Here is a 69,903-nt window from a genome sequence, read left to right as displayed (position 1 = left end):
CTTTCCCTCCAATAAGATTTAATTTTCTTGACCCCACAACATTCCAGAGCCAATGCTTGGAAGGTTTAGGGCATCCTAGAGAGATGATGACACTGCCCAATGGTGTGTTCCTGTGTGCATGTAGGAATACAACCAGGTCCTGTCAGAATCCAGTGATATGTCCATCATCCTGTCCATGGACAACAACCGGCATCTGGACCTGGATAGCATCATCACTGAGGTCAAGGGCCAGTATGAAGAGATCACCTAGAGGATCAAGGCTGAGGCTGAGGGGCTATACCAGGTCAAGGTAAATAGGAGTCCCTGCAACAGTCTAGACTAACAAGATTTATCCAGGGCTCCTGCTCCTTCACCTCCAGCCCTTCTTGGCAACATCCCAGATAATGCAGTTTGTTCAGTGGAAACCCACCAAAATATCTTTTACAAATACCTATGACTTGCAATGTTTTCCTTTCTACTGCCTGATATCTTTTTTTTCCAATTTATTTATTTTCAGAAAAACAGTATTCATTATTTTTTCACCACAACCCAGTGCTCCATGCAAGCTGTGCCCTCTATAATACTGCCTGATATCTTTAAGAGCAACTTTGATTTTTAGTTAAGTGATCCTTTCCATTCTAAATGCCTGGTGGACTTCTGTGTAATATTAGGACTTTCTGGATTGACTGCACTTCTATTCTCTTTCTCATACACATGTATTTGAGGGTTAGGAATAATTTCTTCCTATCTGCTCCTTAACTTCCAGCTTGGGGAGCTGCAGACTATAGCCAACATATATGGTGATGACTTGAGGAGCACCAAGAATGAGATTGCAGAGCTCAACAAGATGGTCCAGAGGCTGCGGACCAAGATCGAGAGCATCAAGATGCAGGTGGGTGTGACTCCCCAAAGCCTGGGATTATAACTGTGATAAAAATCGTGCTCTGAGATGCCAGTGGGGCACCTGAACCTAGTAGGGTGGAAAGTCTTTCGGGTCCTTATTGGAAGCTACAATGGAGCTTCCCAGGTAATACCATACAGAGTGATGGCTTCATGTATGTTACTTTTATTCCTACCTATCATCTTCAAGATAGAATTGATCTTCCCTCATTTCATTTGTTGTGGCCCCAAGGCTCCATGAAATATGTGGGACTGAGTTTCTGGGGTTTCATACCATAGATTATACCCCTTTAAGAGATTGGGAAGCAGGTGATCAATATCTCTGGGATCTCTGGGTAAGGATTCAATTGACCATTGGAATTTCCTAGCATCATGTAGCTCCATGGATATGAGTGATATGGGCAGAAGGAGTTAGCACGGTCACCTGCCATGTGCCCAGGTGATTTTAGAGATTCAATCCTTCTCTTCTCTCTCCTCCTTCAGAATCCTAACCTGCAGGCAACAATTGCTGACACTGAACAACAGGGTTAATGACGCTCAAAGATGCCCAGGCCAGGTTGGCAGAGCTCAAGAAGGCCCTGCAGCAGGCCTAGGAAAACTTGGCCTATCTCCTGCATGACTACCAGGAGCTGATAAACATCAAGTTGGCATTAGATTTGGAGATCGCCACCTACCAGAAGATGTTGGATGGCGAGGAGTGCAGGTGGGTAGGGACTCTGGCTAGGGCAAGGAGGACAATTTGAGAATCAAGTTTCAAATGATTTTATGGTCATTGGTTAGACACAGTGGCAGAGGACAAAATAGGGTCTCCACAAATGCTTGAATAACTGAATTATACTGTCTAGCACTCACCCCTTTGGGCTGAGGAATACCATCTTTGTTAGAGCTGAATACTTAAAGCTTCCTAACAGGCATATAGTACACCCCAAAGGCCAATGCCAGCCAATCCTGATATGGAGAATACAGATAGATACTAGGTTGTCCTAGCAGCCTGCTCCTCCTATTCTCGAAACTGGTTTCCACTTACCTCCACACCAGTCACTCTTTGCCTCTCCATCTCTGGCACAGATAAGAGCTGTGTCACTTTTGGTTTAGGTCAGACACTGTGCTAGACATTCTTTGCGGCTTAATTCACTCTTCTCAACACACTGAAAAAGAAGTATATTATTCCAGTTTTGCCAGTGAAGGAACCAAGACCAAGGTGATGGCAGAGTCAAGTATCTAGAGACACTTTATATCTCTGTTTCTCTGCATCCCCATCCTAGAACCTCAGGGAATCCCTTCTCATGCCTAACTTCAGTCCCTGAGGCTGCAGCTTGTAATATTGTACTCTGGCATCACAGAGGATAACTCTGAACAGAGATGCTGAGAGGAGTCCCCATGAGTTTTCCATAATATTTACTTTATTTTCCTAAACAGGATGTCTGGGGAGTGTCAGAGCCCAGTGTGCATCCGTGAGTATCTTATGCATTCCATTTCTAGTGTTTGACATGATTTCTCATGATTTTGCTTTAGCTCTTCAGAAAAATTGCTTTTTCTATAGCCTGACTGCCAGAGTAAAAGAAAGGGAGGGGCAAAGGGAGATCCATATTTGGGTAGGACTTATCAAATGTCCTGTGCATCCATCAATAGATGAATGGATCAAGAAGATGTGGTATATATACACAATGGAATACTATGCAGCCATCAAAAGAAACGAAATCTTGCCGTTTGCGACAACATGGATGGAACTAGAGCGTATCATGCTTAGCGAAATAAGTCAAGCGGAGAAAGACAACTATCATATGATCTCCCTGATATGAGGAAGTAGTGATGCAACATGGGGGCTTAAGTGGTAGGAGAAGAATCCATGAAACAAGATGGGATAGGGAGGGAGACAAACCATAAGTGACTCTTAATCTCACGAAACAAACTGTGGGTTGCTGGGGGGAGGGGGTTGGGAGAAGGGGGGAAGGTTATGGACATTGGGGAGGGTATGTGCTTTTGGGTAAATTGGAAGGGGAGATGAACCATGAGAGACTATGGACTCTGAAAAACAGTCTGAGGGGTTTGAAGTGGCGGGGGGGTGGGAGGTTGGGGTACCAGGTGGTGGGTATTATAGAGGGCACAGCTTGCATGGAGCACTGGGTGTGGTGAAAAAATAATGAATACTGTTTTTCTGAAAATAAATAAATTGGGGAAAAAAAAAAAAAGGGACGCCTGGGTGGCTCAGTTGGTTAAGCAGCTGCCTTCGGCTCAGGTCATGATCCCAGCGTCCTGGGATCGAGTCCCACATCGGGCTCCTTGCTTGGCAGGGAGCCTGCTTCTCCCTCTGCCTTTGCCTGCCATTCTGTCTGCCTGTGCTTGCTCTCTCTCCCTCTCTCTCTCTAATAAATAAATAAATAAATAAAATCTTTAAAAAAAAAGAATACAAGCTTCAATAAAGCAGAGGGTAGAATAAAAAATAAAATAAAATAGAGGGAAAAAAAAGATCAAGTAAACATTTGTTTCAAAGCTCAACTTTAAAAAAGACCCAGACCTTGTCCATTTTGTTTTGTTGCCTTTAAAACCAAGAGCAACAAAATAGTCTCAAAGCATTTATGGATAATAAAACTTCCATAATTTAGCATGTTTACATTTTTGTCTCAGCTTCTGGGGAATATTTTTCATTAGATTATTAGAATATTTGCTTCCTTTTTAAAAACATGGATTATTTATATTATTATTTTTAGAGAGAGAGTGTGGGGGAAAGGTTGGAGGGAAGGTATAGAGGGAGAGGGAGATAGAGAGAATCTCAAGGAGACTAAATGCTCAGTGCCAAGCTCAGCCCAGGGCTTGATCTCACGACCCTGAGATCATGACCCGAGCTGAAATTAAGAGTTAAACGCTTAACTGACTGAGTCATCCAGATGTCCCTGTTATTATTATTTTTTTAAATTTAACCCTCTTATTATTGGGACAAGAGGAAAATAAAAATAAAGGAAATTGAGAAAATAGTCTTCTCTTGATTAGAACTAGGCTCATGATGAGCAATTTGGAAATGGACACTCACGGAGGAAGAGAGTGATTTCAAATATTAGCTGTTAGTATTGTAGTAATAAAAATAATATCTGCTTCTCAGAGATGTTTCCAAGAATACATGAAATAATATACATGAAAGTGTTTAATAAAATGAAAATATTCATAGAGATTTTTTCTTAAATTTTTATTTATTTTTAAAATTTCTTTTCAATGTTCCAGAATTCATTGATTATGCACCACACCCAGTGCTCCATGCAATAATACCCACCACCAGGCTCACCCAACCTCCCTCCCCCCTCCCCTCCAAAACCCTCAGTTTGTTTTTCAGAGTCCATAGTCTCTCATGGTTTGTCTCCCGCTCTTATTTCCCCCAAGTCCGTGCTCCTCTCCATCTCCCCATGTCCTCTGTGTTATTCCTTATGCTCCACAAATAAGTGAAACCAAATGATAATTGACTCTCTCTGCTTGACTTATTTCACTCAGCATAATCTTCACCAGTTCCATCCAAGTTCATACAAAAGTTGGGTATTCATCCTTTCTGATGGAGGCATTATACTTCATAACATATACCATTTTTTTTAGATTATATTTATTTATTTGACAGAGACAGTGAGAGAGGGAACACAAACAGGGGGAATAGGAGAGGGAGAAGCAGGTCTCCCCACCAAGCAGGAAGTCCAATGTAGGGCTCAATCCCAAGACTCTGGAATCGTGACCCAAGCCGAAGGCAGACACCTAATGATGGAGCTACCCAGGTGCCCCCTCATATTCATATTCATTCATGTGTGCAAATTTTGATTAACAACTAGGTTATAAGCTCTTTAAAGAGAGGGACTACATAGTATATATATTGTTTGTATGTTATGTAATACTGGACAGGAAGTGTTTACTTGTTGACTGGTGGACTGCTTAAATAATATAATGCATGCCAGAGCTCAGCACAGCTCTCAGAACAAGATAAGTACTCAATAAATTGGAGATATTACCATTATTACTTCAAGCGTTACCACTATTAATTAATTTATGAAGATTCAGACTCTCAAGGATAGAAATGACTTCGGAGGCCCTGAAAAGGATTCCCCACTTAGACATTGAAGTCTTCTCTAAAACACTATTCCACAATTAGCAGCCCACCTTTCTGTGGAAGGTAATACCTCTCTTTCACAGAGGATGCTCAGGTGAGTCCTACCTTTAAATTCCACTCATTGGTCCAAGTTTTTTCCCTCTGTGGCCATAGGGAACAACCCTAAGTCCTCTTATGCATGGCAGTCTACAAATATTTGAGGATGGTTTCCCCCTTCATTGGATTCCTTCTCCAGGTGGAATATTTCCATTTCCTACTCTGCTTTGGGATGCTGTACCATAGACATCCCATCCTCTGGATGCCTGAAACCCAACCCAGACTTCCAAGAGTGGCCTGACTAGCCTAGGAAAAGAGTGGGCATGGGGCTTCCTGTTGTATATCCTTCAACCCTGTAGGTGAGTTTGGCATCTCCTTCCTGCTGCTGACTCATCCTGAGCTGGTGCCATTTTATACAAGCCATTAGGAATTTGTGTTTCCCCATGCTGAACCATACTGCTGCTTTGCTTGAATGCACCTGTAGGATTTTATTTTACATTAATCTCTGTTAAATCTTCCTTGTTAGATTTGGCTCAAGCTCTAAACCACCAAATTATTTCTGGATTGTGATCACGCCATCCAACTTCTTATTACTCTGACCATGTTCGGGCTAGTTGTTAATGGGAGTTATATGCACAACTGTCCTTGCTTGAGTGTACTGGAAAGAAAAACTACTATAAAGGAAAAATGACTTATTTATAACAGAAGAGGAAGTTGTTCTATTTAATCTTAAGTAGCTTTTTAAAAACCTCTTTATTATAGAAAATTTCAAATAAATATAAAAATAGAGAGACTAGTACAATGAATGCTTGCTTCTGTATCCATCACCCAGGTTGACAATTAACTCATTATCCTGTTTCATTTCTATTCTCCCCACTCCCTTTAACCTTCCAGATTATGCTGAAGCAAGTCCCAAACAGCATACTATTTTATTCATATATATAATATGTAAGTTCCTCTGAAGGATAAGGACTCTTTAAATAAGATAACCATATTAACATTATCACCCTTAACAAGATAAACATTAATTCTTTGATATGATTTAAAAAATCCAGTCCAGTGTGTCATCTCTATTCAAATAAAAATTAAAAAAAACTCTGGTTGAGGTTCACAGTTCCTGTAATGTCTTGTGAATGTTTTCCTTAAAATCACTTGTTTGAATCAGGGCCTAAATCATCTTCATGCATTGCAATTGGTTCAGATCCCCCTTTTTATTCCTTGTAATTTATCTCTTGAAGAAACTTGGCCATTTGTTTTGTGGATTTAGTGTCCTACTAAGTTAGTGGCCCCCCACCTCCACCCCTCTGCTGTGCTATTGTTTAACATGTTCCTTTTTCCATTGTCTCTATTTTTAATGATCATATATTGGGTGTACTATTCTATAAATTTTAATACAATTACTCATGTATAGATTTGTGAAGCCACCGCCACAACAAGAGGGGAGAGAACAGTTTTATCACCCCCCCTCCAATTCCTTCATGTTACTTTTGTATAGTGACACACTCCCTCCACCTCTAACCAGGGGCAACTACTGATTTGTCCTCCATCACAATAGTTCAGTCTTTCTGAGAATCTCATACCATCAAATCACACAGTGGGTAACCTTTTGATATTGACTTCTTTCCCTCAGCATAATGCCTTTGAGATTTATCCAATTTGTTGTAGCAACAGTTTGCTTCTTTTTATTGCCACGAGTACTGCATCGAATTGATGTACTATGGTTTGTTTTTCTCCTCTCTTCTTGAAGGACACTTGAGTTGTCACCAATTTTTGTGATTATTAATGGAGATGCTATAAGCATTCATGTACATGTCTTCATGTGAATGTAAGCTTTTATTTCTCTAGAGTAAATACCCAGCAGTGGGATTTTTGGTCATATGTTGTATCTTTAATTTTATAAAAAAATTGCTAAATTGTTTTTAAGAGTGGTTGTGCCATTTTGCATTGTATGAGAATTGCAGTTAAATTGCATCTACCAGAGCAAGTTGTCAGTATTTTTAAACTTTAGCTATTCTAAGACATATGTAGTGGTGTGGCTCTTTGCTTTGAAGAATTTATTGATTCTTTGCTTTTTAAAGTTGAGATCCTCTCCCTCCCTTTCTCCCCATGGAAATCTGGAGAGGGTGAGACAAACAGGCCTTTGTTATGTTGCATGCAAAATTAGAGGGATTTTGAATTTTCATGGGAGATCCAGGAAAGAAGGCCAGAACAGACCATGGAAAGAAGAGGAGGGTGAGGAGGTTTCAGCTCAGGTCATGATCTCAGGATCATGATCTCAGGGTCAGGAGATCAAGCCCCATGTTGAGCTCCCCACTCAGTATGGAGTCTGCTTGGGATTCTCTCCCTTTCACTCCTCTTTTGCCCCTCCCCCTACTTGCTCTCCCATCCTCTCAAATAATTAAGTAAACAAGTAAATAAATAAATAAATAAAATCTTTAAACAAAAAAGAGATTCTAGCTGAGGGCTAAGCAACAGTGGTGTCGGGAAGAGGTTCAGCCCATCGTCTGAGAACCAAATTCTGCAATTCTGGGACTATATCTTTTTGTGGGGGGAGCATCTTTATCTAACATGCTTTCAAGGCCTGTGCCATTGTAAGGAGCCAGGGAAGGGACATGAGAGATAGCTCTGGAGGAGGATCCTCTAGCAACAGAGGAAGTTTTAGAGAAGGTGGAGCATGGTCCCTGGTTCCCACAGAGCCCTCTGTCTGGAGACCAGATCTGCCTTGGCAGCAGCGGCAGCAGAGCTGGGCCTTAGGCATGGTGGCGGGGGTGCAGGGCCTAGACTGAGTGAGGGGCTCCAGAGAAAGAAGCCTGGATATTCGGTGATCGAACCATGGAAAGAGCACTGGATGGGAACCCTACAAATTGCTAGATGATCATTTGAGGTTTACCTGTTCTCACTGTGTAACTTGAACAGGTTCCATCTCCTCTTTGATCCTCGTGGTCCATATCTTTACAAAGATACCTTTGGAGGTCTCTAATCTTTGAGGTTTCTTAAGTAACATCTCAAGTGGGAGGGGGCTCTATGTTCTCGTAATTTTTTTTTCTTTTCCTTTAAACAGCAGGATGTCTGGGGTGTGTCATCACTGTGCATCTGTAAGTATCTTACATATTTTTTTCCCTGGAGGTTGGGTTAAATATTGCTACTGAGATTGCATAACTTCTTCCCTTAGGATAAAGCAGAATGATTCAAACTTTCACAAAGGGAAGGTCTCTATATAACAAAGGCATTACTGAGTTTTCCACATTCCGACCTCTTGGAGCTGGAGGAATAGAAGAAGGCATCTGCTGTTACTCCTTATGTCTGGCTCTGCCACAGCTGAGCTCACCACCTGCTGTGGCCACCTACCCTCCGATACTCCTGTGTGTCCCCGCACTCCCCACCCCTCAATCCCGAGCACCTCTGCCTTCTCCATCCATCCATGTAACCAGCACCTAGAGCAGGAAACAAACATTCCCATTGCCCCAGATGTCTGCACTCTGGTCTCTCTTCCAGCTATATCTCCCACCTATCCCCCCACCTCCCGGCCGCCAAAAGGGCTAATCTGATTTCTAACAGCATAGGTTAGGGTTAAATGTTTTTATATTTCATGAACATTTTTCAGTAGCATCATACAGTTTGTGTCTGGGCTCTTTTGTTTAACACAATATAGCAAAATTCTTCCAAAACCAACTCTGTGGTTGCAGATCATTTGTTTTCATTAGTATGCTGCTATGTTCGGGGTGTGTGGGAGGCTAAGTTGTTAAGTGGCTGCCCAGAGTCCTGGGATGGAGCCCCGAATCGGGCTCCCTGCTCAGCGGGAAGCCTGCTTCTCCTTCTCCCACTTCCCTCTGCTTGTCTTCCCTCTCTCGTTGTCTCTCTCTCTGTCAAATAAATAAATAAAATCTTAAAAAAAAGTATGCTGCTGTGTGGCTAAACCCAGTTATTTACATACTCTACTACTGTTGGACATGGTGTCTGAGTTCAATTTTCAGCTATTATGGACAAACCTGCAGTGAGTATTCTAGTACACGTCTTGTGGTTAATACATGAATGCACTCAATGGTTTGTGTACATCTAACAGTGGAATTGTTGTGTCCATAGCGTATGGTATGTTCAGCGACAGCAGATACTCTTAGCACTTAATATTTCCGTTCTTTGGTAGTTTAGCCTTTTTGGAGGGGATACTATATATATCTTTGTGATTTTTAAAAATTTGCACGTCCCCTAGTGGTTAAGGATGTTGAGCTCCTTTTGTACATACACTGGCCATTTTGGGTATCCTCTTTCACGCACATCTTCAGCCCATTTTTCTATTTTTCTTGTGAATTTACAAGTGTTCTTAATATGTTCTGGATGAGTCTTTTGTTGGATATATGAATGTTTCCACCCACTCTGTGGGTTGCCTTTTCACTCTTTAATGCAGCTTTTTTTGATCAACAGAATTACTTAATTTTATAAACTCATCATATTTTTCTTTAGTGTGGTGCTTTTTGTGTCCCATACTCTGCTCTATACTCTAAGGTCATGAAGACACTCTCTGGGGTCTTTCAAAGGCTTACTGTTTCACTTTTCATGTTCAGATCTGCTGTTGATTCTTATGTATTTTTCCCCCCACACATACATCAAATTGGAGATTCTATAACATTTAATTATTAAAAGAGAGATGTCCATCTCTCTTAAGATGTACTTACCATCTGGGTGGTAAGTACACAGATGTTTGCTATATTGTTTTCTGTATGATTGAAACATTTTACAATTAAAAATAAAATGAAACAATATTTAAGCATTGATATTTCCCTGGGTTCCCTCTTTGATCTACAGTTCTTTTCATGTTACATGATCTTCCTGGGTGAGTTTGCCTACTTCCCTTCTAGTCATCTATTTATTTTAATTTCATCAAGCACCAATTCTGTCCATGTACCATGCAGTTGCTGGCCACAGAGAGGAATATAACATGGCTATCCTTTTAAGGGACTTACAGTTTGGTATATATGGTGACAGAGAATTGCAGTAAAGTTCCTTGGAATAGCTATTGCAAAGGACACCTCAGAGCTCATGTTCTCTTCAACATGAGTGTTCAATTTTCCTTTCTCCTCTTCTTGTTCCCTTTTTAAAATCAACTTCATTGGGGCACCTGGGTGGCTCAGTGGGTTAAAGCCTATGCCTTTGGCTCAGGTCATGATCCTGGGGTTCAGGGATCGAGCCCCACATTGGGCTCTCTGCTCAGCAGGGAGCCTGCTTCCCCACCTCTCTCTCTCTCTCTCTCTTTGCCTGCCTCTCCACCTACCTGTGATCTCTGTCTGTCAAATAAATAAATAAAACCCTTAAAAATTATTTTAATAAATTATTTTATTATAATTATATATAAAATTAAAATTATATTTAATACATTATTTTATTTTATTTTTAAAGGTTTTATTTATTTATTTGACAGAGATCACAAGTAGGCAGAGAGGCAGGCAGAGAGAGAGAGAGGGAAGCAGGCTCCCTGCTGAGGAGAGAGCCCAATGCGGGACTTGATCCCAGGACCCTGAGATCATGACCTGAGCTGAAGGCAGCAGCTTAACCCACTGAGCCACCCAGGCACCCTAAAAAAAAAAAATTAAAATCAACTTCATTGAGGGATGATTTGCATATGATAACAATGCAGCCATTTTCAGAATACATTTCAATGAGTTTTGACAAAAGTATATCCCCATGTAAGTACAACCACAATTAAAATACAGGACATCTTCCAAAATTTTCTCCCATGCCCCTTTGCTGTCAATCACCTGCCAATCCTCAGGTGCAGGCTGAGGCTTGCTTCCTGTCACTATGGGTTAGTTGACCTCTTCTAGAATTTCATGTAAATGAAATCATACAGAATGCATTCTTTCTGTGTCTGGCTTCTTTCCATCATTGTGATGTTTTTGAGGTCCATCAGATACATGTATGCTCCAGGCCTTGGTGTGCCTTTACTTGCCTTTTCTCAGCGATGGGTTTCAAAGCTCCCTGCCTCCTTCCCAGCACTCTGGTGGTATCTCTCACTCTTCAGCATATTCACCTGCATATAAAGGCTGGCTGCTCTACCCGGCTTCTTAGACTAATTAGCAATCTCTATCTAGTCTGAAAACAGGGCAGGTGACTCTCTTATTGCTTCCCCAGCCTTTCATAAAGACGTGGGACTTTTCCTCCTTTAATACAGTGGTTTATGTTATAGGAATTAGTACTTTATAATTAAAGTAAACTGTAGCTCTAAAAGAACACCAGCACATGGGCCAGCATTCTCTAAGATTCTGATTCAGAAGGTCAGGAACAAGGCTTCAGGACCTGGATTCTGAAAAGCTGCCCAGAAGTCCTGATGTGCAGTCAGCACTGAGGGCCACTGTCCACAGAGTGAAGTCTCGATTCTGCAGCATGGCACAGAGAGACCATCATAATCAGTTTCAAACTACACCTTCTGCTCTTTCTGCACGACCTGTCTTCCTCTTCCATGTTCCTTACTCCCTGCAAGCATGTGTGATCTCTCACCAATACTCCCCCTCACCTGTATGTGAAATGTTTTCCTCTCTAGTAGGGATGTCTTCTCTTATTGTCCATCCACTTGGCCCACTCCTACTCATCCCTCAATAACCCATTCAAAATTACTTCTTCTATGAAGTATGAAAGGCCTTCCATAGTCTTTCTTCTCCCTATGCCCATAGTAGCTGTCAAAAACACTGACCCCGTTATGATATAAGGAGTTGTTTATATGACTGACCCCTCCTTTAATACAACTGTGAACTTCTCCAGACCATGGGCCCTGTCTTGTGTAGCATCATGTTCCCATTGGGTAGCCTGGTGTCTCACACAAGTAGGTGCTTAACAAACAATTGCTGAGCAAATGAATGGACATTTGGAGAGAAGAGTGAAGGGATGGTGGTCCTTGATGTATCCCTCAGAGGGCATTAAGTCCTGGGGGAAACAAGGGCTGGATACTCCTGCCTGGGTTCTCTGAGCATTGTGCCCGACTCTCACTCTCAGCTTTGGTTTCCAAGCCTCTTGGGAGAAAGCAGAGTTAGAGGGTAGGTTGGGATGGCATTTGACTTCTGACTGCATCAGTCTTTAAACCTAGTTCATGCTTAATGCTCTTGTCGTTTTCATTTGGGGTTGCTGGTTGTTTGAGTCTGTGAGTGTGAGTCACAAAGGGTGTGTGTCTGTGTGTGGCATGTTTGTCCATATGTCTGTCAGTTTAGATAAATGAGAGAATTTTAAAAAGTTGAAGATATTCTATAAATGTCAGATACGATTAAGTGCACATATGCTTACTGTGTACTTATATGCACAGATGCACTTATATGCACATACACTTATATGCACAGATGCTTATGAGGCTGTGGCTTGGCATTTTTTGGAAACAAGATCTTCTCAAGTTGTGCAAGGCTGGCTGGCCACTGAGGATATAGGGACAGTTCTAGCTATGGGGCCTGCCCTCCAAGGACTTCCCCACTGGACGAGGGAAGGAAAGACATTTTCATTTGACTTTGGGCCTGGTAGGGATAACTGTGTACCAGGAGCTGTTAGATAGGAGAGCTCAAGGGGCCAGGCTAATCATACAAGACATTGCTGTGGGGCTGGGCTGCTTGCTCTTTCCTAAATTATGGGTCAGTTTGGGTGTAAAGAAAAAAGGAAGGGGGCTTTAAGAGAGAGGACCCTTCATGGTCCCTAGGACAGAGGAGAAACCAGTCAAAAGAGGTCAGCACAGAAAGGCTCTCAGGAAGGGTTGGCTGGGGAGCAGATGAGGGGGAAGGCAGAAGAGCCTCATACTAGAGCTTCACTTAGAGGCTGGGCTACTGGTTGTGAATTGCTCTGTGTCAGGGCAGCCCAGGCTCTGGCCTGTGGCTCACGGGCTTGCAAAATTGGGACTGTGAACCTGACTAGGAAAAAGTGAGATGGAACAGCACAGACTGTCCCCTCTGCTGGGGAACTTGCAAAGTAGCCTTCCTAGGGACCAGGGGTTTAGACAAGAGTAGGGTCCTGTTTGTGTCTTTTCTCCCTGTTCCGGACTCTGTTTTCTTCTGCCATTTCCCAAACTTGATCCAATCCGAGTCAACTGTTCAAAGTCAGAGCTAAACTCTGGGTGGGAACACAGAGCTCCCCATGGGGCACCCACACAGAGAGCCTTTTCTGGAGGCCTGAGCCCTGCATGGCTATTCCCTAAACACGGGCTCCAGACTGGGGCAGAACTGGATTGGAGGCCACATCCTGTCTGTGGTTCCTTGGACAAGTGATTTAACTTCTGAGTTCCAGTTTTCCTCTTCTGTGAAATGGAGCTTTGTGCCCTTCCCTACAGGGTTGTGGGGTGGGTGGAAGGGAAGAGGTCTGTAAATGTCAATCGCTGAGTCCACCACTTGGCCAGCACGCCATGGCTTGCCTTCCTGCCAATATTACCAACCTCAGTTAACATAGTACATCTGTCCTCCCATTTATAAAGCCCTTTATTGCACTGTCCTCACCTCCCAACTCCCGGCCGCTCTGCTCCACAGACAGAGGAGGGGATTTTCACCCCCATTCTAACTGGCTAAATGGAGGCCTGGAAGGATCCGGAGCCTAGGAGCAGGGCTTCCTGTTTCTGTCGAGGCTGCTTTTTAAAAAAAGATTTTAGGGGCGCCTGGGTGGCTCAGTGGGTTAAGCCGCTGTCTTTGGCTCAGGTCATGATCTCAGAGTCCTGGGATCGAGCCCCACATCGGGCTCTCTGCTCAGCAGGGAGCCTGCTTCCCTCTCTCTCTCTCTGCCTGCCTCTCTGCCTATTTGTGATTTCTCTCTGTCAAGTAAATAAATAAAATATTTTAAAAAAAAGATTTTATTTATTTACTTGAGAGAGACAGAGATAGTGAGAGGTATCGTGAGTGGGGAGGAGAGGGAGAAGTAGACTCCCTGCTGAGCAGAGAGCCTGACGGGGGGCTCCATCCCGGGACCCTGAGATTAGGATCTGAGCCAAAGGCAAACGCTTAACTGACTGAGCACCCAGGTGCCCCCAGGTTGTTTTCCATGGCTCTGATGGCCTCCTGGGGTGGCAGGGTCTGGGTACTTTGAGGAGGCCACCCACCCGTCAGGGGCCCTGTCCCTCAGGGCTGCAGCTGCCGAGTGCTAGATGCAGCGAGGCTGGCCCCTTAGTGAGACTTGGCTCAGAGCTCACCTGGGTATGGGACAACAGTTCTTTATGGAGCCGTGTTCTCTGCGATAGAAGACCACAGGACACCAGAGCTCAGGCCCTCACCCCCTGACCCAGTGCCCCCCCATCCTGACACAGCCCTGCATGCTTCTCCCTCCTCAACTCCATCCCAGCCCCACCTATCCCATGCTGTCTCTGACCCATGTCGCCTGCCATCTGCTGTGCAATATGTTGCTAAGCTGGTCCTTAACCCTGAGTGCCTGTATCTCACTGCCCTGTTTCCCCAGAGAAGCTGGGCTCCCGGCAGTCAGGAACAGTTTCTCCTCCACCTCCCTAATTCCCCCTGGGAGGGCTCAGGTTCCCCAGAGCAGAGGGGGCGTCCGTCATGGTACCAGCCCAGGAGGCATAGCCATGACCATGGAGAGGAGAGGCTGCAGGGCCCCATGTCTCTCCGGAAGCCCCTGTGCCCTCCGCTTTGGAAAGGCTCATCTGGACTAATTCTGTTAGCAGCATACTCTGTTCCTCTCTTAAGAGGCAGCTGAGAAGAACACAGGGTTTTATAGTCTGCAGGTGCAGGGGATTAGCAGTGGGCTTTGCCAGGAAGGAAGGATTTGGGATGGGCCTTCATTAGAGCCTCAAACTTCCACCCCAATTTCTTTGGAATTTGTTCTTGATGTTTAAAATGCAAACTGACTTCTCAGCATATTCAAACTGGGCCAGGTCATGGCAACGGTTAAAGGGCGGAAACCACTGAATTGTTCTGCAGTGTTTCCCTGCAGAATAGCACGGATTGGAAAAAAAGGTAAGCGGGGCAGGAAGACGGTGTGCGACATTTCCTCGTTTGCTCCCTAGGTCTCTTTTGAGGAAGACCATGGACCACATTGAAAAAGCACCCTTTGGATTTTGGAGTCAGGACAAGACTCACATACCTGCGAAGAGAGTGGCTTTAGGCATTGCAATAAAGTCCCCTCCCCCCAACCCCTGGCCACCAACCCACCCTCCATCCACTTTCCCCAGGCTGACTCTGTCCTCAGTCAGCATCACAGATGTCAGCAGGCTGAGGTGGTAGAGGCAATGAGGCTAGGACACTGGGGTCCCTTTCTCCCACATCCATACCTTCTTTGAACGGGCTTCAAGAGGTCTAATGTGAGCCCTCTGCTCAAGTCTGAAGGCCTGGGTTAAGAGGAGGAAGCTGGATATAAGGAGAAGGCTCAGGTGTGGCTGACTCACACCTGTGTTGTGAACTCTCAGTCTGTGCTCCTATTCAGGAGCGACATGGTTGCCATGTCTTGGTTTCTCAGATTAGCGAGATGCTTTGAGCAAGAATCAGGGTCTTGGAGGGGTGGGGCAAACACCTGTGTTTTGAAGGGGGCAAGGAGGGTATTTCCCATTTGTGACATAAAGGGAAAGAGAGCACAGGACAGGGCACTGTGATGATAGCGTGTGTGGTTTTGTGAGTATGTATATCAGTATGTGTGCGTTAGTGGGAATGCACACTGTTCATGTTGTGTTCTGCTTCTCTCTCTGTAGTAGAAAGTCTGGCAGTCTGAGGACTCAGAATTCTGAGGAAGGGAGAGCTGGATCAGGCAAAACCTCCACTTGCCCAAACTTTCTTAGCCCTTCTTCCCTGAGGGTCTTTGTGACTTCTCCTGTTTGAAGGGTTTTGGAACTGCTCTAAGATTTGGTGGGTCACTGGTTTAAAATGGTCATCTCCCCAGTGAGCTTTAAGGGAGCAGTTTTCTTGCACTCCTGGTGCCAAGTGTAGGAGCCCAGTGGCCAGAAGTGGAGTGGGTGAATGCGGGGAAAGGCTGAGATAGATGAGACAGGGTTCGGGGTGGAGCGTGTGTCTGAGCATGGAGGCCAGATGTGATGGGAGAGGGGAGGCTCATTGTAAAGGTGGATGGTCTCTGCGGAGACTCATTTTCCAGAGAGCGCCTTGGGTTTTGCTGCCAGGAGCAGAGTCATCAAGACTGGTCTTTGCTGTTGAAAGGAAGTAGGAGACAAGGGTTATAAAAGGGACCTACCTTCACACCGCACACAATTTACAGAGAGCTTTTCTCATACATGATCCTCTCAACAACCTGAGGAATAGAAAGTATTTGTCTTCTCCTTTTTTAAAAATAACTTTAATGGTAATAATAAAAGGGAAATTGGCAGATTCAATGGGGTTTCTGTAAAATTTCTAGATTTTAGGCAGTGTGTACTAGGAAAAGAATTAGAGATGAGGACAAGTGTGCTACAGTCTACTGGGAGATACTGACGTAGTGTTTCGAAGATATCTGAAACTTTTATCTCTTGTGTGGAAGAAAGAGCAATGTAGAGAATTTTAGGACAAAAAATCTACTTCTTGATCATGATGTGTTGAATGCAACCAGCCCTGTAGTGTACATCACCATGATAAATAGATACTTCAGAAAACTTGTGATGGAAAAGAGCCTTCACTTGCTTCACTGAGTCAAGTTCAGAGGCCACTGCCCAGCTGCAGAAAAGAGGTGAATTTTTAGCTTCCATTGTTCTTAAAATTTCTGGGGAGGACCCCAAGCTTTCTAGATTGGGAAGGTGGTATCTTTCAGGTGAGCCAAAGAGGAGAGGCCTTGGGAATCCTGCATTTGTTTTCTTAATGAGAGCCTGGAAGAGGAAAGGCTGGTGGTTTCTTGGGTTTGGACCAGTGGTCTAGACCTCTCTCCCTGGCTGGTCTGGTCTTCGTCCAGATTTCCCCTCTCCTTGGACCCCTCTCCCCACCTTCCCCCTCCCTCTCATGGGTCTTGGCCATGGTCAGTACTTCCTCCTGGTCCACTGCACATGCCTACTCTTCTCAGACTGACCCTCTCTCTTACCCCACTCCAGCTCTCCCTCCAAAACCCTCATGGCTAAGAACTGGCTCCATGTGTGTTTCACATGCAGGCTTTCTCCTCCCTGGACAGCAAGAACCCAAGAGGCATCTGCTGCCCCTTATCTGACTTCTGCATCTCCTTCCATCTCCTCGGTCTTTCTCCTCCCAACCCATCCCTTCTTCCTGCTCTTCACCCACTTCTTTGCTGGGGCTCTGCACCATCCCTGTAATCTTCTGAGGCTGGATGGGCTGACAGAGTGGCCTCGGGGACACGGGTCAGGTAGAGAAATGCTGACCTGTCACTCCCAGGGAGTGAGGGTGGGGGGAGACTCTAAGTCTCTTGGGGATTAGGGATTGTGTCCAGCCCTGCAGGATGGCCCCTCTCCCAACTTGAGCTTATTTCAGGTGAGTAACCCTGGGAAAACAAAGCAATCTGGAAATTTGGGGTGATTACCAAGGTGTGTTACGAATTTTGGACTCAACTTCTTGCTGCCAGGCAAACCAAAGCTGATAATACCTCAATTAGTTGGCTGGCACCCAAAGCCAACCAAGCTCCCTGGCCCTATATAAGGGCCATCCCCAGCCCAGAACTTCAGAAGGTGTCTGAGTTTCCTCTAGCCTTTCCATCTGTCCTTCCTTTGGAATACCTTGCTGTCCACCATGAATCGCCAGGCCAGGCACAGCCAACAATCTTGCAGATCTTCCAGCGGGGGCCACCGCCAGGGCTTCAGTGGCCAGTCAGCTGTAGTATCAGGCCAGAGCCGGGTTAACTCTACCAGGTCCTCCTCAACATCCCGTTCAGGCAGGGGCGGTGGTGGGTCTGCTGCCTGTGCTATGATGGGAGGAGGTTTTGGCAGCAGGAGTCTCTACAACCTTGGAGGCAACAAGAAGATTTCCATCAGCGTGGCTGGAGGCAGCTCCCGGGCTGGAGAGTTTGGGGGGACCCACAGAGGCAGTGGTTTTGGAGGTGGTGGAAGAGGAATGGGTGGGGGCTTTGGTGGAAGGGCTGGGGGCTTTGGTGGAGCTGGTGGCTTTGGTGGAGGAGCTGGTGGCTTTGGTGGAGCTGGTGGCTTTGGTGGAGTTGGTGGCTTTGGTGGAGCAGGTGGCTTTGGTGGAGCAGGTGGTTTTGGTGGGCCTGGTGGCTTTGGTGGGCCTGGTGGCTTTGGTCCTGGTGGCTTCCCCGGAGGAATCCAGGAAGTGACTGTCAACCAGAGCCTCCTGCAGCCCCTCAATGTGGAGATCGACCCCCAGATTGGACAAGTAAAGACCCAGGAGCGGGAGCAGATTAAGACCCTCAACAACAAGTTTGCCTCCTTCATTGACAAGGTGAGCCCATCTGGGACAGCTGGACAGTGAGGAAGCCTGGCTTAACTGGGATGGTCTCTTTTTCTTCTTCTCATTGTGAATCTGAGGAAGAACTTGTGGGTTCATCCTACACCTCGTGTCCTCTGTGGCATTTCAGCAAGTGATGTTACTGCAGATGATGGAAATATTGGCTGGAGTTACCACCCCCTCCACGTGGCCCATCACTGTGGTTTGTCAGAGGCACTGCTGGGATTGTTCATTGCCATCACGGATATCTCCTCACTATTGCCCTCTGAAACGCAAGCTCAGAATTTCCTCTCTATGCCAGGGGAGTTATGAGCTATTTCCCTTTGAAAGAGAGGCTGACTCTGCCCAAGCTGGATTTGTCTGAAAGAGGAGTTCATCTGCCATCAGCCTAAGAAGAGGGATGCAGAGAGGTTTTGGGAGGTGGGATAGGTAGGGCTAACAGGTACCTCCTCCTTGGTGGTTCTCATAGGAAGACTTTGGTGTGGGGAGCTGTGGATATTGAGGCCATTTGGCATTTGTGTACTTGTGTATATGTGCAAGCAAGGCTGGGGAGATGTTTTCTAGGGATTTCTGTGCTTTGGATATTCCATGCAAGGGCCACAATGCTAATTGTTATGGTCACCAGAGGGCATTGGGTGGCTGCTAACTGAGGATTTCATCCATACTTTTGAGTATGATGTGGGGAAATCTCTTTGTGATCCTGGGACAATATTAGGCCTTAAAGAGAGAGGATTCATAGGGACCCTTTGGGGTCCCCTCACCCTACACCTGTCCTGGGAAAAACCAAAAGAGGAAAAGCATCTTAACATTGGAATACCAGACCTTTGCAGAGGTGAAACTCTTCAAAGTCAAGTGGCCTGCTAATTGCCAGCAGATACATGGGTGTCCTGATAAAGAATTCACAGAAAGGTGGAAGGCAATGTGACAATGCTGCTCCTCCAATGCTGGGCCCAAGAGCAGCTCTCAGCAGCAGCTCTCATCACCCTTCAGGGGGGATTCCTGTGTCTTGGGGTCCTGAGTGTCCAGCATGAGGCCTGGCAAGAGCCTTGCAAATGTTTGTTGAATGGCCAATTGACTGGCATTTATTCCACATGTTTATGCGGTTGGCCTTGAACTTGTGTGCAGAAATGTTTTGCAGCAAATGGAAGTTTGACACACCTTTAGCTAATGGTATAGTTTAAATGCAGCTAAGCCTTGTATTTAACCAGGCTTGGCAGAGGGGGCTGAATCTAGGTGCATTTGGACCCTGTTCCTGGGACAAGGGCTGCCTGAAATCCACGTCCCTATGGCTTCTGTTCTTTCCCACCTTTGTGCAGTGTACCCACCTGTACTGCAAACCTCCTCGTGAGGACTATGGCCACTCTAGGATGTTGGAATCTCCTGTTCTTTGTTGAATACTTAATGATTGAGGAATGAATGATGGAGGGAGGAATGAATGAATGAATGAATGATATAGCAGGAAGATCATCAAGTATATGTATCATGAAACCTCAGTTCTGTTTTGTCACTGACCTCCATGACCATTGTCGTCTCTGGGCTTCAGTTTCCTTATATCTGCTCAGTCGGGCTCTCCACATCACACCAAAGGGCTGTCCACATGGGTTTAGCATTAAGCTATGGCAGCCCTGCTGGAGAGACAAGGAGACCCCCGGGACTTGGTTTGGGGAAGTCATGAGCCTGCATGACTGGAGCTGGCTCCAGACATCTCCTCAATGCTCTTCTCATTGATCTGCAGGTGCGCTTCCTGGAGCAGCAGAACAAGGTCCTGGAGACCAAGTGGAGCCTCCTACAGGAGCAGGGCTCTGGTTCTAATACCAACGACAACAACCTAGAGCCTTTTTTTGAGAACTACATCAGCAGCCTCAAGACCTTCCTGGATGGGCTGCACTTGGAGAAGGACAAGCTGCAGGGTGAGCTGAGGGGCATGGAGGAGACGGTGGAAGACTTCAAGAAGAGGTGTGTGCTGCTCAGTCCCAGGGTACGGTGGCTGGGGGTGGGGGATGGAGCTGGAGGGTGGGAGCGGCAGATGGCAGGAGGCCTAGTCTCCAGTTTAGCTCTGTTCCAGTGGGCTGCAAGCTTGGAAGAATTACCCCATCCTTTTTGACTCTTGATAGCCCAATCTGTAAAAGAGAGGCTCATGCTTGAGGCCGAAGTCCTTTGGAGACTTTAATGAAAGGGCACAGACATATAATTTGGGGAGTTCCAACACACCCTGAAACTCATTTATGAATCTAACAGACTCAGAAAGCATTGTCTATCCTCCCTGAGCTAGATTATCTTCAAGTTCCCCTTCAAATGGGAATTTTATTTCCCCTGTCAATAAACCTCTTAGTGAGTAGCAACTTGCTGTGCCTTGGTCAAGCCCCAATCTGCCACTAATGAGCTCTGTGAGCTTGGGCAAGTACCTCAGCTTCTCTGTGTTGCAGTCTCCTCACTGTAAAATGGAAATAGTGGAAGTATTGACCCTATTTGTTGTAATCAAGATGGGATAAGTTAATACAAGCATAATTCATGAAGCAGGACCGGGCACATTCTTAGCGACCCATTCTTGGTTTTCATTAATTCAGAAAATATCTACTGGGAGACCATGGGGCTACTATACTTGCTATACACAGAGTTTTCACCACACATCTCCCCCTGAAAGCTCCTAGCAGCTCAGTCATCTCCCTTTGCTTACATAAATGGTTTAAAAAAAATCCCAAGTTCTCCAGGAAGCCTTCTGGGATTAATCAAAATAGGACCCCAGTAGGATGAGGCTCCTACTGCAGTGTCCAGTAATTACCATCACCATTACTACATGGTACCTGGCACATAGTTGATGCTCAGTAAAGTCTGTTGAATGAACTCTTATCTGAATCCAGAAGGCTTTGCATTGCACCGACGCATGTCTTGAGCTAAACTGGCAGAGGTCCTGAGTCCATGTCACTTCTGAGAATTGCTCGGGGACCATGGGGACATGCCAGAGAAGGCAGATCCAAAGGGGACTCTTATCTCACAGGTATGAAGAGGAGATCAACAAACGTACAGCTGTAGAGAATGACTTCGTACTCTTGAAAAAGGTAAAGGATCTCTCCCCTTCCCTCCCAGCCCAAAGCTCCAAAAGCAGAGTGGTTTGAAGGTTGAGGGGAAGCACGAGTTTAGTCCTGCTAAGCGAAGGGTCTTCTTTAGGCCATGTAGGTGAGGGCTTGGGCTAGGGAGGGAGCCTGTAGAGCAGGGCAGGCAGGGGCAGGGCCTGAAGATTCTATGCAGCAGGCTATAAAAGGCCTACCAGACTTTGGCCATGCTCCTTCTCCTCATGGGCCCATGGGGTTTATGAATTTGTTTAGGCCTTGAGTTTTGATTAGAAATAGGGTTTTGTTTTTTTTCAGGAACATATTCTCAGGAGCTATTTAAACAGAAGTTTTGAGTATTGCAAATTTAGATTCTCCTTCAGGCCTTCCTCACAAACCCTCCACACCTAGGCCCAGTATGGTGGCCTCAGCCCCGCTCACCTTGCCCCTCTCAGCCTTTTGCCTCTTCTGCTTCTCTCTGTTGGGTATTTGCCAAAGGCCAGCCTGACAGACAGCGGTCTAGTCCTGTTATGATATGTCTGCCTGGGCCTCATTTCCCTTGAGTGGGAGCTCCCAGGGGGCAGGCTCTGTGGCCCCTTCGTCAGGGCTCAGGACTGGGCCAGCCCACAGGTTGGCGGGGACAGTGACTGAGCTGTCCCTCAGGATGTTGATGCTGCCTACATGACCAAAGTGGAACTGGAGGCCAAAGTGGAGACTGTGACAGATGAGATCAACTTCCTGAAGGCTCTCTATGATGCCGTAAGTCTGCTCCTCACCTGCAAGTCTCTGACCCACCTGCTTTCCACCTCCTGGAGAAGAAGGCTCTCACCAGAGCTTTAGCAGGAGGCCCTTGAGTCACATCTGTGCTTCTGACAAAAGTGATACCTTCCCACCTGGTCCTCAGACTCAACTCCTCCTGAGCTGGTGGATCCCTGTCTTTTGGGGATCCCTGGTGTGGGTCTGCTCAGGAATAAGCATGTCTGTCTGGCTCTGCAGGAGCTGTCCCAGATGCAGTCAGACACGAGTGACACGTCCGTGGTGCTGTCCATGGACAACAACCGTTGCCTGGACCTGGACAGCATCATCTCTGAGGTCCGTGCCCAGTACGAGGCGATCGCCCAAAGAAGCAAGGCCGAGGCCGAGGCGCTGTACCAGAGCAAGGTGGGTGACACCATCCTGTAACTCTGGGGACTCTCACTTCCCCATCAAGCTACCTGGGCAGCCCTTGCCTCTGAGTCACTCTCTTCTATATCTCCAGTGGGTGCTTCCCCACTGGTCTGGTGTCCCCCACATCCATCTCCCCCCTTTTAAAGATTTTATTTATTTATTTGATAAAGAGAAAGAGACAGAGGACACAAGCAGAGGAGTGACAGGCAGAAGGAGAAGCAGGCTCCCCACTGAGCAGGGAGCCCCATGCGAGATCTTGTCCCAGGCCCCCGGGATCATGACTTGAGCTGAAGGCAGATGCTTAACTGACTGAGTCACCTAGGTGTCCCTGCATCTCCCTTTCTAATCAGAGAGCTCTGACTTTGCTGTAACTTGGTGCTTCTCAACAGGAAGGGAAGGCAAGATTTTTCTCCCAGGAGCCATATGGAAAAGTCTGCAGACAGTTTTGGTTGTGGGCGGGGATCAGGGGTTGCCAGAGGAGTCTAGTGGATAGCCTAGAGGCCAGGGATGCTGTTAAACATTCTACAACGCATGACCCCACCTCCCAACAAAAAAAAGTTATCCTACCTAAAATGTCAGTAGTGCCAAGGTCGAGAAATCGTTAGTCCCTCTGGCTGCATTCCCTTTATTGCTGGGGACACTTCCATTACTCCTCCTCCAATCTGGACCTTGTCATTGTGTGCTCTGATTTGATCACACTGAGGGGTTGAAGCTAGTGTCTGGAAAGAAGACGGGGGAAGGAGAAGGAGACTGAGCAAAGGGACCCCTCCAGAACTTGTGTCTGTCCCCCTCCTTCCGTCCCAAATCTGAATGGGGCATAAGTAGGTCCATATATTGTTGACTCTTCTGGCTTTTCTTTCTTCTTCTTCTTCTTCTTCTTCTTTTTTTAAAGGTTTATTTATTTATTTATTTGACAGACAGAGACCACAAGTAGGCAGAGAGACAGGCAGAGAGAGAGGAGGAAGCAGGCTCCCTGCTGAGCAGAGAGCCCTATGTGGGGCTTGATCCCAGGACCCTGGGATCATGACCTGAACCAAAGGCAGAGGCTTTAACCCACTGAGCCACCCAGGCACCCCCTCTTCTGGCTTTTCTGCCCAAGGAGGGACAGGCTGCTGGTGAAGAAAATGGTTCTAGCATCTGAAATGTTTGCATTCAAGTTCCAGCACTTTCACTTGATAGCTAGATGAGTTCAGTCATGGAACTTAAGCAATCTGTGTCTCAGTTTTCCCATGCATAAAATGGAAATAATCATACCTTTCTCATCAAGTAGTTGTGAAGTATAAGGAGATAAAGCACAGGGCTGGGTGCAAAGTGTCTGTTCCACGAACACAGCCGTGGTGCTAAAAGCCAGGTCCCCGAGTGCAGAGGAGAGAGTACCTGGTTCCTCCAGCTGACTGACCTTGCACAGTCACGTGTCTGTGTTTTGGTTTTCCTGGTTGGGTTAGGGGATCCGTAAGGACTCTGCTGGATTTCTGAAAGGGGGACTCTTTCCTGGCCACAGCTAGGGGAGCTGCAGACCACGGCTGGCAGACACGGGGATGATCTGAAGAGCACCAAGAATGAGATCATGGAGCTCAACAGGATGATCCAGAAGCTGCGGGTGGAGATCGAGAGTGTCAAGAAGCAGGTGAGAAAAGGAGGAAGAGCGTATGTCTGAGATTGCGGGCTCATGCTCGCTCCGTAACACTCAGGGCTCAGCACTTACTCCAGTGAAATCTTGTCCTAGACCCGCACGTGCTAAGGTGGACCAGGTGCAGTTCTGGACTGGGTCCTGAACCAAGGTCCCGTCGTCTGGAGTCTGGTGGCTGATGGGGGTCAGAACGGACTAGGGAGGTTGGGAAAAGAAGCTGATTGTGTGAACACTGAAATGGGAAAGTAGCCTGGGAAGGCTACTTGTGCTAAGGCTGAGAGAAAGTTTCTTTGATGATTTGGGAAGACTTGGAGGAGGGAGGTCCTCAGAAGATTCTGTCTCTTACCATGAAAGGGGAGAAGGTAAAGGAAGAGCCTGACTCCTTCTGAGCTGGGCTAGGTTCCTGAGTCCAGGTGTCGCTAATCCCACTCCTTGATGTGCTAGGGCCTAGATGGAGGCCCAGGCTTTAACCTCTATGGGCTGTGGCTTCCTCATCTGCCCTACGTGAGGGGACCCATATGCAGGCACCAAGCACACGGTGCAGGCCCTCAGTATATGAATCTAAATTGGACTCCTGGCACCCTGTACCCAGAATGCCAACCTGCAGACGGCCATCGCTGATGCAGAGCAGCGTGGGGAGCTGGCCCTCAAGGATGCCAATGCCAAGCTTCAGGACCTCCAGGCCGCCCTGCAGCAGGCCAAGGAGGACCTGGCCCGACTGCTGCGTGAGTACCAGGAGCTGATGAATGTCAAGCTGGCCCTGGACGTGGAGATCGCTACCTACCGGACCCTCCTGGAGGGCGAGGAGTGCAGGTTAGTGGGAGTCCCTCTGGTTCCCAAAAGGCCGAGGGACCTGGTGGCTTTGCTGCCTGAGCCTGCTGCCAGGTACCCTGTGGGTGCGTGTGCTCATCACTAGAGGTGGCGCCAAGCCCTTGGCAGGCCCAGCCTCCTCCTCTTCAGGGCTGCAAGGTGCTACTAGACCTCCAGGAAAGCTATGTCCCCACGCAATAGTGACACCCCAGAGTCTTATGTTGCATGGGCTTTCCCCTCCTTCTCGTCTCATGTTTTGGTTGTAGAATACATGTCTGCAAACAACAGTCATAGGCAGAAAGATTATTTATAGGCAATTCCTTTATTATTGCCTTAATTGTAGGTTTCTGTAGAGTAGGTTCCTGTAGCCTAGCCCTTAGGTAAGGACTCTGGCCTATGTGGATTCAAATAATATTCACTGAATAAAGAGGATCTGAGGAGTGGGAAGAGGATTCCTGGGCCAGGGAGTGCTCCTCAGCTGTGACTCTGTGGAATGTTAGTGGAAAGGGCAAGAATTAAAGTTCAACTTGACCCAATAGAAAAAAGGAACACATGCCATGATTTTTCAAGTAACTACCATCCTATTTCTTACTGTTAGCATCAATTGTTGACCTAGGTAAGGTGCATCTGGGGAAGGGAGGAGCTGCACAGGTCACTGACACTGGGGTTTGATCTTCCTACAGGATGTCTGGAGAGTGCCAGAGTTCCGTGTCCATCGGTGAGGACCCAGGGTTTTCTCTGGGAAGGGGTTGAATGACTGGGAATAATGCTTCTCCAATCCGGGGCCAGAGCCCGTGAGAGAGCATCCTAGCTGCAGGCTGGAAGAGATTTCCGGTGGTGGCCTGAGTAACCCAGGGGCTCTGAGTCTCAGTCTCAGGGGCCAACCTTCTACCTCTGCTGGCCACTGGCCATCGCCACCCTGTGCCGAGTTTCAGTCGGTCGGACCTTGGGGAGCCCAGAGGGCAGAGGGGGTGCCTCCGGGACTAAAGCACGCCCCACAGACTCCCTGATCCCAGATGCTCTTTGCAGAGATGGTGCACAACAGCGGCAGCAGCGGTGGCAACGGCAGCGGGGGAGCCTTGGGAGCCGGTGCCCTGGAAGGCGGCGCTCTGGGAGGCGGAGCTTCGACCCGTGGGGGCCGGGGCCGTGGGGGCCTGGGCTCAGTGGGGGGCTCGGTGGTGCGAGGCGGCGGCTTCTCCGGTTCTGGCGGTTCTGGCGGTTCTGGCGGCTCTTGTGCTGTCAGCGGGGGCGGCAGCCACAGCTCAAGCCGCAACTCGCAAAGCTCCTCCCAGAGCCAGCGGTCCCACCACAAATTCTGAATGGGGGTCCAAGATGTACCCGGACCCCTTCACCTGCCCAAACATCTGCATCTTCTGACCTGTGCCCTGGAGCCCCACCTTTCCAGACGACTGGCATTACAGTCCAGAATTTGCTGGGAAGGTTGATTGGCTTGAAAAACCATCTATCCGCACAAAGCCAGGCTGAGGGGCAGGGCCCGGGAGGTGGATGGATACATCTCCTCTGCCTCACAGGTGCCCCCACTCCAGCCCCACATCCCATTGCCTTATGGGAAAGCCTCAGCCAGACCCTGCATGCACCTCTTTCCCCATCTTGCAGCCAGCTGTAACCCCGCCCCCCCCACACCCCCACCTCCTGCTGGTGCTTTGATTTCCCATGAGTGATACTTGTCCCTTTTTGACTCCCAGAAAAGAACTCTCTATTCTGTATCTTCAATAAACTGCATTGTGTTTCAGACGCGGTGGTAGAATTTTCATTTTGGATTAGAGGGTCACTGGCTCTAATGGAGCAGTACCATTCACACAGGGAGTTCTGGCCTGAGCCTGGAGGGAGGCTCTAGGGAGGAAGTTCTAGAGTTCTCAGGCAGGAGAGGCATGCTTTTCAGCTATCAGATACTAGCCAGGATACAGATCGACTTCTTCTTCTTCTCCTTTTTTTTTCTTTAAAACATTTTATTTATTTATTTGTCAGGCAGAGATCGCAAGTAGGCAGAGAGGCAGGCAGAGAGAGAGGAGGAAGCAGGCTCCCTGCTAAGCAGAGAGCCCGATGTGGGGCTCGATTCCAGGACCCTGATATCATGACCTGAGCTGAAGGCAAAGGCTTTAACCCACTGAGCCAGCCAGGCGTCCCCAGATCAACTTCTTTAATTAATAAGATTTTGAATTCTTAAAAATTTCATTACATTTGAAAAAAGTTGTAGGTTAGATTTCCTTGCTTTTCAGTAATTCCAGGTAGGTGTGAAATTGTCCGTTAATTGTAACTCATTGTAATCGAATGAGTTGCTGGTAGACAAATATTTTCAAAAAGCAGTGATAAATATTCAAATGTTTTATATCAAAAAATTACATATGCCAAGGGTATATTTTATCATGTTTGATTTGTTTTGGGGTGAAACCTTCCAATACGAAGAGTTATGAGAGCTGACAAAGAACGTAGAATAGCCTCATGGCCGATCTCCCCCTACTCCTACAGCAGACACAGCACACCATCAAGGCGGATCTGGAGGCACTTGGACAGAACAGAAGCTCAGTGCAGGGCCAGGGAGCCCCTCTCAAATCAGGGATGCATAGGTGGGAGAAGCAAAATAAAAGGTGAACAAACATATGAGTACGTGTAGGAGTACCTTCCTTATAAATCATGGTCCTCATTAGCATAAAGGACTGACAAAGGATGTCAGATAAGCAGAAAGAGGAGACACACCTTATAGTGATCACAGACACTCTTATCTAAGTAAACACACACTTGCAGGAGGGCCAGGTGCTCACCAGGCTAGAGAAACACAGCACAAGTGCAGCTTTGACTGAGAACATTCTGACTCTAGAGTGGAAAGTTTACCTGGAACAGCCAGAACAGTCAGAGAGAGAGAAGTGTAGGGACTGTCCCACCACAGCCGGTCCTCACCGGGATTGTAGCCTCACCTCTCAAAAGCAAACCCACTGTTGGCCATACCCCCGCCCTGGCCGGTGAATGTAGCTCGGAGAGAGGTACCTTTAGCCTCATGACTCATTTCATATGTACAAGAAATCACCACGTTCCTTTAAGCAGAATGGTTAAAGAAGAAAGCTTTCCGCATCTTTCATATGATTTAAAAATATCACAGCGCCGTGTTTTCTGGCTCATGATGCCATTCTGATTTGTTAAGGGAATCTGGATGGAAAATACAGTTTGGTTCATTGAAATTTGCATATATTGTGCAGCAATATAACCTTTGTTAAAACCGATGCCCTCTGATGCAACATGGGGGCTTAAGTGGGTAGGAGAAGAATAAATGAAACAAGATGGGATTGGGAGGAAGACAAACCATAAGTGACTCTTAATCTCACAAAACAAACTGAGGGTTGCTGGGGGGAGGGGGGTTGGGAGAAGGGGGCTGGGGTTATGGACATTGGGGAGGGTATATGCTTTGGTGAGTGCTGTGAAGTGTGTAAACCTGGTGATTCACAGACCTGTACCCCTGGGGATAAAAATATATGTTTATATAAAAAATACAAAAATAAAAAAAAAAAACGATGCCCTCTTGTGATTTGCCTGGCACTCTGCTAGTAGCTTTTTTTTTTTTTTTCGAATTAACTCCTTCAATCTTCACAGAGGCGGGCAGCGTTATTATCTCTACTTTACAAATGGGGAAACTGAGGCACAGAGAGATTAAGTGGTGGAGCCAAGATTCAAGCTCTAACAGCCAAACTCCAAAACATCCTGAAACTGTCTCGTAAAGCAGGAAATACTACAGCGCAGCGGGAAGTTCTCAGGCTTTAGAGGCAGACCGGCCTGGTGTGATCTGGGCCTCCTCCTTGCAAGCTGTGTCCCTGCAGGCAGGCTGCTTGGTACCTGGCCCCGTGCTAAATCTCAGCAATAAAATGAGGTTGTTGGGGTTGAATGATGTCATCTGTTTAACTCCTGGCACACGGTGAAAGCTCAGAAAAGTGTCATTACTTTTTATGGAAAACATTTTTTTAAAAGATTTTATTTATTTGTTTGACACAGAGAGAGAGATCACAAGTAGGCAGAGAGGCAGGCAGAGAGAGAGGAGGAAGAAGGCTCCCGCTGAGCAGAGAGCCCGATGTGGGGCTGGATCCCAGGATCCTGAGATCATGACCTGAGCCGAAGGCAGAGGCTTAACCCACTGAGCCACCCAGGTGCCCCTGGAAAACATTTCAGGAACCCGCCTATTCTTTAAAGGAGGGAAGGGTGACAAATTGTTAATTCCTTTCATTTGTGTCTCTCCCATCACCGGCAAAGTGAGACATGACCTGGGAGTTTCCCACAGCTCTCATATTCTGCCCCCCACCCACAACAGATTGTGGTTTTGGTCCCCACTGCAGCACTAACTAGCCCTGTAACCTTGAGTCTCTCCCATTTTCCTCTTTGACCCAGCACATAGAAACATCCTCTGCCAGACAATCCCAGTCCCCTACCAGGGCCTCGAAGTTTCTCTTGGAAGTCAATCCTGGTCTAACCCTTATTTTCCTTTGGGCCCACACCTGGGTAGCTGCTCCTTTTGCCTCAGAGACAAGAGAGTTGCCAGCTTTATAAATGGGTGTATAAATAGTCATGACTTCAAGCATTTTGGATGGAGGAGCACAATATGCCTGGAACAACATTATCTCTGGACCTTGGCCATGAGAATGTGCAGGGCTGCCCTGAGACTTTGGGAGGGCTTGAGGGCCCAGAGCACCTGTTAAGTTTTAGGAGAAAGAGAACATTGCCTAATAGTTTTTGGGTAGGTCCTGGGATACTTGTCAAAAGGATATCAGAGGTGGGGGTCCTGGCTGGTTTGGAGCCTGAGGAGAAGCTTGAAGGCTTAGTCGTTACTAAAAACACCCACCATAACCCAGAAGTCAGGAGAAGGACTCTCCAGGGGTGTTCCTCTGTGCCCCGGCACTGCCTTCTGACCCTACTAGGCAGGGCCTATTAGAGGTGGGAAGTGGGGCTTCCCCATGTCCATCTCCCCCAGGCCGCAGGAGCATGGAGGCTGTGGGAATTCTTCAAAGGCTCATGTTCTTTTTGGTTTGGGAGGCAGGGCACCCAAGCTCCAGTTCTCTGCACCAACCAGGTTTCCTGTCACCTTGACTAAGTCCTTCCTCTCTTTGTAGCTATTTTCTTTTGTAAAAGGAAGGCTCTGGGCTGGTGGTCTCTGTCACCCATCCAGGTTTGACATTCTTCTGTAGGGAGAATAATAGTCTCAGGGTGTGGAGGCCAAGACCAGGAGCTTTGATTCAGTCCCAGGACACTGCTTTCTCTGATCCCTGTCACATCATTGCCTTCCTCTGTTGCCCAGGGGTCTAAAAACTCCCATTTGAAGGAGATTAAAAGCATCCATACCTACACTAGTACTGTAGCTGTCCCCTCCTTCCTAGGTGGGCTGGTAACTGAAATTCTTCCACCCTCCCTTTCTCTGTCCCCACACCCCTGCCGCACGTGGGTGCTGCTCAGTGATATCCACCTCCAGACCTGGGAGATGCAGGCTGAGATGGGGAGCAGATCTGCAGGGGCTGCCCCTGCCGGTCATGCCAGCAACTCCTCTTGAACCCTGCCTCCCGCTGCTGCCCGAGACTGTGATTCGGTGCCTGATAAGTGCCCTGGGCCTCACCCTCTTGGCAGCCCTCGGTTTCAGTACCTGGGAGACCAGCAGGGCCAGTTCAAGTCTTCCATTGACTCGCCCCTTTCCTTTAAGGAGAGCGCTGGTGGCAGGTGGGCACAGTATGAAGGGAAGGAAGGGGACATCTCTTTCACCAGAGAGCTCACCTCTTCTGCAATACATGTGGGTATCGGAGTGGTTCAAATCTCTGCACCACCGTTCTCATCTGTGCATTCTTTTTTTTTTTTAATAATGGAAAATGATTCTTTTAATGTACTATTGGAATTGGTTTACAAGTGTTTTATTGAAAAATTTTTTTTAAAAATTAAATTAATTTATTTATTTTCAGAAAAACAGTATTCATTATTTTTTCACCACACCCAGTGCTCCATGCAAGCCGTGCCCTCTATAATACTCACCACCTGGTACCCCAACCTCCCACCCCCCCCCACTTCAAACCCCTCAGATTGTTTTTCAGAGTCCATAGTCTCTCATGATTCACCTTCCCTTCCAATTTACCCCAACCCCCGCATTCTTGAACAAGTTACTTGATCTCTCCAAGTCTCCTTTTCCCCACCTGTAAAATGAGTGCGATTGTCAGAATGACTTCCATCCTTTCTCCAGCTCCTTTAGGTGTAGGGTAAGGTTGTGTACTTGAGACCGCTCTTGTTTCTTGAGAAAGGCTTGTATGGAACTAGAGGGTATTAGGCTGAGAAAAATAAGTCAATCAGAAAACGACAATTATCACATGATCTCTCTGATATGAGGAATTTGAGAGGCAGGGCGGAGGGTCATGGGGGGTGGGGAGGGAAAAAAATGAAACAAGATGGAATTGGAAGGGAGACAAACCATAAGAGATTCTTAATCTCAGGAAACAAACTGACGGGGGTTGCTAGGGGGGCTAGGGGGTGGGGGATAGGAATAGGGTGGTTGGGTTATGGACATTGAGGAGGGTATGTGCTATGGTGAGTGCTGTGAAGTGTGTAAGCCTGATGAAATCACAGACTTGTACCCCTGAAACAAATAATACATTATATGTTTATTTTTTAGGATTTTATTTATTTATTTGACAGAGATCACAAGTAGGCAGAGAGGCAGGTAGGGGCGGGGAAGCAGGTGGTGGGGGGTGGAGGGGGAGCAGGCTCCCTGCTAAGCAGAGAGCCCGATGCAGGGCTTGATCCCAGGACCCTGAGATCATGACCTGAGCCAAACGCAGAGGCTTAACCCACTGAGCCACCCAGGCGCCCCAATATATTATATGCTAATTTAAAAAAAGAATGACTTCCTTATGTTGATTTTTAGCTTGAGACTTTCCATGTTTTAGACCTAGTACTGTGCATGGCCCACTGAAAAAGTACTCCGTAAGAGGTTAACTATTATTATGATGTTCATTATTATTCTTTTGTCCTCAGCCTGAATAGAATCTCAAGAGGCCATTTAATTGGTTCTTCTTCCTTCAAGCCAGTGATTCCCAAACTTGGCTGCCCATTAAGACCCTCTGGGACCTTTAAAAAATTCCAGAGCCTAGACTACACTCCAGACTGGTGAAATCCTGGTCTGGGATGAGGAGAGCTGGAGGAGGTACAGGCATTAGTTGTTGCTGAAGATCTCCAGGGGATCCCAACCTGTAGCGAGTTTAGCAATCACTATTCTTTGTCATCCAACCAGTGAAGGGGTTTCCTTTAGGGATAGCAGTTTGTTCCAGAAACCTCATCCAGCATTTAATATTATTTGAGGTCAAGTATCTCCTTTGGGACTATTAAAAATCTCTCATGCATCACCTTGACTCAATTTTCTCTTTCTTTGAGGGAGTAGAGAATAACCGTCACCCTATAGCAAAGGCTCAGGGAGTAGTATTTGCTGGGTCTCCCACCCCTAAGCCTTTGAGGAGGTGACAGCAGCCTACTGGGGACCATCCAGCTGACAAGAGATAGACTGGGGTGTTGGCATTGAATGCTGGTAACTGGTCACAGTCAGAGACCAAAGAAGCTTTCTAAACCCTGTCTGGAACTTCCTCTTTTATTTTATCATAATTTAGTAATTCCCTATATTCAGCATAGGGGTAAATATAATCCTTGGTGAGCTTCCTATTTATTTAGTTGGCAGGAGAGACACATGAGAAGGGGTTAATGATGCGCATTCCTCATGGCAGGGGTTGAAAGTGAGTGGCACAAGAGAGCACCGTATCAGGTGAACGTGGGGTGAGCTCACATGTTCTGGGGTGTTCATGGAAGGCGGCCTGAGGAACCCCCCTTTTATGACTCTGGAATTTCTAATGTGCTCTTCCATGTTTGATGTCAGCTACTTATTATAATCACCCTGTGAATCTGGCCTTATTATCCTCTTTTTTAATAAACCAAGAAAGTGAGGTTCAAGGAGGTAAGAGTTTGTCTAAGCCATGGGGCTGGGAAGGGTAGAGCCAGGATTTGAAGCTGAACCCAAGGATCTTTCCCCCACACTGCTGCTACTTCCTGTCTGGGACCTACCATCCCTTCTCCATGTACCCTCTGTTTTCTCTGCTTCTTCTCTCTGCCTCTCCTGACTCAGAATCCTCGCCTTCAGATATCTCCCTTACATGACCCATCCCACTCCATAGCTTCACTTCCCTTTCGCTGGTTTTCTCCTTATGTCTCCCAAGACTGGGGGCTGAGCCATGGATTCCCTCTCCTACCAAGAGCTCCCCAAAGTGGTTAGGGTGGATATGCCAGAACTAGGGTGGCAACTGTCCTGACTTGCCTAGGACTATCCTGGTTTAGGCACTGAAAGTCCAGGCAAAGTGGGACCCTTGGTCATCTTACCAGGATCTGAGAGTTATCTATATTTATGCTTGTTTAGTGTGTTATAATGTTCCATGCCTTTTCACGTCCTTATAGCATTGAGAAGTTTCCTTGAGAAATAGCTTCTCTGAGTCCTTTACATAACTGAGACTCTGGCGTAAGAGACTTGCCTAAGATCACAGGCTGGTAGAAGCAGGGCTGGGAGCTGAAACCAGTTTTTGTGACTATAAATTTCAGGTTCACTTTCTGTCTATCCCACAGTGTCTCCTGGAGACAGTCCACTAAAGCAGTTACTGAGCAGATAAGGTGGGGAGACTTGAAGCTACCCACAGAGCCCCTCCCAGCCCAAGGTGCCTTCTCCTCACTGCGGCTCCGCGACACCTGTCTTGTTTTTTCCCACCACCCGCCTTTCCCACCTCTGTAGTTGTTGGCCTCTGTGGTTTCAGTTCCAACTTTTGCGAAAATATTTACTTATTGCATAAATACAAAGGAAAAGGACATTTAAAATATTAGGAAAAAACCCTCCTATAATTCTCAATAAGTTGATGTACTTTTTTGGTTACTTTTTAAGCCTGCATTCTGTGCATTCTTAATTTTTATGAGTTCATAGTGCAGACACACTGGTGTATATTTAGCTTTCTTCATTTAACCTTGTATCATAAGCGTTTTCAACAATGCTGCTACTCAGTCTCCTTGCAGATAATTTTAAATAGTTGTATCTAAATGGACAAGCAAACGTTTAGCCATTTTTCAGACTCTGGACATTTAAGGCTATTTCTCCCACATTTATTATTATTATTAATATTATTACTTTATTTTTATTAAGTTTCGGCTGAAAGCCACCATCCATTTGAGTTCAGAGGGCAAACACACATTTTTGTTGGATGACACTGATGCTCAATAAAAGAGCTTCATTCCAGGCTTGCTGGCAGTGCTTTCCAGAATTTGGGCCCATACATTAGTGCTGGTCCAGGGGCACTTTGTTACAACTTTGAGAAGAGATAAATACAGAATTTGAGAATAACCATTTAGAAACTTATTATTTTTTCCCATTTACAGTAGAACAATTTTATGTCTATTGAACTTAAAAATAAAAAATTGGGGCCCATATATTGTAGATCTTTAAAAAATTCTCCTCTTAAGGGAAATTTTTAAAATTTTATTTTACAAAAGCATTGGTCTAAAATACATTGGACATAAAAAAAGAGATTTCATGATAGTTTGTCTTCTGGTCTAGAAGACCATGTTCAGTCCTGAGAGATGCTCAATGCATCTGCAACCACAGACCTTCAGTGCTATAGGAGCTCATCTTCTTTGCAGAGGAGGAGCCTGAGGCACACAGAACAGCACATGATGCACCCAGCAAAATGAGAACAGTCTTGGGCAGAGTCTCCTGGCTTTCACTTGCACTCAATGACCACAATACTCTGTTCTCATGTGATTAAAATTTGGGATGTGCATGGTGGTGATCAGTAACAATAGGGAGCAGAAGCAGGGGGAGGTGAGGGGAGAACAAAACTTTCATCTGATCAGGGTAATGCTATGGCATTACCTGTTCTACCCCTGTCCCAGCTGTGATCAAAGGCAGCTAGACAACCCCTAGCTTTGCCCCAGATCTCCCTGGTCACACCCCAAGACAAACAATTCAACGGTGGCGTTTCTCAGGAAGGTATCAGCTAATGATTTGGGGGAAACTGCATAGGAGTTTCCAGCAACTCGGTCCTGAGAGATTATTGCATTCTGATCTCTAAATGGCAAGAGATGAATGATAAATGATCAAGTTGGGGAAGTTTATCTACAGTACAATTTCTGCAACTCATAGGTGTGAGGTTTTAAACAGATGTTGCTGGCAGGCAAACTAAACATAAATATTCCCCTCCCAGGATTCGGAAGGTGCCCAGCCCAGCGAATGCATGTATATATAGGGACTAAGCCAGCTCTCTTGTCAAAGGAGTCATAGCTCTTTTCCTCCTGGGTCTCTGCCTCCTTCCAGCCGGGACTTTTCTTTTGGCTGCTTCTCTGAATGTTCTAGTAACCATGAGCCGCCAATTCAGCTCTCAGTCAGCATTTAGCTCTAGGAGCAGGCGGTTCTATAGCACAGGCTCTTCTGCAGGCTCTGGTGGTGGGAGTCGGGCTGTCGGGTCTGTGTGTCAGGTCCGAGGCAGGTGTGGTGGTGGTGGTGGTGGCGGGTATGGGAGCCATGCCAGGGGGTTTGGTTCTAGGAGCCTCTACAACCTGGGAGGCAGTAAAAGCATCTCTATTAGCTTAGTGGGAAGAAGTGCTAGTGGTTTCTGCCAGGGTGGGGGTGCAGGAGGGAGATTTGGAGGAGGGGGCAGAAGTTTTGGGGGAGGTGGCTTTGGAGGTGGTGGTTTTGGGGGCGGTGGCTTTGGGGGCGGTGGCTTCGGAGGTGGTGGCTATGGAGGAGGTGGTTTTGGGGGTAGCAATTTTGGGCTTGGGGGCTTTGGTCCTTCCTGTCCCCCAGGGGGCATCCAAGAGGTGACTATTAACCAGAGCCTCCTTCAGCCACTTCACTTGGAGGTGGACCCTGAAATTCAGAGAGTCAAGACCCAGGAGAGGGAGCAGATTATGGTCCTCAACAACAAGTTTGCTTCCTTCATTGACAAGGTGAGTACCTCAAGGGCAGGGGGATCTCTGGCCCCTGATCAAATAATTGAGAGGGCCTTGTGCCCTGCCACCTCTTACCACCTTGTATTATCTCAGTTTGGTGGTGACAATCACTTCCAGAAGTATATGTTCTGAGACCTTAAGAAAGCATTTATTTCATTAGGCCTCAATTTGACTTACTGAGGGGATTTATCTTTTCCTTTTGGCCTGAAAGGAGGTAAGAAGTGTGAAAATGTCCCACAGAAAAAATACATGGTGTAGTGACTTTATTCTCGTTCATCATTATTTACTTTCCAACTACCCACTCACCCATCCACCCATCCACCCATCCCCTCATCCATCCATCCATCCATCCATCCATCCATCCATCCACACATCCATCCACACATCCATCCCACAAACATTTACTAAGCATCTATTATATGTCAGATACCGTGTCAGGTGCTACAGAGTGACAAGAACACAGGTCCCGGCCTCAAGGAACCATGGCACAGTCTAGACGAATGCTCTGAGGGTATTACTAGGGGCTAAAGTGAATAGCATACTAGGTAAGATTCTATCACTGTTCCAAGAATGGGCCAGATGGAGCCATCATAGCCCCTTTCTCTAGTTCCTTAGTTAAACTTCATATTAGGGCTGGTCCAGACCCAGATCAGCAAGTAGAGGCTGGTAGAGGCCTATGATAAGGACCTTCCTCCAGCATTTCCTTTTATCCAGAGTTGGAGGCACAGTAGACCCTGTAGGCGCCCCAGAAATGTCTTTGTTCTTGGTGATGTAATGGGAAGCACCCTGGGGCACAAAGACTCCTGGATGCTCAGTGACTTTCCCTCAGTCCCATAGGAATTCAGTGTTGAGGCCAGAGCTTGACCTGTGGTCTGACTGCAGATTACCCATGGCTAAAGTCAACCACTGGACTGTGTATATCCAGTCTGATATCTGGGTCGATTCTGGGAAAGGATAGAGTGTGTGGGCTGGGGGAGGAGGGGTAAGAGTATTGAGGCCCAAAGATAGCCAAACGGGAGTTGAATAGAACAAAGTGCTACTTCTGATCACCTTGGGTGGGAAATTTGGCTGAACATTTTCATACATCAGGCATGGGCAGGGACTGGGAAGTCTTGACTGGTGTAAGGAGGTGACAGGTGAAGAGACACCACTGGAGTTCAAGACTAAGCTAAAGGAGGAGATGAGAGAAATGAGAGAAGAGATGACTGAAGGTCAGTGAAATGGCCATGGGCTACTGGCACCTGATCTCCTGGGAGATTGTGGTTCCCACCATTAATATAGGACATTTGTTACATTTTATGACATGGGCCTATGGGCAAAGGCCAAATTGTACGTGACTGTGGCAAGCTGACCTTCCCTAAGGCTTGTCATAACCATGAAGAAAGAGCCCTCATCCAGGAGGACTCTAGCATAGCTGGGAGGGAGAAGAGTGGATTCTGACTCTACTTTCTCATCTGGTCTTTCTTCTTTCACCCTTACCCTCATATAGTCCATTCTCAGAGTCACACAAGAGCCACCATTTAAGAACATTGTATCATTGTATCACTTCTCTTTTTGAATCCTCCATTGGCTGTTTGTCTCATTTGGAATAAAAGCCAAGATCCTATAAGGCCCTGTGTGATCTAGCCTCGGCCCCACAGCTGCTGCTCACTCCCGGATTGCATTTGTGAGAATGAGGCAACATTGCCACCACTGGGTAGAACATCTCTCAAGCTGCAAATTTTGGTGAACAGAGTGAGGACTGGACTTTAGCTCCCCAAGGTACAAACTCATTGCTTGCAGTGACCCTTCACTCCCTCTGTGCTCCTTTCCTCTTTCTTTCTTACTTACCAGGACACTATTGCATTCCTGAACCTTCTAATACCCCATGCCTGCCTCAGGACCTTTGCGCCTGCCATTCCCTCTGAGAGTGGTCTGGCTTGCTCCCTCACCTCCTTCAGGTCTTTTCTCAGATGCCACTATCTTAGCGGAGCCTTCCCTGATTTCCCTTTTGAAGTAGCACCCACATACCAGCATCCTTATCCATCCTTATCCCTGTGTTACTTTTCTCCATTGTCCCTAAGGCCATTTGACACACTGTATATTTCAAATGCCTCTGGGTGTAGACTATCCAGGCCAATTACCACCCTGGCATAGAGGATTCAAGCTCAGCTGAACAAGATCAGGCCGGTGTTCCCATGGGAATAGATGGACACCCCCCTTTCCTTCCAGAGGTCCTTTTTCCTTGCCTTTGGTTCTACAAAAGCCTTTGTGTCTATTTCTACTCTCTGAATGTCCAAGCCTGACACCTGAAGGGCTGACTAGACTTGTCATTCAACATGTATTTATTGAGTAATTATCATATGCCAGCCTATTCTGGGTGTTGGAGATTCAATTATAAACAAAACAGACAAAGTCTCTGCTTTCTAGGAGTTTCTAGTCTATTCAGAAGGACAGTTGTCTACACTTGGAGGCAATTCCAAAGCCCTTAGCATTTCACTAGTCCATGATACTTATGAACTGTCTTCTCTGTGTTGGGCACTGTGTGTCTATGGGTCTGAGCACCTTGTGTCCACAGGAGATCAAAGCCAACATGGGCCTGCCTTCCTGAGGCTCCCCCAGCCAAGGAGGGTTATGTTCAAACAGCACTAAGCGACGGCAAGTCACACTAGATGCTCCGGGGAAGGGACTGAGGGCTATAAAGGCGAGATACCAGGAGAATGCCACTTTAGTTGAGATCAAGAGGGTAAATGCTTAGCCAGGCAAAGAGTTGCTGGAGGCAGCAGGAGGCTGGACTGTCATAAACAGGAGGGAGAGGAGCATGACAAGCCAAGAGGGGTATGCTTTTTCCAGAATGAAGGTGAGCTCAGCATGATGCTAGTTTCATCTGTACAGATGGGACATAGCCCAGGTATGTTTTGGGGGGACTGGGAAAAAATCACAATGGCTTTCAGTGATTTTTCTAGCTATTAAATCCTACTAAAATTGCCTGGCACTCTTTGCACCCAGTCTCTGCCTCTGCAGTTTGGGTGGCCTGACGAAACCATGGGTTCCTTTGCTGATGTGCTCTGAGTTATCGTGTATGTGCATGGGGAGAAGGTCCTCTGGCTAACCTGCCCCTTATTGTTTGGTGTGGAGATTCCTTGTGGGTCCATGAAATTTTTTCCTTTAGTTCCTGCAATACTGAGCACAGGGCTAAGACCCCATGTCTGTTTGATTTGTCTACCTCCTCGCAATGCTGCTAGAACAAAACTAGGCCAGGTGGCAGGAATTTCCCATGGCGGGGGTTGGGGGGGTTCAAGCTGAGACAACCTGTGAGATCTGCTTGCCTTAACTCTTGCTTTAATGAAGCTAAAAAAATGAGCCATGGGGAATAGTGTTCACTATCTCCCAGCCTAGAGTAAAAATTCAAAGGGAGTTAACAAGGCTGGCCCCTCGGAAGGGCAGTCCTAAGGGCTGGGTGGCATTGTAGGGGAGTGTCTTCAGGGTTCTGTCCTGACCACACAAAGCAGTGGGTTTGTCCTCATACACAACTCCCAGGAGGATTCTGAAATGTTTGTGTGTGTGTGTTGTGTGTGTGTACACGTGTGTGTGTGTGTGTCTGCACCCGAGCGAAGTATAGAGGCATCCCCTATCTTCACCAAAGGCGTGGGAAGGGAGGCTCCATCTAAGGGCCACCTGTGGGGGTAAGGTGAAGATTGATCACAGTCTTGCGGAGCACAATCCATGCACTTGGTCTGCACAGCCAGTCAGCTCTCTGGACCCTGTACCTGACCTCTGTGCCCAGTTTTGGAAGAAGAGGTAGTGAGAATATAGGATGATGTCCACTCTCCATTTTCCATGTCAGTGAATGTTAATGAAGGGAATCGCAACATGAGTATTTCCCAAACACTAGATAACCCCAAAGTCCTTACTTTAGGGCATGCTTATGCATTATATAACATTTCTAAAAAGTGGGAACGGGGCACCTGGGTGGCTCAGTTGGTTAAGCATCTGACTTCGGTTCAGGTCATGATCTCAGGGTCATGGAATTGAATCCCACTTCAGGCTTCCTGCTCTGCGGGGAGTCTGCCTACCCACTCCCTTTGTCTCCCCCGCCCCCGTCATGCTCTCTGTCTCCCAAACGAGTACATAAAACGTTATAAAAAAAGTGGGGTGACTTGTTTTTAAAATTCTGAGTTAGCATTTATGTGAGGTGACCTTCTGAAACATACACTGGCAGGAAATGGACATGGTGGACCCTGCAGGATGGGGACACCCAGGCTGGTTTGGTCAGAAATCAGTATCATATTCTTAGTCAAATTGTTTCCTCCCTCTTATTGTCTCCTCTTCTCAATCACAGACAGCATTTCAGCCACAAAGAGAAATGAGCCTTGGATATTAATGTTTCAGCCGCTCTGCATGCATCACCATTTCTTTACGCTGGCAGGGGGTGTGGTGTGTGGGAGTGACAGCTCTGTGGTATACGTGGCCGTAGCTGAAGAAAAGAAGGCACTCCACTGGAGGTGGTTGACCATCAAAATCAGAGTTAGCTTAGTTTTTTTTTTTTTAAAGATTTTGTTTATTTATTTGATAGGGAGAGACACAGCGAGAGAGGGAACACAAGCAGGGGTGAGTGGGAGTGGGAGAAGCAGGCTTCCCGCCGAGCAGGGAGCCTGATGCGGGGCTCCATCCAAGGACCCTGGGATCATGACCTGAGCTGAAGGCAGATGCTTAATGACTGAGCCACCCAGGTGCCAGGTGCCCCCAGAGTTAGCTTAGTAACTCAGAGTTAATTTTAGGCAAGTTGACCTTATAGCCCTTGATCAACCATCAGAAACCATATTGTGTTCTGTGTGTCCTGGTCCCACAGAAAGGGAAGCTCTCTGATCCCAAGGGGGACCATCTTGATTCTCTGAGGTCAGATATGCTGTCTGGTTGCCAGACTTGCTACCCGTGGGGGTGCTTCTTGGACCCACAGCCCAGGATGAACTTGGAAGTTTCTTGCTCTTAGGTGCGATTCCTGGAGCAGCAGAATCAGGTGCTGCAAACGAAGTGGGAGCTGCTGCAGCAGGTAAACACCTCTACTCGGACCAATAACCTGGAGCCCATCTTGGAGAACTACATCAGTGAGCTGCGGAGGCAGGTGGATTTCCTCAACGCCGAGCAGATGCGCCAGAACAGTGAAGTTAGGAACATGCAGGATGTCGTGGAGGACTACAAGAACAAGTGAGACCCCAGAAAGGGTAAATGGGTCAGGAACTGATTCAGGGGCAAGACGCTTTGCTTTTGTGTTACTATGTCAGGGGGGACCAGGGTCTCTACCTGGCTCTGTAGTGTACAACCACAGAGGGCACCATCTTGCCTATGGCAGCTCGGGTAGGATAGTTCTCAGTTGTATTAGGTGGGAAGGGAAGACTATCCTCAGGGTGCTGGACCCAGATGAGCCAAGTTCCAGTGGGTTTTGCCACTTTCTGACTGCTTGCAACTCTGTCTTTCTAAGCCTTTAGTTTTCATCTTAGTAAAGTAGGGATGGTAAGCACCCTCCCTATTGGGTTGCTGTGACAGGCAGATCTGGGTTCTCAGGCTTCATTGTGCAGCAGGCTGGTTGAGTAGGCCTGGAAAAGCACCAGAGGGTTTGCATTTCTGGTATGCTTCCACGTGATGCTGGTGGACTGGGGACCACACTTTGAGAACCACCTGTTCAGATGACATTATGCTTGATGAGTTCCTAGACTGTGTCTGCACATACTAAGCACTAGTTTTTATTAGTCAGAATGGTAGGGATGGCAGGACTTGTCTAATGCCAGATCAGCTGCTCCTGTATCCTATAGGCAACCGAACGGCTTCTCCCTCCCCATGTGACAGTGCAGGGTGTTACTCTTGACGCCATCCTGACATGCCAATCAGAAAGTCAAGAGGTTGTGGCTCCAAAAGGGCAAGATGAAATTCACACTGAAGGTGTTGGGGGGCAACATGGTAGGTGACATTTTTTTCTCTTTAAAACAATTTAGCAAAAGTGGCTATTTATGTTCTCAACTGCAAAAAATAAGTGAGTGCAACAAATTTACAAAGGTAAAACATCAAATGAAAGAGGGACATTTCAGGGTGGTTCTGTGTGGCTCTGCATTTTCCACTTTAGATTGTTGTCCTCTCTATTGACCTGGAAGGCCCAGAACTGGTTTCAGCTGCTTGTCTGTGAGAGTGGCAGGGGATAGTGAAAGTCTAGCACTAAAAGTTTGGATATTCCAAGCCGCCTGATGAGAGGAAAAATCTCAAGGAGCCAAGGTCAGCCTCAGCAGCCTATCTGTGTCTCTTACTCCCCCCTACAGATACGAGGAAGAGATCAACCGGAGGGCCAACACTGAAAATGACTTTGTCGTCCTGAAGAAGGTGAAGGATGGGGGTGATCCCAGGGGGACAGTGGGCCCAGGGGGCTGAGCAGAGTGAGGAACTACTGTGGGATACTATGTGACCAAGAGGGGAATGGTGACCACTGGGGGCAGCTTGTTGAGGGTGTGGCCTGAATGCTAAGCCCCTGCACGCACTGAAGGGGTTAAGTCTGAAAGTGATGTTGATATCAATCTTGAGGCTTCCTGGAGTACTTATCTCTCTACAGTCCTGAAGGTAAAGTTCAATCAACTGACACCTGTCAGTCATGTGCAGCCTTGAGACCTGGGGAGGGACCTGAGGCGCTGTGTGTGAATGACTGGGATGAAGGGCTTAGTGTCACATTTCCTTCTGGCCAGGAGAGCCAGAGATTTTGCAGGTCCCTCACCTGAGTGAGGTAAGGAAATTTGCAGTCAAGGAAATAAACCGAGAGAGGTTTTGCCACTTGCCTGGGTCACCCCGTGAGCGTCCAGCCAACACCTGGACAATAAAGTCAGACTATTTCTGCTTGCTGATCAGGATGTGGATGCTGCTTACATGAGCAAGGTAGACCTGGAGTCCAAGGTGAATGTCCTCTTTGGAGAGATCAGTTTCCTGAAGTATTTATTTGATATGGTGAGTTCAGTCCTCATGAGAAACTCTTCTCTTTCCTCACATGTCACAAGGGGCTGTTGGAGGTGGAGGCCTGAAACCCAACATGACCCACTAGGGACTCCTCTCCCCAGTCACCTCAGCTCTGTGGAACTGGAGTCAATCTCCAAAGCCCTAGTGCTCAGATTCCTGGGTGCAGGTGCTGGAGATGGGAGGCAGGGAGGTTCCTGAGGGAGAAGATGGAACAGCCCTTTTTTCTACCTAGACATGAGATTAATACCCAGCACATACAGGAAGAAAACCGACCAGAAATCTTCATCAGTGCTGGGAAGCCAATAGGGCTATTGGGGAATTCTGTAGGAGAGGACAATGTGGATCCTAAAGGGAATGAGGATGAAGCCTGCAGTGGTGAGGGATAATATGCTCCTACCCCTGACCTTACTGTTGCCATGTCTACCTTGGGCCAGATGTCGTGCGAGGAGCTTTGCCATGTCTTGGTCTTCATTCTGCTGATAAGAGAGCTGAGGCACTCAGAGACTCAGTCACTAGCTCAGTCCCTCAGCTAGTCACTAGCTAGTTGGCAGTAGAGTCCAGGCTCAAAAGTGAGGGAATGGCTGCATGTATTTCTTAAGAACAAGTCTGCCTATCAGAGAGCCAACCAAAAATGGCAGCCAAGCCAACTAAGGCAGGGAGAGAGGGTACAGGAGAGGCATTGTGTGCAGGGGGTGCTTACAAGGGCTCTGGATTCATGCTCCTTTCTTTTCCCTAGAGGCTAGGTCTGGGGGTCTTTACCTTTAGTTAAGGTACCTCTTGGGGTGAACAACTATTCAAAGATCTTTCCCCAAGACTCCCATCTGGCCCAGGCTTCTGTTTTCCCCAGAGACTTGAGGGGACAGGAGAGGGAAACTGAGGCCCCAGGAGGAAAGTGGAAAGAGTCAACCTGGGTTCCATGCCTTGCAGGAGCTGTCCCAGATGCAAACCCATATCAGTGACACCAATGTCATCTTGTCTATGGACAATAACCGCTTCCTGGACCTGGATAGCATCATCGATGCAGTGAGGACCCAGTATGAGCTAATTGCACAGAAGAGCAAGGATGAGGCTGAGGCGCTGTACCAGACCAAGGTGAGCACTGCTGATTTTCTACCCAGACTTGGTACCCCAAACCAGACATAGCCTCAGAATTTCTACCATCTTTCTCTTATTTTGGAAGTTATATATATACACACACATACATATATGTATCTGTATACATTACATATATACATATATATGTATATATATATATATAATATCTAATCTCATTTGCTCTTTATGACAAGCCTGCAAGGTAAAGATTTGGCTACCCTTATTTTGAAGATAGCGGAGTATGACCTTCCCTAGTTTCCATAGGGTCTTATGGCAGGTAACGGGCAGAAGCAGGACTTAAACTTAGGTGTCCTGTCTACAAACCCATTCCCTAAACCACTTATGATGTTTTTTATTCTTAATGATATCTTCTAAACTGTAGTTTTGTACTTTTGTCTTTCACTTATTATTTGTGAATGCTGTTCTGTGACATTAAATATTATACATCATTTTAATAGCAGATGGTGTTCATGGTAAGAATATACCCTCATTTATGGCATAAACATCTCTTTGGCTAAGTTTTTGGGCACATTTCTGATTACTTATTTATTATCAGTGGACTCAGACCTTTTCAGAGGGTGAAAACTGTAGTTAAGGATCAAAGGCTGGTTCCTTCATTCTGAACTCCTAGCACTTGAGATCTACTTTCTCAACACCAATCCTAGAGGGCCTCTGTCCCCCTGCCCTATAGGCAGGCATTCCGAGCAGGGTGGATTTCAGTGTCAGACCAGGGAGGTAGATGGTCAACAGGGAAAGCATCAGAATGCAGAGCTTCCCTTGAACCAGCAACTCTCCCCACTCCCTGCCACCTTACCTCCTCCCGAGCCCTGTGGGAGCTTACTGATGGGGCCACATAGATACAGAAATGACATAGAGAGGAGAATGGGAATAAACAAGGGGCATGCTGAAGGCCTCTGAGGAAATCAGGTCTTGGCTGCTAGGGAAACCATCCTGGAAAAGGGTAGGAAGGAATGTGGTGTGCTGGCAAAAGGGAAGAGGTCCCGGTGTTGGTAAAGGCCAGCAGTAAGGCCTAGATAGGGGAACAAGTAAGTGGAAAAGGGCATCTAGGAGCAGCTTTGTCTAGGATTTGGGTCTGGCCAGAGACTGGTGAGAAAGAGGGCGGCTTGAACAAGACTGTATGTGTGTGTGTGTGTGTGTGCGTGTGTGTGTGTGTGTGTGTGTGTGTAGAGGGGGTGTCATGGCTCAGATGAGGGACATTTGGCACAGGAGTGAGTGTGTTATCAGGGTATCACGGCTCTGGGGATGGGGCATAGCTGGGAACTGTCCCAGGAGAGCAGATTTGGGCGGGGCCTGGGAAGGTAGACTCACTCCCTCGAGGAGGGCCTCCTGCAGCACAGCAGGCTGACCATGATGCCGTCTTTGTTCTCAGTACCAGGAGCTCCAGATCTCGGCGGGAAGACATGGAGATGAGCTGAAGAACAGCAAGATGGAGATCGCTGAGCTCAACCGCACCATCCAGAGGCTACAGGCAGAGATCGGCAATGTCAAGAAGCAGGTGAGAAAGATGCTCAGGGTGGGCTGTCTGGACACGCCACCTCCCACAGGGCCCTGTCAGATGGGGCTCCTGAAACTCACCTCCCATTCGGTTCTTCTCTGCGACCGTCCCCTGGGCAGCTTGAGCAGATGCATGTGGCCATTTCGGATGCAGAGGAGAGAGGAGAGCAGGCCCTTCAGGATGCACGGCAGAAGCTTGGGGACCTGGAGGACGCCCTGCAGCAGTCCAAGGAGGAGCTGGCGCGGCTACTGCGTGACTACCAGGCGCTGCTAGGGGCCAAGCTGTCCCTGGACGTGGAGATCGCCACCTACCGCAAGCTGCTGGAGGGCGAGGAGAGCAGGTGGGCCCTGCTTCTGGGGCCAGCTTGCAGGCTGCCCCCATGGGGTGGTGAAACTGACTATTTGGAGAGAAAACAGGCCTTGCTTTCTGGGAAGATGAGTAGATCTGGCTGAGTAGAAGCATTCAAATCAGAAGCAGAAGATATGTCATTGTCTTCAGTCCCCTGCCTCCCAGCAGAATGCCCCTATACCCCAGCCTAAGCCATGCAGCCAGTGCTAAATGGCTTCCAGAAACTGCTTAAAACCCCTTCTAGCCCCTCACTCCCTGACCCCCTAGCCTGTGCACCCACCTTTCCCTAAAGCTCGGGGACAGTTTTCACTTCAGGGGAATGTCTCTGCTCCGGATGTTTCCAGGCTGTCACCTGCCTTCCCCTGGGCTTTGCTGGTCTGGCTGATGTGTGTGCTTTGGTTTTACAGGATGTCTGGGGAGCTGCAGAGCCATGTTAGCATCTGTAAGTCACAGGGCCCAGGGGGTGGGCTGTTTGGGGCGGGGCAGGGCAGAGGGAGGGCCCCGGATGGCTGACCAGCAAGGACCACGCTCAGCGTTCTAGTTTCCAGTCCTGCACGTGAAAAAAAACCAGTGAGCCAACAAATTGCAAAGCCTGGAGAAATTCTCTGAACTAAATTGTTACGATTTTAGTTCTTAATGTATTTTAGTGTTCAAGAGACCTAATAATCAGTAGCAGCTTAGAACTTGTCAGGGGTATGGATAATGAAAGCAGGTCCTGACGTGCTTTGTCTTTTTAAATTATTATTATGATCATGTTCAATTAGCTAACATATAGCACATCATTGATTTTTGATGTAGTATTCAACCATTCATTAGTTCCCTAAAATACCCAGTGCTTTCTCCTATGAAGAATACTTTGAAAAGGGGAAGCCTTTCATCCGAGGTAACTTTTTGCAAGTCAGATGAGGCCAGCCACTAAGGATGCAGGAGGCTGCCTGACGGAGGGTGCAGAGAGGTGCACGGGGGAGGTCCAGGCTGGTGCCCTGGCCAGCTCTTCTGACCCACGCTGGGGATGCCCTCTCCCTACAGCTGTGCAGAGCAGCCAGACCACCGTCAGCGGCGGAGGCGGCGGGGGCGGCGGCAGCCGTGGCTCTGGAGGCTACGGTGGCGGCGGCTATGGGGGCTCCGGCGGCGGCGGCTCCCGTGGGAGCGGAGGCAGTTACGGCGGGGCCTCCCGAGGGGCCAGCGGAGGTGGTTACGCGGGTGGCGGCGGCGGCGGGAGCTACGGAGGAAGCAGCCGGAGCAGCAGCAAGTACGCGGGCAGAGGCGGCGGCGGCTCCTCCCGCGTGCAGATCATCCAGACCTCCACCAACACCTCCCACAAACGGATCCTGGAGTAGAGGGAGGCTCACACACACCCCCGCCGGCAAGGCGCTATCCTGTCCCCTCCCCCGCGCCCTTCCTGAACCCTTCTCACTTACCTTTCTCTCCTGGGTCTCAGCAGCTTTGCTAACACATTCCACGCTAGCGGGGGAAGCAGGTGGATAACCCCAAACTGCAGATCTGGCTTTGGAGGGCGCTGGTTGGCGGTCAGAATCACAGCCAGACGGCTCTCCGCTCAGACTCCACTCAGCTGGCCCCGCTCCTGCCCTTGCGGACACCCAGGGCCCCAGTTTAGCACTGGAGAAAGAGAGCCTGTAGACTCTGCACCAAGCGGATGATGGAGAGTTAATGTCAAGGGTATCAGGTTTCCTGCATCTTTCCTGCACCTGAGATGCCCTGTGAACAGTAATCCATCCCTTAGGGGACCTGCAGAATGAGGACTTTGGGCCAGTAGTTTGGCAAGATGAACCTCTGTGCCACGGACGCATTCCTGTCCGTTGGTCTGTTGGCCTCATACTTTCATGTCGGTGGAGAGTATGGATTTGCTGTCCTCATCAGACACCACGAAGTCATGTCTGGTCCTGATTCTGCATCTCTGTCTTAAGCATTGTCCTCTGGGTTAACAGCCCAAGGTGGGAGCATTTCAGAGGGCATGTGTCCTTGTCCCCTGGGAGGACTAATTACTGGTGAATAGAGGAGTCAGTGGGCAAGCAGTGGAGCTCTGCTCTGTCCTACCCCTCCTGACTGTTCCATTCTCTGTCAGTCTGGCCCTTCCTGAATTCTGCTCCATAATGGCCCTCCTGAGAATTGTCCAGGAGGCTGGGCACATGCAGCCTAGCACTGTTGTGTCCATGTGCCAGGCCCTGAGGAGTTGGGGGATCAAGCATGGGTCTCAGGAGGGTTCTATCCTGACCAGTCTGGAAGCTGCTGGCCTGGTGTCCTTTCCTGGGGTCTCAAAGTCCCTCTGTTTTCCTCTTCTCTGTGACTGGGCACTTCATGAGAATTTGACCCCTCCTTTCAGGCCTTCACAGGTGTTTGCAATGCGCTGGAGGGGACAGGAAGAGCTATCAGCCAATGAGCCGGCCTGGAGAGGGGGAGGGGGAGGGCAGTGTTGCTTCTGAGATCTGGAGTCACCTTCGTTTCCTTGCTGAGTCCTAACGCAGCCTCCAAGTCCGTGATTCTGTTGGGACCTCAGACGGGCTCAGTGGGGGTCCCTTCATCATTTCCTGGTTGAAGGTTGTACCTTGAAGGGCTTGACATTTTTGGTGTTTCTACAATAAAATTTTCTGTGACCTCAAACTACTGTTGAGTCAGAGATAAGTGATTTCTTCTTAAGTATCTGCAGGCCTCTGCAATTATTCATATCTGGAAATTATTATTTTTATTATTTTTTATTAAATGAGTAACACATGATCTTAAAAGACCTTGCAGACATAATCTTACTAGTGCTGAAAGTGGCTGTTCATTCCAAAGTCACTTACACATTTATTCAGCTCCTGCTGTGTGCCAGGCAGTGGCCTTAGGCCTGGGAGTGCAGTATTGACTAAACATGTTTCTGAATCTTCAGGTACTCACAATCTAAACGTTAGGGTATGGGAAAGGGGAAAGTTCAGAAGGAGGAGAAATCAGAGCAATGTGTCCCTGTGGACCTTTTAGTCTGAAGGTGGAAGCAAGGTCTGTCCTGTGGACACAGGCAGACCCTTCATTGCAGGAGGGGTGGAACCTGCCATAGGTGCCAATGCTGGGGAAGAGAAGTTGGCCCCCGAACTTGGCTCTCCTAGGCTAGAATGTGGAATGGAACTGGGGAACAGAGAAGAAGTAGGTGTGGGCAGGGACTGAGGGAAGGGCCCTTCAGACAGGGGACTAGTGTTCTAGAGACTCAAAGGTAAGAGAGAGTGAATGTGTGTGAATGAGAGAGGGTGGCTTTCCAGGAGACATGAGCTCAGAAGATAAGAGACTGAGCCCATTCACTCAGTGGGGGTCCTGGGCAGGGTTTCTGGAATCCATGCCTCTGGGGAAAACACAGATGCCGATATTCAAGAATGGAGCAAATTAAGCTACCACTTTATCCTACGTGATATTTTGAGTCTGTGTAAAGAAGTCACATAAAAGATGTGACCTACTTTCTCCTTCCCTGAAGGAGTACAGATGGCAGTTTGGATATGGGATTCATTCAAATATGGCTGCAGCCCATACTGATAAGACAGTGTGTTCCCACGCACACCCCTACCTGCTCTCTGAGAGGTTTCTCCTCATTGCACCTTGGTAATGGCCCTGTGGGGGAATAGGCTGGGAAAGGAGAGATGGGCAGAGGAGCTGTCTGAAGGGAAGGAGAGAGGACTTAGAGAGAAGCCATGCCACATTTGAAGTAAAAAAAAAAAAAAAAAAAAACCCCATGGGACAGGGATGGGAAGAGAGAAAACAGCAGTGGGTGTAAACTTGATTTGATGTAGAGTGTTCAGCCGCCAGCAGGGACAGCACATGAACCAACAGCTGTTGGTGGCCACTGGGGATGGGTGTGGGGACCAGGAAGATTGTAGTGTTCCGAATCCACTTTAGCTCTTCTGTAGTCTTATCACTCTGAGGACATTACTTAAGAGTAGTCCATTCAGACGCCAGTGGCCATTGTGGTGGCAGTGGGTGACCAAAAACCTGGCCAAAGGGGGATGGTGGAAGGCCCTGGATGTCTTTGGGAAGAGATGTGACAGTTAATTGCAAAGATTTGATGAGCTTCCCTGCAAAGAGGGGTTGACCCCAGCTGATGACCCAGATGGATGGGTAGGAACCGCAGCAGATTTGGCCCAGGGTAAGAAGCAACTTTTATTGATCCTGAGATGGGAGAGGCATGAGGAATTGGCACATTTCCAGCAGAGGTTGACTAATTAACTGGCAGGAGGTTGAGGGAGGGACTGAAGGACATGTGGGAAGATGTGTGCAGTGGCCATTCATCCCTCTGCTGCCCTAAGAGTTCATGTGATGGAGCCTGAAAAAAAAAAAGGAATTTCACATTGGGGGAAATTAAACTCGGATGCCAAGGAAGGATCAAGTCATGGAGAGGCCCCAGGGCCAAGGATTGTGAAATGAACCCAAGTCTTCTGACACTACCAGACCTAGTCTAGGATGTGGACCAATGCTCCCTGGGAACATGCATGTGCATATGATGTGCTTAAGGAATCCAAGCTGGCTCTGGATAAAAACACACAGCAAGGTGGATCAGAGGTCATCTCACCCACCTTTCTCCTTTTGGGCAGTAACTGGGACTCTTCCAAAACACATGGCCCTGCTCTTTCTCTTCAGAAACCTTGACCTTCTCAATGATGGAGAACTATGGGACAGATGGAGGGAGCCATGTGCCTGAATCCTAGAATATTTGAACAGAGATTCCATAGGGTCGGGGCATGAGAAATGTAGGGCAAGGAGAGAGGAGTTAGCCAAGGAAGTCCAAGGAGACTCCAAGGAGAGGCCTCAGTGTCATGTTCTGGGCCTGAGCAAAGGGGCTAGCACTAAAAGATGCCAGAGGAGGCTTCTTGGTATAAACAATACTCTTGTTAGAGACAATGAGATCCCATTAGGAGCAAATACCTCTCACTGTAGCTCACCCCTGTGACAACAAGCAGCCATTCCATAGTCCTCTAACCATGTACAAAATGCATCCACATGTGGTATCTCTATGATTCTCATGGGCCCTGGGGAAGGCCTGGGGGGAACACCTGTGGTCCTTCCAGGGACCAGGAAGCCTTCCATCCCTGCTCCTGGGTAGTGCTATTCCCACAGCGATACTCAGAGGGAGAGTCAAGCAGGCCTAACCACTAAGCAACAGAGAGGCGGGCCAGAGGGAACACAGAAGAGGGCAGGAGGCCACTCCCAGGGAGAGTTTGCCAGCTGCTTCTCACGCTGAGAGTCTGGAACAGGGCAGGGCACTCTGAGAATCTAAATTTAATTCCACCAGCTTCTCATCTACATAGATTATAGTCTAGGAACCGATGACAGGAGGAGCAAGCATTGGCTCAATAAAATTCTAACTCTGTCTGACCTTGGACAAGGTGTACGTTTCTGGGCTGAGAGAGTCCTCGATATCAGGAAGCCTGTGAAGAACGTTGCTTCTCCCTCCATTGCTGGACCTTTGGCCCAGAATGCATCTTCCAATTATGAGCCATGTGCTCCGATAGGCCCTCTTCAAGCACGGTGTAACTTCCATCATTTGGTTGGACCTGCTGCCCTGGTTTTATCAGCTTTCCGATCAGTCCAGGAAACTGTGTCTTCAGGTTGGTCAACACTCTGTTGAAGACTGAGCTGGGAACTTGGGATGCTGGGAGGTACTTGAGCATGGAAGACTGGTTCTGAATGTCCCAGTGCCGGGCCGGAAAGGCTTCTGGGGGCTCCCAGGGTGTGTTCTGGCTTCCACACCTGTCCGGGCATGCTCAGCCATGGGGATTTGTCCCTACCCTGCAGAGCAAGTATTCCACAGTGACAGTAATTCCCAGCTGCCTAGCCCCCTTCGGGTGCAGGTGCACTCAGCATTCCCTCCTGTGTGTGATGGGCCCCTAGCTTCCCTGTTATAGACTTAACAGCCTCCTCCCCCAAGGCTTTCACCCACAAGATGACTTCATCGCAAGAACTTAAGCTGCCTTTCCGGGTCTTTTTAGTTTCCAGTGAAACAGGGGCTTGTTTCAAAGCTTTTCCTGATAGTTATATCATCTCTGGCGCCTTCCAAATGCAATAGTGAGAGAGAATCCTTCCTGCTCTCTGTATCTAGCATCTCCTACATTTCGGTTTCCCTCTAAGGTAGATGCAGTCCCTCTTTTAGATGAGGAAACTCAGGCTCAGAGAGGGCAAGGGACCTACCCAGAGTCACACAGCTAGAGATGTGCAGTCAGGAGCAGGTCTCTGGCTGCTCAGAGACCTCCAGCCTCTCTGTTGGCTCAGACAACCTCCACCTCTCCTCTCCTATGTGCCCATCTTGGCTTCCTCCTTTCTGGTCTTTATCCTGCTCCAGCACTGCTAGCAAGCCACTGGGGGCCTCCTTCCCTGCTGTCTGTCCTGAGCAGGCTGCCCCAGTTGAGCACCTCTCCTTCCTGCCTAAAAAGCCTCGGCCCCTCCTCTGCTGGCTGCCAGCTTTCCACATCTCACCCCGCCTCCCCATTGTCTGTGACTCTCCTTTATGCCCCCCAGCCTTCAGCTTTCCCCACTCCCCTGAAATTTCCTTCTCTTACGTCTCTGGTGGAGTCCCGTGGGGCTGGGTGACTTGTCATTGCATGTCTTTCTTCAACTTTTTTCTTAGTCCCTGCAAAAAGCTATCAAAACATCACCACCCCTGACCCTGCCCATGGCCACAGCCTACCTGTGGCAGCTTCATCCCAGTGATCAGTTCCAGGGTGTGTGTGTGTGTCCTCGAGATTGGAGGTGCTCTGGCACTCTGATATCCAGCATGGATGGGGTACCCTCCAAGTGAGGGGATTGTGTGGGAGGCTGGAGCAATTGGGGGTGTGAGGAGGGCACCCAAAAACCCAGAGGACTTAGTTTTGCTTTCAAAGCCTTCCAGAACAATGGAGGGACTAGCAAACACACATACATACACATGTGAATATGCACTTGAATCTGGCAGCAACTGAGCTGAGAAAAAGAAACCAATGGAGAAGCCGAGTGCTTTTAATCAAGGAAAACTCCTGGAACAGTGCGCTTTGTCCACTGCCTGGCAGAGCAGGGGAGATGGAGACATTTGCTCTCAAGGCCTGATGGACAAATTCTGATTCAGGTCCAAATGCTCAGGAATTGAGATTGTGGGTGCCCCAGAGCTTGCCTACGAGTAGAAGTTTGAAGTGGGTCACTGACAGGCTGCATGGCCCATTGGGGAGAGAAGAGTGTGAGTGGGTTTGGCAGATGGAGAGGAGCAAAGGAAGAGGGAAGAGGGTTGATTGGTTTGGACAAAGCACAGGAGTGGAAAGGTCAAGGGGTGAGGCTCTGCAAGTGGGTGGCAAGAAAGCTGTAGGCTGTGGGGGGGGGCATGACGTGAGGAGGTCTTTGGGATGGCGGCAGGCATGTTCTCACACTTTGACAGGCTTGGCTTGTCAGCTTGGGTGCACGTCTTTAAACCTCCATGGACCTAAGCTGCCTTTTCTTTAAAATGAAGCTAATCTTAGTGACCACTGTGAGGACCTTGGGTGATCTTTAGATGAGATATGGCTCCTAGCATGTAGTCAGTGTCTGTGGGTATGGGTGCCTCTTTCCTTTTTCATGCTCTCTTTAAGTGCAGGGCCTGCAAGAAAGCCAGAAGAAGGGTGAGTGGCTCACACCTTTCTCCCATATCTACTTTTTAATATCACCACATGTTCACCACAGTCCTGGGGACATGGCAGGGAAGGACGAGCTGGAACGGCTGGTGACATGGCGGCTTCCAGTCCTGCTGGGGTCCCAAAAAAGTGAGCGGTGGGAACAGAATAGAAGTTGAATTCAGAAACTGGACAATTCCCAGGAATGAACTACATGACTTAGACCCATTTTTTGACCTCTTTGAGTCTGCCTTCTCAGGGCAAAGGGAGGGCAAGGGACCTTGTTTGATTGGTGGCTTAGATGGTGTGGTCTTTGAGTCCCTGTAGATGGGAACATGCTGTGATTGTTGGACACCGTTCCACTTGCCCATCCTTGCGCCCCTTCTCAGGTTTAGAAGAACCCTTGAACTGAAACCAGGGAGCCAGGGTTCTAGTCCCAGATGTGTGTTTTCTGGGCTGGAGTGTCTGAGCAAGTCCCCTCACCTCTCTGCACCTCGATTCTCCACTTCGTAAAATGGGTCCAAACAGTTTGACTGCTTCATTCTCGCTGCTCCCGTGGGGGGGTGTTGGTGTATGTCCTCGGTCAGGTGAAGTGCACACGTGTCCGCTGACGGTGATTTTTATGCCTTCTCATTTCTTCTTTTCCCTCCGACTTTCCCTCCTCACGGTACCCCCTACAGTCAGTTTTGCAGCTCTGTCAATTGTCTAGCAAATGCCTGTCCACCTCTTTTCTTCCAGTGTCCGTTTCTCAGTTTGGGGATGGGAGCACGGGCCCCTGAGAGATCTGTTGTTGGCTGGCAAAGTTGAGAGAATAAAGACACACATGTACACATGCACACACACACACACACACACACACGCATGCACACCCAGGCGCACGCCCCTCCAAACTGCTGGAAGGAATCAATGTGCAGGGCGACGTGTCTCCCAGGGGAGTATGCTTAACAAAAAGAATTTTGATTGCCTGTCAGGAGATGGTTAGGCAACAGTCATTACCATGCCAAGACCGTCCCAGGTTCCATTACTCCTAGTTGGGAACAGGATCTGAATTACTCATTCTTCACACACATGGCTGGTTTAGCAGCCCACGGATGTTAATGTTAGGACCGAGTCCCAGACTACAGAGTCACAACGATGGGGGGCGAGAAGGGGATCAGTGGAGAAGTGAAGGGCACCTTCTGGAGGACGGTGTGTGCAAAAACTGGGAAAAGAGGAGGGACAAGCCTCAGCAGTGAAGTAAGGGCTGGGGAGGACTGACATGTAGCTGTGTTGCTTTAGGAACACAGGGCCCTGGCTGGAGGGTCTTCGCAGGACCCCCCCTTCTCCCCATATCTTATATTCCACAGTGAGGACCTTCTGCACAGGCCTGTGATTTACCACTCAGAGCTGTGCAGAGCCGGCTGGACTTAGCACTGGCTTCTCACCGACTCTTCAGTTCTGTGTTCATGTGCAAGGGTGGGCAGTAGGCTGGACTTCTAAGGAGTCGCAGAATGGAAGTCTATGTGGGCTTCAGGTCGTTCTCAGTCTCAACCCCACTCATTTCTGTTCATTAAGATTGATTAAGGGGTACTCCTCTGGGAGGGCCCCAGCGGCTTCCTGGTTGGTCGCTATGCAGTTGGACACTCTTGCACCTGGATAGAAGTGAAACCTCCCCACTGAACTCTGTGCCTGTGATCTCCCCTTCTGTGAGTGAGTTGAGGTGCTTTGCAAGTGCTTGCATATGCCTGGGACTAAGGATTTGAAGGGATGGAATGGGCCTCTTGCCTTTGGAGCTCTCTGAGGCGGGGAGCTGGCTGTGTTGTCTGTCTTTACATGCAGCGGCCAGCACACCCCAAAATCATCGCTGTGGTGTCATACAACACTGCTGGTTAGGATTCCGCACACTGTCACTCAGCATCCTCAGTTCAAGTCCCCTCCATGCCCCTTTAGTGCCTTTGTAAACTTGAGCTTCAGTGCCTCAGTTTCCCCATGTTAAAACCGGGCAGCATAATAGCATCTGTCTCAGAGTTGTAAAAATGAAATAGGTGAATACATGCAAAAGCTGTAGAACAGGGTCTGGTACTGTGCTGGTTTTTCACACATCTTAGCTAGTATCGTGCCTGTTACTATGGCCATTACTATTGTCCAGAAACAGCGCTCACTTCTCGGATCAGGCTTTCCAGATGCACATCGTTGTCCTCTCTTCCAAGTCTACAGCCATCTCTCCACATCACCCAGTGTCGGTCCCTAAGCCCCTGTGAAGCCTCACCTCTACCCCTTGGCTTTACAAAATGTATGGAATAGGTTCTACCGGTTACCTTCCAGCTCTCTAAGCTTTTCCGCAGGCATCTTTGTGCCCTCTGTTTGCACCAGTTTCCTTTGCTGGTGTCTCTGTCTCCTGCCCCAGCTTGTGTCTGAGGAAAAAGAACAACTGGCAAACTCAGAAAGAGCATGTCTTTCCGTCTGGCCCTTCTAGAATATCTGCCCATCCATCCTGTTCTCTGCTAGTGTCTCTTCCTATAGTATTAAAGCCCATATAATAGAAATAAGTTGTTTGAGTTTTTCACTTATTAAAGCTCTTATTTGGGGTCCAGACATATGACTTGGTGAACTCTGGGCTCTAGAGAGTCATCACAGATACGGGCCAGAGAGTTCCTCTGCTGATTTGAGCATGAGGAGTTGCACCTGCCAGGCTTGAGGGGACAGTGCACTTCGCAGCTTACAAGGGCAAAGGCAAGAATGGGAATATACATATCTCTGTGACAGGAGGTTATGAAATCCTACCAAGAAGCACCAGATGGCAGATACAGGGTCCTGTTTTCCCAAGGTCACAGCACTTGAAGGGAGATTTTGTCTGATAAAATGATTACCACACGATTGATCTTGCACGCACAGCAATTTTGAGAGCTATCCTGGGAGCTAGGTGTGTAGTGTTTATCGTATTGTTGAGGCTCGTAAAAATCTTGTATGGCTGCAGGCAAGCCAAACCCTTGACAGGCTCTGCGTCCCGCTGACTCGAGGACCAAGCCCAGATGTGCTCCCAGTATATAAGGGACAGTCTCTGTGCTTGGGGTAGAGGAGTGTGAGCTCCTTTCCTTTCCCGACTTTGCTCCAACTCTCTCCAAGGCAGCATGAGTCGACACTTCAGTTCTAGGTCCGGGTTCCGGAGCGGAGGGGGCTTTAGCTCTGGCTCTGCCGGAGTGGTCAGCTTCCAACGCAGGAGCACTAGCAGCTCTGTGCGCCACAGTGGGGGAGGTGGCGGGAGATTTGCAGGGGGAAGATGTGGAGGCGGTGGTGGCGGTGGTGGTTTTGGAAGTCGCAGCCTTGTCAACCTTGGTGGCAGTAAAAGTATCTCCATAAGCGTGGCCAGAGGAGGTGGACGTGGTGGCTTTGGGAGTGGTTATGGTGGTGGTGGCTTTGGTGGTGGTGGCTTCGGAGGTGGTGGCTTTGGTGGTGGTTATGGTGGTGGTGGCTTTGGGGGTGGTGGCTTTGGGGGTGGTGGCTTTGGGGGTAGTGGCTTTGGGGGTGGTGGTTTTGGTGGAGGTGGTTTTGGTGGAGGTAGTTTTGGGCCTGTCTGCCCCCCTGGTGGCATACAGGAAGTCACCATCAACCAGAGCCTTCTGCAACCCCTTAATGTGGAGATTGACCCCGAGATCCAAAAAGTAAAGACTCAAGAAAGGGAGCAAATCAAGTCGCTCAACAACCAGTTTGCCTCCTTCATTGACAAGGTGAGTTTATCTGCTCAGTGCACGGGGAGGACTGCTCTTGGTCCATTTCAGATCCCTTGGGTTTAGCCTCAAGTTTCTGTTTTGGGATTTCGTAGAATTGTCTTCTAGGAGATACGTTAGAAGTATTCTTGTGAATGATTCTAATGACTAAACTCTCTCTTGAACAAAGAAGTCTGTGGGTCAATGTGACATCACCTTGAAGTGTCTTCTCATTCAGTTCTTGAGCTGAATTGGGGCTTACTTAACATATGGTGAATGAAGGAAATAGAAATGGGGCTAACTCATCTTTCTAGGGGGCAAATGGGAGCTCTGGAAAAGTCTTCCTAAAGGGAGTTGAGGGTGAATAGAGTGCACTGTGATATTGTAGCAGAAAGGATGTAGTAAGTAGCACCAAACATCTTTTGCTTTTAGGCAGGGAGCTCTGCCCTCTAAAAATGTTACATTGGTAGCAGTTTTTCAAAATACTGATATTCTGAGTATACCTCTGGAAAAATATGTAAACCATTTCTTATTTTTTGCTTAATCATCAATCATGTCAACTCAAAGTTATCCACAATAGATTTCAAATTCCATTTTGGATTTCCCCAACATCCCTCTGAAAGTGTGAATGTTTGTGGCAATCTACCTAAAAAAAGTGGAAAGGCAAATCTCTTAAATATCATGTATCTATTTCAAGTGTAATTGCAGTAATTTTATACAGGGGTTTGCTGTCTGGTATCTGTCTAGTTACTCCTTTCAAAAGTTCCAGCTGTGACAGTATAGTAATTACCCTTCTCAGGGAAATTAAAGCTCCTGTGAATTCACAGTGAGTTAGATGTTGTACCAAAAAATGATGCTAACTTGATTTTCTTCCTATTTCACTGCCATGGCCAGGAAAACAGGACTTGAAAAAACAAGTTCTTTTCAAACGAGGCATGGGTCTCACTGTGGTTGCCTACGGCTCTCAGTGGCCGGCGGACTCCATTTCTACACCAGTTGGTAACAGGGGCTCGTGTTCTCAGGTGCGGTTCCTGGAGCAGCAGAACCAGGTGCTGCAAACAAAATGGGAGCTGCTGCAGCAGGTAGACACCTCCACTCGGACCCACAACTTAGAGCCCTACTTTGAGTCCTACATCAACAATCTTAGAAGGAGAGTGGACCAACTGAAGAGTGACCAATCTCGGATGGATTCAGAATTGAAGAACATGCAAGACCTGGTGGAAGATTACCGGAACAAGTAAGGAAGACTGACCAAGCAATCCTTCCAGAAAGTGGCAAGTTAAGACTACGAGTCTTAAGCTAAGAGAGTATTTAGTGATATATTTTCTTAGGTTAGAGGCCAATTAATTTAGTATTTTTAGAATTCTTCCTCTTCTCAGAAGTTGGAAATAGCTTAGAAGTTTGGTTGCTCCGAAGGACAGGGTGACCAAGCTGTCCTAGGCTACAGGAGGCAATGACAGGTGATGCCAATCTCAGTTGGGGAGGCTGAACTTCAGATCTCACCTTCTCCAAATATCCAAATCCCTCTGATTTCTTTGCAGGTATGAGGATGAGATCAACAAGCGGACAAATGCAGAAAATGAATTTGTGACCATCAAAAAGGTGAGCAAATCTGTGGGAGGGACCTCACATCTGAAATAAAGAATAGAAAAGGGTCTCCAATTACTAAGTAGAAGGAGGTCATGGTGTGGAGAACCTGGTGGGGGCCTGATGAATAGATGAATAGAGGTTCCCCCCCCCACATTATCATGGACCTAGGCTTTTCCAGACCCTTTGCTTCTCCAGCTCTCTCAGCCCTTCACAGAGAAGGTGGGGAGGCAAGTTCTTAGCAGCTCAGGTGAGCTGTTCTGTGATTGTGATTCCAAGGGGTGGGGCAGTCTAGGGATTGTGATCTGCCTGGTGTAGAAAGATGTGGAGGAGACTCCAAATGCTTGTTCTACTGGAAAAGCCCCTCACAGTGGTGAGAGGGACTCATCCTGGGAAAAACATGATTTTGTGATGTCCATTATTCCTCTAGGATGTGGATGCTGCTTATATGGCTAAGGTGGACCTTCAGGCCAAAGTTGACAACTTGCAGCAGGAAATTGATTTCCTCACTGCACTCTACCAGGCAGTAAGTCCTTTGTTTTTGACCACATTTACCCAAATGTAGAGCCTCTGAACCTGTGCCATCACTATCCAGAAGAACAAAGATATATCTTCCATTTCCTGACTCCTCCTCCCTCTGTCTAAGCTGTGTTTTGTTTTAACATTCTAAGTCATTGAGCTGTTGTGTCTTGCAGGAGTTGTCCCAGATGCAGACTCAAATCAGTGAAACAAATGTCATCCTGTCCATGGACAACAACCGCAGCCTGGACCTGGACAGTATCATCGCTGAGGTCAAAGCGCAGTATGAGGAGATTGCCCAGAAGAGCAAGGCTGAGGCTGAGGCCCTGTACCAGACCAAGGTGAATGAGCCGAATGTCTAGCCAGTTTTCCTGAAATGTCTTGTCTTGCTGTCTGTGTCTTCTCTTATATTTCTCTGTGTGAGCCATGGTATATGCTGCCACATATAATTGACTTGATCTACCATCTTTAGTATGAAGAGCTCCAGATAACTGCTGGCAAACATGGGGACAATCTGAAGAGTACAAAGATGGAGATTTCAGAGCTGAATCGGGTGGCCCAGAGACTGCGATCTGAAATTGATAGTGTCAAGAAGCAGGTATTTGTTTCTTCCTTCTGCTGCTCAGCTATATCTATATGGCATTGGGGAGGGAGGCTCAGGTAACTGGAGGACACTTTTCTAGTGTTGAATCTTGCCGTCCGTTCCAAGCCTTTGGTGATTATTCTGGTCTCCACAATTCAGGCTTCATGCTGGGTTCTCTTTAGGGAAGCTGGTGAAAATGACCTAGCAGAGAAATGGATGTGATGGTCATGAGTGATCTAGCCCATGAGGCAAAGACTTGGTGAATGAGATGAAAGGTGGTCAGGAGGTTTTGGGGTAGACATTTAGAAAAAGGGAGAAAGGTGGAGAAGCCTCAAGTCAGGGCCAGGAGAGGCTGCTCTGTATTCCCTTTAAGGACTTTTAAGGAAGTCAACTCAGTGACTAGCTATCCAGAGGCAGTGATGTGTTATCCAGAGCCATAAGTGGACTTAAAACTGTTGTGATTCTGTTGGACTCAGAGTACCAGCCTCACTGAGGTGCCCAGGGTGGGATTAGGTGATAAGAGAGTGAGTGACGTGTGAGCTTCTCCTCTCTCAGATCTCTGCGCTGCAGCAGTCCATCAGCGATGCCGAGCAGCGTGGTGAGAATGCCCTTAAAGATGCCCAGGGTAAGCTGGCCGAGCTGGAGGACGCCCTGCAGAAGGCCAAGGAGGACATGGCCCGCCTGCTGCGTGACTACCAAGAGCTGATGAACACCAAACTGGCCTTGGATATGGAGATCGCCACCTACAGAACCCTTCTGGAAGGAGAGGAAAGCAGGTGAGGACAGAACTCTGGGCATTTTGGCTATTTCTTATGGTGCTTCTTCCCTTGTAGGCTGACTGCCATCCAGCATGCAGCCGAGGGACTGCAGCTTGTCCTGGGTGTGGGGAGAGGAAAGATACTGGGTTCAGGAGGAAAGATGAGGCCTCATTTTGGGACCCCAACCTTGTTTGGAGGGCTAGAACATCTGTATGAAATGCTTTGAGAAGGAATAATTTATTCTCCATCTAGGAGGGTTCAGACGTCATCTGGCCTGAAGGTCAATGGTACTGTTAATTTGCACTCTCTGCAAGACTCTTGTCTATTTTCTATGGTGGTTTCTTCCTGTTTGTGTTCACGCTGAGAAAATGGCACCAGTTTGGGATCCCGAGGGCACTGGATTAGGTTTCAGATCAAGTGGGTAGGAGGAGTCCCAAATGGGGAGAGTCTCTGCCCCTGCTGAGAGGGTTTGTGCGGCTAGGGAATCAAGCGAGACTTGCTCTTTTTCCTCCTACAGGATGTCCGGAGAGTGTGCCCCGAACGTGAGCGTGTGTAAGTACCAGCTGCTTTCTCAGGGGCATGTGAAGGTTTTGCTGGGCTGGAGAGGGAGTGGGGCTGACGAGAACTGACTGTCCCCTTGCAGCTGTGAACACCAGCCACACCACCATCAGTGGAGGTAGCAGCCGAGGAGGCGGTGGCTTCGGCTCCGGCGGCGGCGGCGGCAGCGGCAGCGGCGGTGGCTATGGTTCTGGAGGTGGCAGTTACGGCTCCGGAGGTAGCAGTTACGGCTCTGGAGGTGGTGGCGGCGGCAGCTATGGTTCTGGAGGTGGTGGCGGCGGAGGCTACGGCTCCGGTAGCAGCAGTGGAGGCCACAGAGGCGGCAGCTGGGGTTCTGGCGGCGGGACCTCCGGAGGCCGGGGATCCAGCTCTGGGGGTACCAAGACCTCTAGTGGCAGTTCCAGCGTGAAGTTTGTTTCTACCAGCTATTCCAGAGCTGTCAGATAAAGAGGTGTCCTCTAACATGTTAGCTCTCCCTCTCCATCACTACCAAATATGTTTGGCAAGACCAAGGGCAGTTGCCCCAATCTCACTGGAGAAAAGAGCTATCATTAGTTACACCCTAGTTCACCCTAGTTCACCCTAGTTCCCCAGCTCTTTCCTTTCTTCTCTGCTTCCCAAAGAAGTTTTTAGATCAGTGGCAATCTCAGTCCCTCTGGCTGTGACCCTGCTTTGTGCTTTACCCAAGAAACAGTCTAGCAATGACCACTACACACATTACATTTCAAAGCATCTCCTTAAGTCAGCCAGATGAGGGCTGGTTAGAACCCTGGCTTCTTTGTTGTACATGGAGCACACACCTTGAACATTCCTTACTATCCTAGTTCTTGGAGCAAGCTCTGTGCTGCTTTGGTTTTGTATATAAGGTGTGAGCAAGTTGATTGTCTTTTGTGGAGAGGTCTTAAACTCCCCCCTTCCTTGTATTGCTGCAATAAACTGCATTTTGAAATTCTCTACGAGTCTCAATCTCCTTTGTTGATGGCACTCTCTGTCCTGCGTGGTGCTTTGTGGGAGGGAAAGAAGACCTTAGAGCCATATGGCATATGGGGGAGTTGGAACATATGAAAATGATGGGCAAGATGGGGACGCTGGTCAGACACCATTCATCTTTAAGCATTTGATAGTTAAATACAACACACTCTTTCCCAGAGTGTGCAGATGTCATAGAGAAATGGAGAGACCGAGGTATTAATCTGAGAAGTGTTTCCTGGAAAGGACAGTGAACAGGCAGTTTGGGAAGGAGGAGTTTGGTATTGAGAAGAAAGGAAAGTATAGTGTTGGAAGAATAATTGTTATGTGGAATAGTTGGTGATGAGAGGGGTGTGGATAACACAGGGTCAACAGCTGCTACAGCCAGAATGCAGACTTTGGCTAGGGAGTTCAAGAACCAAAAGTGGTAATGAATAGCTAGATATCAATTTCCTCCCTTTCAGATACCTACCCAAAACTCTGTTCAATTTAAGAAGTTCTGTTGTACACATATAGCTCTTACTTGTGAAGTAGTTCAACAGGAAGGCAGAGTGATCAGAAGCATGGGCATTTGGACTCAGATTTGCTTGGGTTTGGATCTTACTACCCCATTTACAAGCTATAAGCACGCAGCGAGTGCCATTTTTATTGTAATGTTGCTGCTGCTGATCTGGCTGCCGTAACATATCTTGCTGGTCTCTAGATAGCTCAGTAGATGCTTGCTCTAAAGACCAATGAATATCAGCTTCTAAGGGGTTCTATGATCATGAAAAAGTCAACTTTCCTGGAGATCAATTCTATTAACTTCCAGTTAACAAAAGTCTTCCTAGCTCCAGTGTCAAGTAGAATTGAGGGGAATAAAGAGAGTATATGTCAGCAAGAGTATAATGTAAATACAACCTGGTGAGCTATATCTCTCGTCTCCAGTCCTGTCTGAACTGATGTGAAAAAGAACAGTCTTCAATTCAGATAAACTGGGTTTAAGCTACTGTGGTATTTAAGGGGTGGGCTAAAGAAAATAATCCACAGTCACTGGATGTGTGGCTCCTTGGACAAATCAGTTGGCCATTCTGAACTTCCCTTGTCTTGTAGGTTAAATGAGGATGAGACAATTTGTTTCTGGACATCAAGAGGATAGGATACATAATGTGAAATGTTTTGTGAATTGTGAATATGTTGTATAGAAGTGGTTAAATGGAATGAAAAGAGAGTGACAGAGAAGTAAAGGACAGCTGGCTGCTGAGGGCACCAAGGAAGGAAGTGCCTTGGCAGGGTCACTGTGACCCAGCGACAGCTTGGTAGGGATGTAGAATTGATTTTATTAATGCACCCAATTTGAGTTTCCTCCTAGTGGACTAATATTTGTGAACCAAACACATAAGCAATGGATGTGTAAACCATAATGTTCATGTACTAGTTAGTGATAGATTCAGTGACTGAAATACCAGAGCTCCCCATCCTGTTAACAAGACACTTAGGAAACTGAGTTAGTCAGAATAGGTGGCTTGGTGCTTGTTGATTTAGAACAATGGGATTTTCGAGGCCTTGAAGTAGATGGTTTACTTTCCTCCATGGGAGAGAAGAATTCTGGGGCACTAGATACTAGAATACTGCTGCTTAGAATACTACTGTGTGAATGAACCAATGAGAATGTTCTAGTACTCAGGCACACATTTTCTAACTTCTTTCTTACATTATAACTTTCCTCAGTTACATTTCACATCAGAGAAATCCTTGTTGACCTTGTTTGGACTTGGATTTTCTTAGTAAGTTCAGACATGAAACACAGATCCTACAATTTACAGCAAGACTTAATAAAACCTGTCAGGTCACAGGACGAAATGAAAACCATGTGTAGGTCAGTATATAATGAAGAACTAAATTGAATAATATGTGTGAAAATGCATTAGTACTAAAGAGGTAGCAGAGAAAAGATCTGGGCTTCCATTCTGTGCAACAAACAGTTCTGCACACATACTATGTATCAGGGACAAGTTCATAAGTTCAGGGATACTATGATGAGCAAGACACGGCTCTTGCTGTCAAAGAGCTCAGAGGGCTTGGGTGATGGGTTGTATGCAAATGTGCTGTTACAATGCACCCAAAGCATGCGATGATAAAAACACATAGAAGATCTAGAAATGGTACATACTGAAGGGATGCACAACAGGGTTTTAGAAGATAAACAGGAGTTTTTTGGGCAGACAAGGCAGAGAAGGACACTCCAGACAGAAGAAATAATATGGGTAATGACATGGAAGAATGAAATTACATGAAGTGTTTGATCATCTGAAGGAGCATGAAGTTAGTGACAAGAAATACGGGTGAAGAATTCATTAGATCCACTCAGAAAGGACCTTCCTTGTAGGCATCAAAGGATTCTGGACTCTAGTTTGTGGGTCAGAAGTTCTCAGGTGGGGTTTTGGATCTATAGGTTTATTGCAACCTACTATATACTGGGATAGTAGAGGACAAAAGGGTTGTTTTGCTGGTGGAGTAAAAGTTGAGCATGAACCACAGTTTGTCTTGTACCTGAATATCCTATAAGAAATCTGGTCTGCTTATGAGAGATCTGCTTATGGAAACACTTTTTTCCCCCAAGTGTTTAGGGGCTGAAACAGCTATTATAGGTGAGAAGGAGCCAGTGAAGGAATTTAATAGAAGACTGGCATGTCAGATGGGTGTTTTAAAGGAATCACTCAGACCACATTGGAAGGGACCATAATGGAGTAGGAAGACTTGATAGGGAATGATCGCAAAGGTGTAGGCAAAAGACAGCAAAATCTCACATCTTAAGTTCAGGGTGGGTGCCTGAAATGAGCGTGTGGATCTGCATTCCACAGGTAGTTAGGATTCAAATTATTAGGATTTGGTGATGGATTGGTATGTGGGTTGGGAATGGGTGACACAAAGGGTAGAGTTGAGGAATTCTCCGTGTTTCTGGCTTGGGCAATAACATAATGTAGCAAGAGGGCTAGTGTGGAGAAATGATGAGTTAGGTTTTTTGAGGTGCCTCTACTCTTTCCATGTAATTGTTGGGGGCTAGCAGTATAAACTGAACTTCATCAAAATCTGAAAGTTAAACTATGAGATAACTCAGGAAGAAGGGGTACAGGGAGAATTGCCAAGAAAACACAGTGGGAAAGAAAAACAGATATAGGAGGAACTTGCTAAAAAGGAGAAAATATAAAGTCCATGAGGCTAGATGTAATTCTTCAGGGGCTCTCCAGCCAAGACAGTGGAGTTCCCCCAGATCTAGTGAAGACCTCTCAAAATCTTAGACTCCTATATTTCTCCTTCCTTCCTTCCTTCCTTCCTTCCTTCCTTCCTTCCTTCCTTCTCAGAGAGAGAGTACACAAAGAGGTACACAAAGAGGGGAAGCATCGGCAGAGGGAGAAGCAGTATCAAGGCAGGACTGGATCCCAGGACCCTGAGATCATGACCTGAGCCAAAGGCAGACACTTAACCTACTGAGCCACCCAGGCTTCCCTTAGACCCCCATATTTCATTCTTGGGTAAGTCCAGTGCAAATTTGATGCTAGGTACTTATTGAAGTATTCAGAAGGATGGAAATCTATAAGTAAAACCATATGATAAAAATTCTTCTATCCCCTACCACTGAGTTCCCTTTATCTGGAGCTACTGTAGTTTCTTGGAAATCCTTCCAAGGTATGTGCATATGCACATGCGAGTAAAAATATACTTAAATATTTATTCTCTTTTCTCAGAGGTACTACCACCCCGGCCTTCCCCAACCCTCACCAGAACAGCACATTCTTCAACAGATGAACCTTTTGGAATTTGGCTGTGGCTTCCGCCCACATGCCACAGTCTATGAGCCAGTTTTAGCCTTTTGCCCTTACCTTAAGTTGCCTGCACCCAGCTCCTTTCCCTGGGTCTGGATCCATGTGTCTCACTCTTAATATTTCAGCCGGAGGGACAGAATCATTCCATCGACCCTTGGAATTCCTTTTGGGTCATTCTTCTTTCTTGAGTGGTCACAGTGTCACAGACATCAGTTCACTGTGGAAGGTCACTCTTCCAAAGTTCTAAACTGGCCAAAGTTTCTTTTTTTAACTGTTTGGCTTCAACATAGCCATATCTCTAATAGAATTCTGAAGTTCATCCAACTCTGAAGAAGAATGACCATCCCACCTTCTCCCTTTCTCCCACACTGACTGCCTCTTCTCCTACAATTCCAGGCCTCAGACAATCATCTAGTGCCTGTGGGGGAGAAAAAGCAAAACCCAGCAGCTCTGCCTGCAACCTCTCAGCTCCTAGTTTAGCTTAGCTCAGTTCTGCCATCTTCACTCCCTCCCTTGGGGGAATGTCTTCACTAGCCTTAGGGCTGTTCACTAGCCCTTGGGAGAGAAAATTCTAAAGATGATCTTGAGCCAGAGCTTATGGCTTTGCATGGAATTTTAGGAACCATAACCTCCCAGGACAGTCTTCATTAGAATGTTGGTCCCTAGGAGGGACTATGAGGAAGTTTCATTCAACTACTCAGCTCTATCAAACACGTGTGTGGATATTTTAACAGGGGCTTTATGGACATTGATAAGAGTTTACTTTGCAAAGGAAAATTCTTTCTTTAGGTCAGTTATTCTAAAGGTATCAGTCTCTGTTTTATAACAAAGATTAAAACAATATGCTTTTACTGTCAGGAAAAGAAAAGAAAAGATGGTAAATCTTATAATCCCATATAATTAAAACAAATCAACACAGTGCCTTATTAACTGCAATATAAAGGAGACACAAAAGGGAAAATACTGGTAATCATATCATCTATATTTCACTCCGTAACTTCTCAGACAGGACTGTGTTAGAACACATAATGAAGCATTAGATGTTTGCACCGACAGATGGAATCGCTATTTGTGCAGTCAGCTATAAACGCAGGTTGACGCAGGTCTGCTGTGCTGGCAATCTAAATACTGTGAGCAACTTTGTCATTGACCAACACAATTTTCCTAAAAGGTGAAAATTCCTGTAAGCTTTCTCATGAAAAGGAAATATAGTCTTCTTTTGACTTACACAGCTGTTGCATTTTCCAACAACTCTGTTGTTGAGAATAGAAAACTGAGTAAAACCACTTTGTGTGTGTATGTGACATGGAGTTGGGTTCTGGGCTGGGCCATTATAAATGGTGGGGCATTTAAAAGTTGTTCAGGAAGTCTAGCATAATCCGGGTCATGCTCACTAAGTGTCAGTAGCTGCACCCCACCCCCAATCACCGCGACCAGCATAAAAATGACTCAGCAGATTTCTGAAAGATTTCTAGGGCAATACTGTTGCTTTCTTTCTTTCTTTTTTTTGGTGCTAAAAGGTAGTTTTATTAAGGCACAAGGACAGGACCAGTGGGCAGAAAGAGCTGCTGCCATTACTGTTGCTTTAGGACACTTGGAAATTGGAACATATTTAGAACACCCACTGGAGAATATAAGGTATATATTTTCAGTTGTTCTGTGTGTGTGTGTGTGTGTGTGTGTGTGTGTGATGCACCCATGGAGTGGGAGACGTTGTGGAAAAGTTATATCTCCATCTCAGATAGACCCTGATTTGTGTGACTATTTCCATTAGTTTGTTTCATTTACAATTAAAGAAACTTACTCCCTTAAAAGAAAAAGGAAGAGAACGAGAAGAATCAAGAACCAATTCCTGAGACCATTTTCCTAAGGACAGAAAAGAAAGAGAAATCAGTAAAGTATACAAGAGCAGTCACGGAGGATAGTAGAAATGAGAGTGTGATGTCATTGAAACCAAGAGGGAAGGAGCGCAGTCCAAGAAACAGCCAGGAAGAGAGGTCAAGTGTGAGCAGAAGGTTCCTGGAGGAGCGACACATTGAGAAGAGCCTAGACATGAGCAGGACTCAGGCAGGTGAAAGGGTTGAAGGGGACACTACTGGCCCCTTCCCTTGGCTAATAGGCTGGCTAGAGCAGGAGGCCAGAGAAAAGGTCTATAAAGTTGCTGGAGTCGTAGTTTGCAGGCATCTTGTGCCAGATGAAAGGGAGGGTAAAGATGCCCACAAGACATTTGGGTAGCACCAGCAAGTTTTGGTGTTTGTTGGAAGGATGGATACCCGAGCTGCTCTGGGATGCTCTGTGTCACTGTGTTGCCCCTCCCATATCTGCTGGAGGGAAGGTGGCACTCCCTGTCACCCATTATCAGAAAAATGGAGCCGTCTTAGTCAACTTATGACCTTCCCAGGTTCACCTTGGGTTATTCCCACCCTTCCCTCATCACCACGCCCATTTTCCGATCTGTCAATAGGCTCTGTTAGTTCTGTCTAAGCAGTATAGAGTGTCCTCTGCTGGTGTAAAGGCTCCTTTACAAACATTGATGGGACCTAGATCAGTTACGGCAAGGTAGTCATTCTCAAGGGGTAGCGAAGGTGAAGATCATGTAATTCTTGGGAATAATAAAGATCATGTAGTTCTTGGGAATAATAAAAAGATGTTTTTCTTGGTTCTGTTCTGATAGTTATAAAACATAAGCAGCTAAATCCTAATCCTCTTGGTACAGAGAGTCTTTGGTAGTGGGTAAAATGTATTGCGAACCTCCCCCCACTCCGCCCCTGCCACAGTGTGGCATTCAATCCTGAGCATTTGGAAAAGTTTGAGGGACTCCCTGAAAAGCTAGTGTGAACTCAGGGGCAAGAACTGAGGCAAAGGAAGGACTTGAAAGGAGATAAAAAATGACCGAGGGTGGGCATGACAGTCACTTTCACTGAAGATGGACCAAGCCATTGTTGAAGGGAGATTGAGGCCTGCTCTCACTTGGCATGACACCCTGTGAAAGATGAGATGACAAGTTAATTTCTGCTAGAGATACATGAGTAGACTGGCCTTTCCTGAGGCAGGGGTACTTCAAGAGAGAGTCAGCTATGAATGGAACCACTTCCAACCTTGAAACCTCCTTCTTCCTTCCCCCATTATTTCCCCAAATCCTCCATATTCTTCTTCCTCTCTTCTTTTCCCCAAGTCTCAGATTCAACTTCCAGAATATTTTGACTCATTATTTAAGAAAGTATAAAAGTGAGATCTTGGTTTGAACTGATCAGTTAGGTGATTTGGGGAATATTTTTGTTTGTTTAGTTGAGAAAATGCCAGAATTCCATCCTTGGGCATGGGTTGTTCATGGTGGGGTGTGCATAGGCAAGGACTGCAGTGAGGCCATCTTGCCCCTCCTCTAGCTACATCCAGGTGTCCTTAATTAACCTCAATTATTTGGAAGACGAGAAGGGGTGTGGGGATGGGCGGGTCCCTGGCTTAGCTTTCCGGACCAACAACCTATGCATTTCTACTCTCCTCGTTCCTACTCTGTATGCAATAGGGTAGTTGATTAGTCCCTTTTATTACCAACCTTAACATTTTTCCTGTTGTCAGCACAGTTGATTCCCTTTTGTTCTCTACCTGGTGGAACTGGAAGAACATTCTAGGCAAGCAGAAGACAGTGTGCTACCTCAGTGTCCCTGAAGAAAGCTTGAGACATTCCTGCTGTTGAAAGCATTCCTGATCAACACCAGCAGGTTAACATTTGAGTGTCTTCACTCACAGTGTGCTCACTGCTGGGGTGTGCTTGGGATTGGAGAAACTCCTCTGGGCTCCAGGGGAAGTGCCAAGTTTTGGTTGCCTTCTCCTCCGTAATCCTCTCTCTTGGCTTGATAATGCATAAACAAGGTTTCCATGGTGAAGACATCAGCCTTTGAGGCAAGGCTCTGTAGTAGGAGCCTCATGCCTCCTCATTGGTACTTGTGACCTACCACGTGCTACCACAGGGAGGA

General features: G+C 47.4%; 3 protein-coding genes and 1 pseudogene across 3 annotated transcripts; all 4 read left to right on the top strand.

Moving 5' to 3' along the window:
• The window catches only part of LOC122890965, an 11,776-nt pseudogene extending 6,350 nt beyond the window's left edge, over positions 1 to 5,426 (top strand).
• A 12,358-nt stretch (positions 5,427 to 17,784) lies between these two features.
• LOC122890964 (keratin, type II cytoskeletal 3-like) lies at positions 17,785 to 26,255 on the top strand. The gene is made up of 10 exons (XM_044226386.1): positions 17,785 to 17,905; positions 18,050 to 18,273; positions 20,015 to 20,235; positions 21,278 to 21,338; positions 21,993 to 22,088; positions 22,326 to 22,490; positions 23,998 to 24,123; positions 24,719 to 24,939; positions 25,620 to 25,654; positions 25,966 to 26,255. Exons 1-10 carry the CDS (start codon positions 17,785 to 17,787, stop codon positions 26,253 to 26,255), a joined length of 1,560 nt encoding a protein of 519 aa, XP_044082321.1.
• Positions 26,256 to 35,245: 8,990 nt separating this feature from the next.
• Positions 35,246 to 48,490, top strand: KRT77 (keratin 77). Its single transcript, XM_044229169.1, has 9 exons — positions 35,246 to 35,934; positions 40,910 to 41,124; positions 42,228 to 42,288; positions 42,805 to 42,900; positions 43,837 to 44,001; positions 45,395 to 45,520; positions 45,640 to 45,860; positions 46,276 to 46,310; positions 46,898 to 48,490. Exons 1-9 carry the CDS (start codon positions 35,347 to 35,349, stop codon positions 47,206 to 47,208), a joined length of 1,818 nt encoding a protein of 605 aa, XP_044085104.1. The 5' UTR covers positions 35,246 to 35,346; the 3' UTR covers positions 47,209 to 48,490.
• An 8,007-nt stretch (positions 48,491 to 56,497) lies between these two features.
• Positions 56,498 to 62,105, top strand: KRT1 (keratin 1). Its single transcript, XM_044229167.1, has 9 exons — positions 56,498 to 57,167; positions 58,169 to 58,383; positions 58,688 to 58,748; positions 59,164 to 59,259; positions 59,429 to 59,593; positions 59,725 to 59,850; positions 60,391 to 60,611; positions 61,111 to 61,145; positions 61,237 to 62,105. The coding sequence occupies exons 1-9, from the start codon at positions 56,571 to 56,573 to the stop codon at positions 61,596 to 61,598; spliced, it is 1,878 nt and encodes a 625-aa protein (XP_044085102.1). The 5' UTR covers positions 56,498 to 56,570; the 3' UTR covers positions 61,599 to 62,105.
• Positions 62,106 to 69,903: the final 7,798 nt, after the last annotated feature.

Source organism: Neovison vison, chromosome 12 (genome assembly GCF_020171115.1).
Source record: "Neovison vison isolate M4711 chromosome 12, ASM_NN_V1, whole genome shotgun sequence".
Lineage (NCBI taxonomy): Eukaryota > Metazoa > Chordata > Mammalia > Carnivora > Mustelidae > Neogale > Neogale vison.
The sequence above is the reverse complement of the archived record's forward strand: the minus strand, read 5'-3'. Positions and strand labels throughout refer to the sequence as shown.

Excerpts from the sequence above, each read along its gene's own strand:
- KRT77 (XM_044229169.1), top strand. The coding sequence starts at position 35,347 with ATGAGCCGCCAATTCAGCTCTCAGTCAGCATTTAGCTCTAGGAGCAGG. Across the intron at positions 42,901-43,836 it reads TGAAGTATTTATTTGATATG|GAGCTGTCCCAGATGCAAAC; the intron begins GTGAGTTCAGTC and ends CATGCCTTGCAG. Across the intron at positions 45,861-46,275 it reads CTGGAGGGCGAGGAGAGCAG|GATGTCTGGGGAGCTGCAGA; the intron begins GTGGGCCCTGCT and ends TTGGTTTTACAG.
- KRT1 (XM_044229167.1), top strand. The coding sequence starts at position 56,571 with ATGAGTCGACACTTCAGTTCTAGGTCCGGGTTCCGGAGCGGAGGGGGC. Across the intron at positions 59,260-59,428 it reads TCACTGCACTCTACCAGGCA|GAGTTGTCCCAGATGCAGAC; the intron begins GTAAGTCCTTTG and ends TGTGTCTTGCAG. Across the intron at positions 60,612-61,110 it reads CTGGAAGGAGAGGAAAGCAG|GATGTCCGGAGAGTGTGCCC; the intron begins GTGAGGACAGAA and ends TTCCTCCTACAG.
- LOC122890964 (XM_044226386.1), top strand. The coding sequence starts at position 17,785 with ATGGGAGGAGGTTTTGGCAGCAGGAGTCTCTACAACCTTGGAGGCAAC. Across the intron at positions 22,089-22,325 it reads TGAAGGCTCTCTATGATGCC|GAGCTGTCCCAGATGCAGTC; the intron begins GTAAGTCTGCTC and ends CTGGCTCTGCAG. Across the intron at positions 24,124-24,718 it reads TCGAGAGTGTCAAGAAGCAG|AATGCCAACCTGCAGACGGC; the intron begins GTGAGAAAAGGA and ends CCCTGTACCCAG.